The sequence below is a fragment of the Diospyros lotus genome, chromosome 14, assembly GCF_014633365.1.
Source record: "Diospyros lotus cultivar Yz01 chromosome 14, ASM1463336v1, whole genome shotgun sequence".
NCBI lineage: Eukaryota > Viridiplantae > Streptophyta > Magnoliopsida > Ericales > Ebenaceae > Diospyros > Diospyros lotus.
Window position 1 is genome coordinate 24,532,217 of NC_068351.1, and position 72,089 is coordinate 24,604,305.

The following is a 72,089-nucleotide window of genomic DNA, read 5'->3' on the forward strand; positions in this document are numbered from 1 at the left end:
TGAAAGAACTAAAGTGGTAGAAGAATTTATTCAAGTAGTAGTTGATGATACAAATATTGGTATTTCTAAAGCACAAGAAGAAGGTGAAAATGATTTAAGCAAAAGGTTTGAAAAATTATCTTTAGACCAAAGAGAAACACATTCATTACATGATAGCATCCCAAATGAAGAAAATGTATCTCATGAGGAAAGAGAACTATCATTTGCAAGAGAAAGAAAATATGTAGAAGAACATGAAATTATAGGAGATCCTTCTAAAGGGATAAGAACTAGATCATCAATTAGAAATGAATGCCAATATGCTGCCTTTATATCTAAAGTAGAGCCTAAAAACATAAAGGAAGCCTTGAATGATGAGAATTGGATCATTGCCATGCAAGAAGAATTAAATCAATTTGAAAGAAAAAAAGTGTGACAATTGGTTTCAAGACCTAAAGATCACCCAACCATAGGAACCAAATGGGTGTTTAGGAACAAAATGGAAAAAAATTGAGTTGTTAGAAACAAAGCAAGATTAGTAGCTCAAAGGTATAGTCAAGAAGAAGGAATAGACTATAATGAAACCTATGCCCTCGTAGCAAGATTGGAAGCCATAAGAATGTTGTTAGCATTTGCATGCCACAAAAAGAATTTAAGCTATTCCAAATGGATGTTAAAAGTGCCTTCTTAAATGGTTATATAAATGAGGAAATATATATGGAACCACCTCCCGATTTTGAGAATCCTCAATATGAGTATCATGTGCTTAAACTTACCAAGACTCTATGTGGTCTAAAACAAGCCCCTAGGGCATCGTATGAAAGACTTAGTAAATTTATTTTAGAAAAATGATTTAATAGAGATCAAAAACATACAACATTATTTATTAGAACTCATGGCAAAGATATTTTAGTAGTTCAAATTTATGTAGATGACATTATATTTGGATCTACAAATAAATTCTTATGTGATCAATTTGCAAATCTAATGCAAGGAGAATTCAAAGTGAGTATGATGGGAGAAATAAAATATTTTCTAAGATTACAAATTAGGCAAGAAGATGAATGAATTTATATATCTCAACAAAAATACATAAGAGATCTTCTTAAGAAATTCAATGTCCAGGATAGCAAACCATTAGCCACTCCTATCAGTAGTTCATCATACCTAAACAATGATAAGATAGGCCAAATTGTCGACAATAAGATATATGGAAGTATGATTAGATCATTTCTATATTTGACAACAAGTAGGTCGGGCATTATTTGCCTATGTGCTAGATTTCAATCCAATCCTAAAAAATCTCATCTAAAGGCCATTAAGAGAATTTTTAGGTGCCTTAAAGGATAATCCAATTTAGAATTATTTTATTATAAAACAAATGCATTTAATCTTGAAGCTTACACCAATGTTGACTATGATGGATGCAAAATAGATAGAAAGAGCACCATTAGCTCATACCAATTCTTAGGAAATTCCCTAGTGTCATGGTCTAGTAGGAAGCAAAACTCCTTTGCATTCTTTTCCACTAAGACTAAATATGTTGCAACTGGAAGTTGTTGTGCTCAAATTCTATGGATGAAACGTCAACTAGAAGACTATGGCATAAAATCGCAAAATATCCCAATCAAATGTGACAATACAAGTGTTATATCCTTAACCAAAAATCCAGTGTGTCATACTCGAACTAAACACATTAAAATTAAACATAATTTCATTAGGGTTCATGTTCAAAAAGGAAATATAAGTGTGATTGATTGCAAAAATATGCTTAATAATTGTATGTGATATGCAAAATCTCGCATCCTTTAAGATATATATAAATTTTGTGATTTATGCATACATGTATACTTATTGGGCTAATTGGTATTTACTCTTGTGTATTGCTTGAGTAAGAAATTATGCTAATTAAAAGAACATCTTGCTTCTTGTAGACCTTTGTATGTAATCATCTTATACTATAATCCTAAGCTTGGAATATGGTACCTATGGTTTCACTTTTTGAGTAGTTACATTATTTCATGACTTGATCTTTTGTAAATACATAGAATATATTCATTAAATGTCGTGTTTTTGGGTTCCTTAAATGAATATGATCTATATCTCTTGTATGAAATTTGCCACAGCTTGTGTTGTTTTGTATATTGAATATTTGACCCTTGATTATATGGAAAATGAGTATATTCCTTCAATTTGTGGCTATAATGTAATTCTATTGATTGAATATAACCCTGATGATCTATATCTTAAAATTACTTGATTGGATCCTTACCTTTTAAGTTTTATGACTAATTTTTATATCATACTAAAGGGGAGTTTTTGTTTTCAAGGGGAGTATTTCTCTTAATCTCTTTAATTAGAATGATATATTTTACTCCCATGTTATTCATTTAATGTATATGCCTCTTATATGATGAATGGCTATGAATTAGATTTGAAGTTTTGACATTTTAAAACAATTATAGTATGAGTGATTATTTGGAATGATATATTTTTTGCTCTTATATGATCATAAGTATGGGATATGGTATCAAAACTTTTGAACTATTTGGAGATTATTATGTCCTCTTATGTGAATGACTTGTGAATGACTCATGTATATGGATTGTGTGCTTATTACATAACTTATCAATTTTGATTCCTTAATAATGTTGGTTATATCATCTTAAGGGGGAGCTGCTTTTAGTTTAAGGGGGATTTTATTTTTGAAGACATACCTTTTTGATTTATGATAAAAAGAGCGAGATATATGTTGAAATTGATTTTGAAATAGATATTGGTTTTGTCATTATCAAAAAGAGAGAGAATGATATTGTACTTTTGTGTTTAGTTTTGATGATGAAAAACAAATTGATTTATACCCTAAGTCATAAGTCAAGTTTATGATTTTCAACAAAAATCAATTTCAACTACTTTGTTAGAATGAAAACCAAACGAATTATATTCTTATACTTATATGAATCCCCTAAATGATTTTCAAAAATTAGTTTGGAACTATTGGTCAAAATGGATCAAATTTTTCTCAAAATGAAGCAAAGATTTTCAGAAGGCAAAAGGACCAACAGAATATAGGTTCTCAATGGATTTGTGTTTTGTCTTTGATATGGTTTTGATCATAAAAATCAATTGTATTTTGATGATGAAATTATTTTTTTAATGGTTATTAACTAAGTGCTCCAAATTACATTATATGATCTATTAAGAACCAAAATAAAAATTAATTTCATCATGCAATCCAATGTCAAAAATCTTGTGATAAAATTTCTTGATGACATTTGGAATATTATCTTTTTATTTGATTAAAAAAGTTGTATCAAAAATAATTTTGAAGTGGAGAACAAGTTTCAAATTGATTTTTGGATGGTTGCTACAGTATTTTTTCGATTGTTATAGTGATTTTTTATCCTTGTAAACTGTCAATCATTTCTCTTAAAATGTTGATCATTTTTATAAAATGTAGACTAGGTCTTATAAATTGTCGACCGTTCCAAAACTTGTTCTTGGTTGTTAAATGTCGACAGCCCCTGCATCAAAGATGTTGATCGTTCCTCAAAATTGTCAACAACTTTGATTAAACGATGGACCGTTCTTTGAATTTTTAAGCTAATTGTTGATCGTTTCTTTGATATTGTCGACCGTTTTTGTTCCAGAATCTTCCAATGGCTAGTTTGACAACTTGCTCAAGACGCTCCACCTTCCACAATGGCTATATTCTTAGCTCGTGAAGCTCTATAAATAGAGATCTTATGGATCTTCCAAGCTATTAAAGAGGATTGATTTCAAGCTTTCAAGTGTTTATTCTTTCAAGAGCTTAATTGTTTCATTTATTTTTCTCTTAAAGGCTTTGATTATCATTTGTATTATTTTGTTCAATCCTTGTGTTTACTTTGAGAGATCTTGTAACTAAGAGTGTCTACTCTTATATAGATCCTCTCTTTTATATCATTCTTGATTTACCTAGGTTGTTATTAGAGGGCCTACATTGATTGTAGGAGGTTGCATTTACTAACTTGTTGCTAGAGGGCTTGTTTGTCTAAGCAAGAGGTTGTAATTCCTAACTCATTGCTAGAGGGCTTTCATTGATTGTAGAAGGTTGCATTTTCTAGCTTGTTGCTAGAGGGTTTGCTTGTCTAAGCAAGAGGTTGTAAATTCCTAACTTGTTGCTAGATGGTCTATCCGGAGGGATATGAGGATTATAGTGGATTGGTTGAAAAATCCTTAATAAGAAGTTAAGGGAGTGGATTATGCTTGGTTTAAGCTGAACTACTATAAATCAGTTGCATCCCTCTTTTGATTTTGTTCTTGTTTTATTTCTTGTGCCAAACAATTCCATCACTTGCATTAAAATCTTATTTTCCATCAAAAGGATTCTCAAAGTTCAATCAAACTTTTAAATAACCCAATTCACCCCTCTTGGATATTGGTGCCATTGCTATACAAATCTAATAGATAGTGGTTGCACAAGCCACACGGTAAGGGACTCAGACCTTTTCACTTCTCTAGACATGACTAACAGAACCAAAGTTAAGGTTGGAAATGGAGAGATGGTTCATGCTACAGGAAGAGGTACAATCTCTATTCACATTAGCAAAGGTCCAAAATTAATTCACGATGTGTTGTTGATTCCTGATTTGGATCAGAATTTTCTCAGTGTTGCACAATTATTAAAAAGGGGATATTCACTTTCATTTAAAAGTAATGGTTGCACTATACTGGATTCAAATGATTCTAAAGTTCTTAAGGTTGAAATGTGTGATAATAGCTTTCTAGTAAGTTGGAATTAAGTGAATCACTCAACACTTGTTTTCAAACATGATGATTCTATATTATAGCACAAAAGATATGATCGTTTCAATATGAATGCATTGAAGTATTTGCAATCCCGTGATATAGTTAGAGACATGCCTGCAGTCAGTGGTATTGATGATTTATGTGATGCTTATCAATTGGGAAAAATGCATAGAAAGCCTTTCTCATAAGATAATGTTACAAAGGCAAAAAACAAGCTAGAGCTTGTTCATACTGACTTGTGTGGCCCTATGAGTGTTCCCTCTCTAAGCTAGAACAAGTACTTTATCCTATTCATTGATGATCTAACTAGAATAACATGGGTGTATTTTTTATCAAGCAAAGCTCAAACTTTTAATGTTTTTAAGAAGTTTAGAGCTATGGTAGAGTCTGAAAGTGATTGCAAGATTAAAATATTGAGATTAGACAGTGGAAATGAGTATACCTCTAATGAATTTAATGTGTTCTGCAAAGATATGGGGATTACTCATCAATTGACCGTTAGCTACACTCTTGAGAAAAATGGAGTTTCAAAGAAAAAGAATAGAATGGTTATGGAGATGGCAAGATGCTTTATTGCAGAAAAGAAGTTACCAAAAAGCTTCTGGGCTGAAGTTGTTTATACAACAGTGTATCTCTTAAACAGGCTACCAACTAGAGTTGTTCAAGGGAAAACACCAATTGAGGCTTGGTCAGGAATGAAGTGTAACACCCTAGTATTTTGGGAACGAATAATAAATTAATTTCTATTTTTGAGATGATTTATTTATGATTTATTTAAAATTTGTAGCATTGTGGAATTTAATGGAGAACATTAAATTTTGAATAAGGAAGTGACTGAAAGTTTTTAGAATTTTCAGGATCTAAGTATAAGGTTGAAATTTGGGAGTTTCTTCAGTATAAAACTAATTGTTGCAAAAATTATAATTAAAGGGAGTTGGGATTAGTGTGGAATTAGTGTATAATTAGTTATTGCACATATATCAAACAAACATATCTCCTTAAAAGCTACCACCCAATATGTAACACCCAGTGTTACTGATGTTAGGAGAATGAGAAACGAAGTGAAAAACTTTCAAAAATGCCCTTGAGAAGGTGATGAATCTATGGAATAATGGTGCCCTATGAGAGGGGCATTTTGGTAATTTGGATAATGAAGTCCAATAAAAGATAATTTGGTAAATTAAAAATAATTCTTAGGTGGAATTAAGTATGGAAGTGAATTAATTTCCCATTTTTGTAATTATGAGGAGATAAATGGGATTAATAATTCACAAAGGGTATTTTTGATAATTTTGGAGTAAATTCCATAAGGGAATTAAATTGTGGAGAATGGAAAAATTGTGAATATTCAATTATTTGAGAAAATAATTAATTTTCCCTAAAATGGTGGATTAATATGTTGAAGCCACATGGATGGCTTGGATGGAAACTTGGAAGCCAAGGTTAGTGTCTAGGGATGACACTTGGAAAAATCTTGTTCAAGTAAAATGGAGAGATTTAAATAAATGCAAAAAAAATGATATTAGTCTTTCAAACATTTAATGAGATGCATGATTATGGTGAATTAAAGAAAAATCCAAAAGGAAATGGTAATTAGTCACCATTAATGCCTTGAAAAATATGAGAATTTAATTAATTGGAAAGGAAATAGAAATTCAAGATGATCCAAGGGTGGGGGATTATTCTTGAAAGTGGGAAGTGATCTAAGGGCCACCATTTAGTCTTGAAAGTTGGCAAAGATTGCCAACATAATAATGAATTAAATTAAAGAATAATTTTGGATGGTTGAGATTTAAGAAGACTAAAGGCCATGGATTGTATTACTTTCAATGGCTAAGATTAGTTCTTGGATAGGCACATGGATTGTGCTTTCTTTTAATGGTAGAGATTAAGTCTTGAAAAGGCAAAGTGATCCAATGGTTGAGATTTAAAGAGACCATGGCATGGATTGTGTTTTCTTTCAAGGGTTGAGATTGAGTCTCATAAAGAAAGATCAAGGGCTAAGATTTGTTTTTAAGTTTGGGATATCAAGACTTAGGGAAAAATCTCTCAAAGGAAGAAAGAAAGAAAGAGGGAAAGAAGAAAGTTCAAGAGAAGGAAGAAAGCTTTCTTTGAGTTGGGAGTTGGAAGCAAGGAAGGATTTGGTTTGAAGCTCCAAGAAGAAGGCTTTGGGGAAGCACTAAAGCCTCAAGACATAAGGGATAGCCCCAAGGGTGGTGGCTTTGCAAGTTGTAAGTATGTATTTAAACTTTTAATGTGTGCATTGGTATGTTGTTTGTGTTCAAGGACCTATGGCCATGAGGTTGTGTGGGGTAGGGTAGTTTAAAGCCTCAAACCAAGGTGGTTGTGAGGATGTGGAAGCCCTAACCATGTTGCATGCATGCATTTGGCATCACACGATATGTTTTTGTTCATATTTATTGTCATTGCACCCTTGTTGAGCTTAATAGCTCATGAGGTTTTTACCCTCACATATAGGTTGTAAAGGCATGGGAAAATCAAGGCAAAGATGGAATGGCATGTGGATGCATGGAAATAAAGATCCAAGAACATTATATGGCTTATGGGAGCCTATATGTACTTTGTATTTGATTCATGGGTTGTAATTTATTTTGTTGGTAAGGGCTTGTTAAAGCTTAAAACCATGGGTGCATTTTTATTTCATGTTGTGAAATGAAAGGAAATTTTGGATGTATGTTGAGGTTTATTTTGGTGTTGAAAAAGAATGATTTTTTGTTGGAAATGTGAAGTTTTGTGGGATTTATTATTAAATTTAATTTTTGGAAATTTTGGGTTAGGAAGCCTAAGAGAAAAAAAAAAAAAAGGTGAAGAAGGCAACAGGAGCAACCGGGGCCACCTGTAGTGCACCGCAGGGCCCCGGGCGTGCCAACGGCCTCGCCGACAAATTATTTTTAAAAAAATTGGAATTTTTGGAAATTTGGGGCATTTCTTGGTTAATTTAGGGCCTTAGAAGAATTTTCAAAATAAAAGGATTTTTCAGGCATTTTTGGAGATAAATGCCGAAATTTTTAGAAAATAAAAGTTATGAGTTTTTCCTCCAAAATTGATAAAAATCAATGGGTTGATTAAAATTGTAAATTTTACGAAGGCCGGTGGAATTCTTGGAAAGATGAAGAATTAAAATAATAAAAATGGCGATTGGGAAAACTTAATGGAAATTAATTATACAAGTATGGTATGGTTAAAGCCTAAATCTGCTAGTTGATCCTAGGATTGAGGGAAGGGAAGGACGAAGCCTAGTTTCCATCAAGAGCGTTTCATATTGAAACATAGTCCGCCCTTCACAAATGGCTAGGCATATGAGTAGTTTGGATGATTGCTCATCAGTGACACCCGTAAGTGGGAGTGGGGTGTCACACAATATAATATTTTATTCCTTTATTATAGACATATCTCCTTAAGTCATGACGTGTTCTCCACTTTTACAACATTCACACCTTAAATCAAGTGTAGAAAAGTAAGGAAAGTTTATAAATTAAATGTAAGGCCAGGATTTCAGGAGGAAAACATGGGACATGGGACATTTTAATGAAATGTGTGTAAAATTTGCTATAAATTGTGAAGAACAAGTAAAGGAGAAATTAACAAGGAGAAGACGAGCGTGAATTTAAGAAGAAAATAAAAGGAAGAAAGTAGTTAAAGTTAAGGAGCAAAGTAAGTGAGATATGTTTGGTATTAGATAAATTTGGGTTTAGTGGTACTTATTTAAATAGTTCTTTTTACTTATTGTATTTAATTTTGTTAAAGAAATTTTGAGGTGCAACGTTGGTGATTCTAACGACTTAGAGGAATTTGTCAAGAAAGGTCGTAGACATTGTTGCGATAAGGGTTTATATGTTTTCTGTGCAAATTGCATTGTCATGACTTACATAAGATAACAGTGGAGTGCCTAGGTATGAGGCTAAGGATTTTAGGGACGAAACAGAGCTCGTGTTGGGGTCCATAGAAATTCATATAGGGCCACCAAGAGTCTTGGATGGATGAGATGGACGGGTCTGCATGCATGTTTCACTTCATATTTTTCTATATTTTTCATGAGTTACAATTTGCTATTTTTACATATTGCCTTTATTAGGTATTAGGACTCACTCCTTATCACTAACCACACGGATGGCTCAGGCCCTAGTAAAGGAAAAGTGATGGTAATGGACAGTTCTCCAGTGGACATGGTTGACCAATCGTAAAAAGACTTTTGTTGTACTACGAGATTCTGAGTATTTTATTTTCCTAGTTTTGTATTAAATATGTGTGTGACAAATGAGATTTTAAGGTTGAAAATAGAACTCAGAGTAATTTTATGGAAATTAATTTTTATTGGGCTTTCATCCCTAAGACCTTGTAACATGTGTAGCCCGATCGAGATTCGAGGGCCCTTCACTGCCTATTTTTCTTTTGGAATTCAAGTTCTCGGCGGGTGAAGACAGCGAAACCTAGTTCCCACCCAGGGCATCCTAATTTGTTGGGGGATTAGCCAACCTTCAAATTTGGTCATTGGTCATGATTGTAACCGTGGGTTATGGTGGCACCTCGGATGTGGGACCAAGGGCGTCACATGAAACCCTCTGCCAAACACTTGAAAACATTTGGATCAATCTCTACACTCATATTGCAAATGTTAAGAGATCCAAATTGGATGACAAAGCTTAGATTGGCATTTTCTTAGGTTATGCAGCAAGATCTAAGGGTTAAAAGGTGTACAATATAAAGTCAAAGAAGATTGTCATTAGCAATGACATTCAAGTTGAAGAGGTTGCATATTGGGATTGGGGAGATAATCAAGTTCAAAGAAGTGTAAAGTCAGCACAGTTGACAGCCATTCATACTGTAACTAATAACCAAAATCAAGTTGCAAATGATATTGAAGATCAAGAAGCTAAATCTGACTCTCCAATACTAAAGACTAAATCTTTGGCTGAAATCTATGAAAAATGCATCTTTGCTATGAAAGATCCTTCTTGCTTTGAAGAAGCTACAATGTTGATAGAGTAGAATGACGAAATGAAGGAGGAGCTGGCTATGATCAACAAAAATAGCACTTGGGAACTCACTTCAAGACCTAAAGACATACATGTGATTGGTATTAAATGGGTTTACAGGACAATTGAACCCTGATGGTTCCATTCACAAGCACAAAGCCAAACTTGTTGTAAAAAGGTATTCTCAAATGGCTAGCGTTGACTATGGTGATACATTTTCCCAAATTGCTAGGCATGAAACTATCAAATTACTTGTTGCTTTATTAGCTCAATGTAGATGGAGAATCTTTCATTTGGATGTTAAATGGAGTTTTTTTAAATGGAGTTTTGCAAGAAGAAATTTATGTTGAGCAGCCTATTGGTTTCACTATTGCAAGTCATGAAGATAGAGTTTATAGGCTTTATAAAGCCTTGTATGGGCTGAAACAAGCTCCAAGATCTTGGTACAACATAATTGAGACACACTTTCTTCAAATGGTTTCAGGATGAGCCAAAATGAGCCTACTCTTTATGTGAAAGCTTGTGGCAATGGGAATAAGCTTTTTTATGTAGAAGATTTGCTGGTTACAGGTGATGATATTCATGAAATTGACAAATTCAAGAAGAGTATGTTGCATGTTTTGAAATGACAGATCTTGGAGAGATGAGGTATTTTTTTGGAATGGAAGTGCATCAATCCAGTGATGGAATATTTCTCTCACAAAGAAAGTATGCAAAAGATATGTTGAGAAAGTTCAAATTGGAGAGTTGTAATCCTGTCTCAACTCCACTTGTTGTAAATGAAAAGCTCTCCAAGGCTGACAGTGATGTAAAGGTAGATGTAAATCAATATAGAAGTTTGGTTAGCAGCCTTCTTTACTTGATTACAACCAAACCAGATTTGATGTTCTCAGCTAGCTTACTTTTAAGGTTCATGCATTCATCAAGTTTGACACATCTTGATGTTGGTAAAAGAGCCTTGAGGTACATGAAAGGTATTATGGATCTTGGCATTTGGTATTGTAGAAGTGATGGAAAACTTGGAGGTTTTGTTGACAGTGATTGGGCAAGATCTATAGATGATTCTAAGAGCACAACTGGGTTTGTTTTTTCACTTGGGAGTGGAGTATTTTCATAGAACTCCAAAAAGCAAGATGTAGTTTCCCAATCCTTAGCTGAAGTTGAGTATATTGTTGCAGCAACAACTTCAAATCAAGCTATATGGATTAGAAAGGTCTTAATAAACCTGGATTATGTGCAAGAGAAACCTACTGTGTTATGGTGTGACAACAATTCAACCATTTCTATTGCTAAGAAGCCTATCCAGCATGGGAGAATAAAGCATATAAATGTCAAATTTCATGCTATAAGAGAAGCTGAAAAGAATGGAGATGTTCAATTGATGCATGGTAGGTCTGAAGAGAAATTGGCAAACATACTCACTAAGGCACTTCCTTATGGTAAGTTTAATGTGCTAAGAAGCAAGCTAGGAGTCTTGAAGAAAAGTTTCAAAGAAGAGTGTTAACCTATGAAAATTTTCTAGATACTTCTTTGCTAATGGATGTAATCATTTTGTGTTACATTAGTTGGTAATGTTTTGGTGTAAAGGCATGGTGAGACGACCCAATTTTATTTTTTTTTTCAAACTCAAATAAAGCGATTCACACACAACTCATTAATAGCAAAAATCCCAATTACATACTTACATTACAATCTCCTTAAACATTTTTCTTATGGCTTAAGTACCCATACATTTCAAAGTAAAGAGCAACTAAAATCTAAATACAAAATTAACTATTACACTCTTCTTCCCTTAAACACTCCCATGGATCTTTTGGTCGGGATATGCCCTGTACACATGACTATCCCAAGAAAATCAAATTCCACTGGATTCACCCTTATCCATGGCTTTCCCCTTACCTGGAACGATACGAAGCAAATATGAGTCACAAGGCCTAATAATTATAATATGAGATGAAAGAGCATATGAATAAGGATTGCAACAATAGATAGACTCATGAAATACCCAACCATAGCCACATGAAATGCACTCATGCCATGCACCATCCTCATATGCTCAATGAATAATGTATGCAAATCTTTGAAATCACATAAACTCATATATACATATATATCAATCGACTCTTGGGGCCCTTTAGCTCCATCCAAGGCCTATGCCCATAAAAAAAATACGGTCATTGGGGCTCATTAGCTCAACCCAAGGTCTTACCATATCATACACCACAAGGTCTTTGGGGCCCATTAGCTCAACTCAAGGACTATCCCTATACAACATATGAACCTTGAGGCCCATTAGCTCAATACAAAGCCTTGGCACACAAATATCATGATAGAGTTGTAACCTGGAAGCCAATCATAAGAGTTGTGAGTTGGCTGCATTTCTAATTAATCTTGGACATATTTTGATTAATATCAGTATTTCTCTTTTGATACGTGGCAATACATTCATCTTTATATTTTACTATTTAGATGAATCCCAAAGAGTGTAGCAATGTCAATCGAGTTATGATGAGATCATACTAATGAGATCGAATGACTGATGTTTCATTCTTAAATTATTCCTGGTCATAGAACTATAGAGTGGGGCCTCTATAATACCATCAAGACCAGTACACACTATGCATGCTCGTAAGAAGGGTAGTTGATCTCATTGACTACTTGTGTGGTGACACTAATGCAAGTGTGTAGGTGCTTATTGGTGAATGAGTTCACTGAATGACCTAACTTGAGAACACCCAAATGGTAATTCTTACTAAATGTCAATCGGGAGTTCTATGTGGTAATAGGTGCTAGTAATCTCTTTTCCTGAGATACCATAGTTATCTTGTATGAGGAGTGTCATGCTTTGATGCCACTGTACGGGGTCCAATAAGATGGGTCCCTAATAGGGTGGTTATTGAGTATGATCTGAATCATACGAAGGTAGGTGAGTATGCAAGAAGGAATCTATCGACCTTAGTAAGATTTAAAAGGTATATGCCCTATGTGAATGATGAAGTCACAACTCGAGAAGTCATTGGCTAACGCAGATAGTTGAGAATTAATAAGAGTTATTAATTCGACTATAGGAGTTGTAAACTTAATATTCATACACATAGTGTTGGTTATTAGAAGTTTGACATTTTACCATACTTCTAGACTATACTGGGGCATTATGATAGAGGGATAGAATAGCACTGAAACTTGTCGTGGAAAGGTTCATTAGAAGTGTCATTTGCATTTCATTATGATATGGGGGCCATAATGCATTGCTAGACGTCAATCTTGGTCAAAGGGCAAGATAATAATTTTTTGTCATGAGATGAAATAAATTAAGGATCATAATCAAAGAGTTTTATTAGGAGTAGGATTTTATAAATTGCCTTTTCCATCTTCATAGTGAACCTATAAGGTCACACACGAACAAAGAGAAGTTTCATGGAATTTTTAGCGGGATTGAAAAATATTTTTGGGGCCTATAAGAATTCGTGGATTTTTTAGACGAGTTAGCACTCGTGAAAAAATTCACGGGATGTCGATAAAATGAGCAAAAAGTAAAACAATGTGAAAAAACCCACAAATGGGTTGGGCCTTGGCCCAACATGTTTATAACATGCTTAGGCTTTCTATAAATCCCTAGTTTGACTAGGGTTTGAGATGAGCTCTCCATTTTTTCCTCAACCCCTTTGCTTTCTAGAGAGAGAAAGTGTGGTTTTTTGTGAAAAACCAAGAGATTTTCCAAGTGTTGGATTAGATCTTGTATGGTTGATGCAAGGAGATCGAAGAGGTATGCTCATGGACATCCATTGAAGCTTCTCTTTGGTGTGGATCACTTATAGAAGGTGGGTAACACCTCGTGGCACAAAGATTCATCCATTCTTCATCGGACAACCAAAACGTTTGATTTTTTGTTATATGTTTTTTATTTTGAAAGATTTTATATTTGCAAACTAGATCCGATCTTTTCGGGTTTCAAGTTTAGCCAAAGAGTTTGGTTAATTCAAAAAAATTTAATTTTTTCGTTGCATTTGGATCTAAGAAACCCAACATATCATACATAACATATTACATATAAAACATGCTCATGAAGTGTTTTTCAAAGCTTCCATATGGCCTAACATTAGCTCTTTGTATGCCTATGCATGCACATTTATTCCACACAAATATTTACCCAAGATATGGATTCATGATGAGAACATCCAAAATAATAATACCAAATATTTATTAATAGCAGAGGTCAATATAAATATTAACCTCACCATTCATTTAACCTTCACATTAGGACTTATCTACCCATACATCTCAACAGTCAACTGTCAGTGCCTGATTTTCTAAACGATCGACAGCCAGTGCCCATACATCCAACGGTCGATAGTCATGACACGAACGGTCGATTGGAAGAACCTAGAGACACAAACAACAATCACGAGAAACCAAAAATACAAGCAAGATAACACCAAAATCTTGCATAAATTGAATCCTAATCAATAAATGCATCATTCCTTAAGAAATGTAGGATGAATTGAAACCCTATTTAGGCTTTTGAATAAAATACATCAAGTATTTAAGAAAATCAACAAGGTTAAATATCATCTCAATCATAGGAAGAATAGCCAACACAAAAATGATTAATTAGGAAAAAATTCAAAAAATTTCCAGATTTCGAACGATAGCTTCAAAGGCCTATTTCAAGCTCGTATCTTAGCCAAATGTTATGAATTGTAACGACCCACTATTAGGTCTAAATGATCTTGTCATTATTATTATGTAATATATTTTGGTATTACTTGAGCTATATGTTAGACATATTTAATGTGTTATTGAGAAGCCTAAAATAAAGGGAATTTTTGTGTGTATAGTCAAAGGGAAGTGAATTTATAGGATAGTTGACAGGTTAAGGCAATGAAAATTTTAGTTGAAAAGTCAATGAGAAAGGAAATAAGTACAAAAGCTAATTATTATGTAAAGAATTGTTAAAGTAAGAATAAAGTGAGAGTTGAAAAGTCAAATGAGTTAAGTGAGGAAAGTCTAATGAGTTGACTTGGATTGGTTAAAATACAAATTCTAAGGAAGAGTCAAAGTCATTTGAAGTAGAAAAGTCTAAGTAAAATGAAATGTGTTATGATAGGGTTGAAAAATCAAAAGTGCATGATGGTTGAAAAGTCAAGGGGAATGGGCATGGAAAAGTCAAAATGTGAGGGCCTAATTTGGAGAAGTGGGTTGCCAGTGTGTGTGTGCATTTATTTGTATTTGTGGGATAAATTAAAAAAAAAAATCAAAAGAAAGAGAGGGGCAGGTGGGCTTGGCATGCAAGCCACTCCATCGCCCATGCTTCACTTTTTTCTCTCTTCTTCTTCTCTTTCTTCTTGGCTCCCGATTTCTCTTCTTCTTCTTCTTCTCCATACATTCTTCTCCCATTTCCTTCTTGGATGGAGCTTCAAGTGTTGGGATTCCAAATTTTTACAACAAGTTCTTCTTTGGTTCCATCAAGCAAGGCAAGTTTCTATTCTTCTTCTTTTATATAGCAAGATCATCTTCTTCTTTGATTCTTGTGAAAGCTCTTATATTTCTCATTTCCTCTGCAATTGCATAGCTTGATTTTTCTCTTGACGGGTATCACTTGGTTTTCTATTTTTGGACTTTTGATCCTCGAATTTCCTATCTCCTTGATAAGAAGGGTTTTAACCATTTGTTTGTATCTCGTATGGATTTTCTTGAAAGCTTGGAAAATTACCTTAAATATCCGAATGGAGCTTTGGTTCATTCCATGTTTTCCGAGGAATGATGAGTTTGTTGTTAGAGTTAGGTTATATGCAAGAGTTTGGGTTTCTTGTACACATTTTTTCTTCATTCTTGGTATTTTCATTGCTATCTATTGATTGTTTGGAAATTTGTATTCTGTTGGTCGACATATCCCTTTCATTTTTTGACTTATCATTATTATAGGTTTTGGCTGTCAATAAATCCCTTTCATCTGTTGACTGATTGCTTGATAAGTCTCTGTCGGTTGACATATTGGGGTTGATTTGTCGATCAATGGCCTATGTTGGATTCTGTATGTCGATAGATTCCTTCAGTATGTCAACTAATTGTTTCCTTTAGTTGCTTGTTTCTTCTTTTGATGCTCAGAATCCACCTCCAAATCACCATGTGAACTTCCAATAAGCTCCCTCATCATCATATACTCTTAATTACTTTTCTTGGATGGTGGGGAAACTATTATGTCGTCGTGTGTGACATTATTGGGTTTTATATGATGGTTGATTAGTGAATGTGAAAGGTTATGTGGTGCATTACAAAATGAGTAATTCCAATCATGTTAGTGGGTGTTATTTCAGTCATAATCAATACATGTGATTTTTGGTGTATGGCATATGCATGGCATTTTCATACATGAAAAAGTAGTGCACCTATTATTTTGCGCAACGGTTATAACTGCAAAAAAGGGAAACGATATCCTAGCAAGCCGATAGGCACTTGCCTAATTGTGGGAGCTTTAGCTCATAAGGAATGCCTAGTGTAAAACTAGAGCGTGGGTGGACAATGGTCCATAATGCGATGGTATGATACTATTATTATTGCATTGACATATGGTATGGTTAATGGTGAGCTAGGATGAAATGATATGTAAGTGGTGAGAATGTATAAATTGTTATAAAGAAGTTCTATTCCATTTTGTCTTAAATGTTCATGCCTTGATTCTTTACACTGATTGCTTGTTATATGTTATATATATTTATATACTTACTGATCCTTATGGCTCACCCTTGTTTCTTTTGTCATCATTCCAGATAAATGTAAGGCCAAGGAAAGGGTCAAATCGAGCAGGGCTTGAGTATAGGTGTGTACAGGGCTCTCCCAACCAAAAGGTCAAGGTGTTTTGAGGGCAAAGATAGAACAACTTATGATGTATTTTTAAATTCTTACCCTTTTTATTTTGTAATGTATGGGAGGCTCAACCCTAAGGAGTTGTTAAAATAATGATGTATTCCTAAGAAATGTATATGTACCTTTGAGATTACGTTAGTTATGGAATTCAGAGTGGATGGTTTAAATTGAGTTTTCATCTATACCTATACTTTTAACGACCTCCTTTCAAATGTCCTATGCTAACGGGATCTCTAGGAGAGGGTTGTTGCATGAATAATATACTCAAATCAAAGCCCCAGATCTCTAGTAGCACATTTTTCACACATAAATTAACGAAAAAATATTTTAGACCCGATAACAGGTCGTTACACACGGTATTCAAAATTTTGAGAAAATCTATCTACCTAGTGACAATGTGTTATTTTATGTTTTGGTAGTATTGTGCAGCTATAATTTCTCCATGTACTTTATATAAATATTAATGAAAAAGTAAAAAGTTTAGCAACATAAATTTAGAGTGTTCCATTTTACTTTTCCTTATTCATGGTTTGATGGTTTCATGGTTATGGTATTGATTCAAACCTAACAACTTGAAGCGCTTGTTGCAGAACGATCCCATGGAAGACATTGATGCAATCACCAATGCGAGCGAGGTTAGAGGTTGTGCCTACTGTGGCGGTCTTGGTCATCGTATTTGTGATTGCCCCAAATTAGAACATCAGAAGAGCCAAGCAATTGCCAGCTCTATAAGGGATTATTTCGGATCAGGAGGCTATAGAGGAGAAATGTGATGCATGTGCGTACGTTAGTACTTCCAAAGCCGAGCCAAGCCATACCAGACCATTGCCAATCTCTCTCTCACACACACACACACATATGCATGTATGTATGTAGTTTTAATCTAACCTTGTACAAGTCAACAAAGAAGCAAGATGATGCCTCCACGGGCATAACCCAGCAATTGGGGGCGAGCACGTCTTGAAGAGTTTTGGACTATAGCCGCTATATAGTCAGTGAGAGATCCCGTGTTTGATCCTTGGCCACTAGGTTCCATGATTAACCTCATCTCCCATCTGTGGGGCCAACGGAAAAGGGCCCTTAAGGTGAGGGATTCACTTTTGAAGATGATGTTTTGTTTGCATTGCCACAGACTAGGGGACGATGCATTTGAGTTGAGTGTAAGAGCTAAATGGGGAGCCGTCATCTTTGTTTCAATTGCGCGCCTAGTCATTTTGTTCCAAAGAAAAACCACCACCACCTAGAATTATAACAAACCTGCAAAGAGGGAGGGCTAGGGCTAGGGCTGGGGCTGGGGCCAGGGCTAGTTTTATTAGTACTCAGAAATTTGTCTTGCTCTTTGAAAATTTCAAATTTTAATGAAAGCATATTTACTCTTGTTGTAGTGTAGTAGTCATATTTTGTGGCACAATTAACTAACAACTTCATAGAAAACCTTGACGGGCAACTGAACCGGTGGTGGCTCTTCCACTGTACTAAAATTGATATAATAATTCTTAGGATTTTATTAGAAGACATTTTTTTTGTGTAAATAAAATATATTAACAGGAAAAAAATGTACAAACAAGTTGGGGCATATCCCACTAAGAAACAAGATACAAAAGAATTCACTCACACAAAAAAAAAAAAAACTAAAATTAAAACAGCCTCAAACATGCGGGCCAAAGATAAAAGAACATCAACAAAACCATATAAAAGTGGGAGAACAACAATAGTCAGCTCAAGGTAAAACAAAGATTAGGGTGGCAAAATTTTAATATTAGGATAATTATATGCTTTTGTTAGGATTTTGACTTTAGTTGGAGGTCAATAATGGTAAAATTCTAAAAAAAATTATTTAGAAATAATTGGGAGGCCATGGCCAGGCCACCTCGGTGCCCTAAAATAGGTCCACTCTTGCCAACATAAACAGAGATGGATTGAAGTTGTTGCCACATTCAAACAAATTCTAGAAGGGGAAGAGTACTAACTAGTCCGCTGAGGAATCCTTATGGTCATTGACATACTGCTGCTATGTTGCTTCCTTCTTCCCTGGCAGCTCTTAGGTCTCTGATCATGACTACTGCACCTGTTTGCGCCTTTCCACTCCCTGCAGCTCTTCCTCTTCCAATTCCAATTCCAATTCCATGCTTTATGAATAATGGCAAGGAGATAGACCATGAAACAACGTTACAACTCCAAATACAATACTTACTGTTATTTTGAGTATGTAAAATTATATCGCTTAAAAATTTAATAACAAGAATAATTAAGGGGTAAGATGAGACTAGACCCAACTTGACTCGACTCGACTCGACTCGAACTCAAAATTTGTTTTGGGCTCATCGACACTACCACCTACCAACTTATAACTCCACCAGAACTCACAATAGTCAAAAATCTTAATTATAACCCACTTAATTAGTAGCAGTAAGTACCTGATGAAGACGATGGACAACTCCAACTCTGGATTGGTGGTGGAGGAAGTGGAAGTGGAAGTGGTGGCGTATTTCAGTCATCAACTTGTTGATTTCATGGAGGCTCTTACAGAAATCTCGTTTTGCAACATGATGTTCCTCCTCAAGAGCTCTCAACCTGTCGTTCAGCCTCTCAACTTGGCGACCTGTGGATCCATTTCTGCGTTCACTATTAGAGCCCGATGCCACTGCTCTCGTCGTTGTCGTTGCCGTCGGACCTGACGATGTCTTTTCATTGCCGGACATGCTTCCGGCCCCTCCCTCCAAATCGGAAATCAACTTGTGTCCTCGATTGGTCTCCTCTGTTGTTGCTTTGAGAGCTCAAACCAGGCAATTCATCTCCATGCTCTGTTCTTACACAATGCAGTATTCTTTTATCTGTTTGTTATATTTATTTATATATAGAACCAACCTGGTTACAAAGAGATAAACTATACTTAATTAAGATTTATTTAAAACTCTAATATATCAAAGTGCTTATATAAAACTAATCAAGTAAGATAATGATAATTAAATTGATAAATCTCGATCGGGGGAATATTAGAGGTAGATACATCACCCGCAATTATCAAAATTAAAATGGTTGGAATAAGGTGGTGGTGAAAGTGAGTGATGTTTGCTTCTATGACAGTTCTGCAGAACCGTGATGGCACAATGAATTAAAACAAAGAAAACTTTCACTCAATTTCTTTGCTTCACTTGTAAGAAACAGAGAGAGAGAGATGGCCCGTAGCTGGGAAAGTTCCATGAACTTTCAAAGGAATGTCATTGCTCTTAAATTGGCTCCTCCTTCCTCACCTAATAACAGAGACAGCATTAGTAGGCACCGTGAGGCTGTTTGGCTTACCTTTTTTTTTTTTTTCTAACAGTTTTTTAAGTTATTGAGTCTTTTAAGTTGTGTAAAATTTAAAAATTAAGTAGCGTTTTGAACTCATAACGTGTTTGGATAAATGTGTTTTTAAACTATTAATTAATAGTTGTGTTTGATTTGAAAGAACTAATAAGGTATTAGAACTTGACAAAAAAATAAAAATAAACGTGTTGAATAATACAAATAAATTTCATAAAAATATTAATTTTTAATAAAAATATTAAATATGTTGATTCAATATACATTAATATATATATTAACATGTATACATATATATTTAACTATATATAATATATGTTATATATATATATATAGTAAATGGAATCACAGATGGGGCGACAACAAAAGGAGGCAATGATGGAGGCGATGGACGACGAGTTGAGGCGACAATGGGCGCTCGAGATGGGTCTAGCAATAGCGAAATTAGAGAAGGAAAAGAGGTAAAAAATGATATAGGTTAAAAATGTGTGTTTTATTTGAGGGTAATAATCAGTTAACACAATAAGCTCCTACAAACGTTTTTTAAAAAGCTTGGGGGGTGGTAAATTAACTTTTAAACTTAGTAGCTTTTAAGTTGTTAGATGTTGTCAAATACTTCAAAAAAATAAGGTACATAGCTTATAAGCGGTCAAACCGATAAGCCAAACACCCAGTAAAACGATTTCGGCGCATGATACTCCCTGTCTTACAAAAGATTGGGGTGAGTTGTTTTTGCATGCATCTTTGCAATAAGGGTAAGTATAAAAACTGAGCTCATGTCGATCACTTAAAAAGATATGAGAAAACCGACATTATATGCTGTGAAAATTAAATTTGAAGCTGTCTGGTGGGAGAGTTGCAATGCTGAACTGCACAGGCTACATACATTCTAAGATATAAACATTACTGCTTTCATGGCAGACACCTACAGAGAGGGAGGAGACCCAAAAAAAAACTCATGAATAACCTTTACATTATCTGTTATTGATGAATCCTTATTGGTAACTCATAATACAGTCTGTTTTTCTTTTCTTCCATAGGAGAATGATAACACAAACTCGCGCACAGGCAGCTGAGTATTCTCTCTGCGGTTGTCTCTGGATGGTTCAATGGAGAAACTGCAGCCTCGGCTTAGTCGACTGGAACTTCCACCTCCATTTTCATCCCAGGTTTGCCTAGAACCTATAGAGGAAATGAAATGGAAGAAAAAATGAGAAAAATATGCAGAAGGAACGCGTACTGAAGAAACGAGTTATGACGCTAAACTTGTTAAGGATCCTCTTTATCTTTTTGGACTTATTCTCTTTCTTTTTCTGGATTGAAAATTTCCAACATCCCATCTTCTCACCTTATCTATGGACTCCTCAAGAAATTTGAATCTCATAAATTCGAAGTTTAATTTGAAATTACAGGCTAAGTTTCCAGATCTTTTCACTTCAAAGAACCAATGACTTTGTCTTTCTGGATTATTTCTAATGTTGCCATGGCCATCAGTCTACAGTTCTCTGGCAAGTATTGTTCATGAAAGAATGCAATTGGGTCCTTTATATGAACCTGATGTTAAAATAGAAGAACGGCAACAAGATGCTAGTCTTCTCTCCTTTACAGGCCTTAGAAAAGGGATGTTTCTGGACAAAAATGTAAATGAAAGATACCATGCCAAACTAGTTATGTTGTGACCAGAATGGATCTGCCAGGATATATTTTCAAATGCTGGTATCCTCTAAAGGCCACATCACTATTCCTGTAGAAATCCAGGCAGTAATAACTAATTAAGGCTCAATTTGTTACTAAGAAGGTATTTGTAAAATGTTATCTCATGGTTTCTCACAAATTCTCAACCAAAACCCTTACAGTATGACTTGTTAATATACCTTACTGCAGCCTGGTGGGACTTTAATTTTTATTCATTTATATAATAGTTTCAATGGCTCATGTAGCATAAAAAGAGGATAAACTCTCTCTCTCTCTCTACTATTGTAATAAATAAGATTTCACTAAAACACTTATCCAATAAGAAGTAAAAATTTGCTAAACAGAAAGGCACCAAATATATCATAAGAAGAGCAAAGCAAAATATATAACTAGTCTACACATAAAATCCAAATCAAAAATGAAAACTAGACAAAAAAGATCCAAACATTTGCTCAAATAATCAAAACTAACTATACAGAAGAGATACAATTATACTCTTTGATTTGGAAAAATGACTCTTCTAGAATGTTTGTCTTCTCAAAAATTTGTTTAGTCTCAGGAAAAAAATGAAATACAGTCTATCTTTATTCTTTTTTTGCTGCATAAGTGGATAAGATCAAAGCAGCGTGGATGATAGAAGAACCTTAATGAAGTCATTCAACAGTAGAGTTGAGTCCCTTGTATAACCAGCTTCCCGCAAAACTTGGATCAATACTTCCTACATATGGAAACAGGCAAAGAAATTTTCACTAATAAATACTAAACGGGAAAGATGTTAAGTTATATGAATGGATATGTGCTGAGGCCCTCACATGAAGTAGGGAAAAAAATGGTTAAGGATAATTGCCGAGGCCATCACATAAAGTAGGGGGGGGAGAAGAATCGTAGGTAGCCTTAAACAAAGGCACCATTGAGATCTGTACGTATCCAAAAATAAAATCATGGACTGTTGAGAACTTCTAAAATCCTGCACGTAGATGATCCTAGATCAAAAGAAATCCTTGTCAGGACTAATATTCCTAGCATCTAATAGCATGTTAAGAGCATTGGTCATAATCACCACTGCAGCTTTCTGCAATAAAACAGCTAGTTTATTAGCAATAAGGCTGTAGTGATAATTATTTTGTTGACTATCCCTGTGTATACAAGCGAAGGTAAGTGAAAAAGGTAATTGAATATCAAACTCTTTCAGTCTTTCTGCATGATGTCTTTCCCCCCTCTTCCCCCTTTATGATTCGTGCAATTTGTGATTTTTCTGTCTCTCTTTACCTTTTTTTAATATGGTGGTAGAGAAGGTTAAATAGATTATCCTTCAATTTGGGATTTTCTGTTTCTCTTTCCCTTTTTTCCATTCTTTATTTTTATTTTTTATATATTGCCAAGTCAAAAACTGATGCTTCTGTGGAAAGGTCATGAGCCACCAAGTTAGGAGTAATAACAAACCAATGGTGTTGAGAATGAGGATATCTTTTCTCCAGTCACAAGATGTCATCTGTTAACATTCTAATTTCTCTGTTGGCTAATATTGATTGATCTTTTAAGAGTACAGATAATAAAAATATATTAATTCCATGGTGATTTTAGTTAAGATGTTTGTTAGAATTATTAGTATAATTGTATATATTGTAATTATAGAATGTGTGTATTTTATTTATAAGTAGATTAAGCCCATAAGTTAAGTCCGTAGGTGTTTAAGGCTCATTATGCCTATTATAAATAACAAGTTAAGAGAGACTAATCTCTTAAGTTTTTCTTTTATAATTATTTTCTCACATGGTATCAAAGCCACCGGTGAGAAAACCCTAGCCGTCGTTGTGTATCTTTTTCCAGCAACCTTCAAACCCTAGCCGTCACCGTAACTGCCCAGGCCAGAATACCACTGTCCGACCACCACTTGCTAACAACCCCACCACCCTAGGTTCACTGCCATCAGATCGGCAGACCGCCGAAGACCCTGTAAAAGTAACTCTAAGGTTTACGTAAAGATAGAAACGATACTGGAGAGAAAAATACAAGAGAGAGACTGTAATATGAACTGCTAGATTCCAAAACTGAAAACAAGGAGTGCGTGAATTGCTTAAGTAGACAACTTAGCACATTCAAAGGAGGCACCGCCTCATTACAACCGATAACTAATTTAAACAACACATAACAATTGAAAACGTGAAATATAAAACAGAAACATCAAGCACACGTTATAACAGAACTTTAGATGCTTCCACACTCCCCTTCAAATCAGGCCCCATGAAGATTGAGCATTTATTCTTGAACAGTCTTGTATCACCACTTGAACCAGCATATACAGGAGACACCTTCAACCCAAGCTTTTGACACAAATATATGAACTGGTCTCTAGACAATCCTTTAGTGAGAACATCAGCTACTTGATCTGCTGTTGGAACATATCTAACTTCCACTTCACCATTTTCTATCTTCTCAAGAACAAAATGTACATCAATCTCGACATACTTGGTTCTAGAATGAAAAACTGGATTTTCAGCCATGCTCTTAGCAGCCAAATTGTCACTCCATACAATAGGAGTAGCAAGACATGGATAGCCTAATTCCAGAAACAGTGATTTCAGCCACATCAACTCAGTTATTCCTAAGGAAATCGCTCGGTACTCGGCCTCCCCAACGGATCTAGCAACAATCGATTGTTTCTTGGATCCCCATACAATAAGATTGCTTCCAAGATAAACACAAATTCCACTAGTAGATCGTCGAGTCACCTTGCAACCAGCATGGTTTGCATCTATATAAACTTGTAAAGACATATCATTCAACGAAGGAGAGAAGAACAACCCAAAGCCCATAGTCCCTTTAAGATACCGAAGTAATCTTTTACAAGCTAACCAATATTGAGCCTTAGGATTGGACAAAAATTGACTCAACTTATTAACTGTAAAAGCTATGTCAAGACGGGTATATATTAAGTATTGAAATGAGCCAATAAGGGTTCTGTATAAGGACGGATTAGAAAAGGACTCTCCATCAGTTAAAGAATTTCCAACAGCCATAGGAGTTACACAAGGCTTGCAATCTTGCATAGCAGCTTTTTTCAACAAATCACCAACATATTTTGTTTCAGTTAGATATATACCACTGTTGTCCCTGTATGCTTCAAACCCTAAAAAGTAATTCACCAAGCCAAGAGTCTTAAGAGCAAAATGTATGTCCAAGTCACAAACAAGATCTAAGGGTTGTGAAATCTGAGCCTGTGATGAGTATATCATCAACATATACCAAGATAAACAAAACATAATCAACTGTCTTTTTGATGAATAAAGAAGCATCCAAAACAACCCTAACAAATCCCCAACTCTATAATGTTGTTTTCAGTTTAAGATACCAAGCTCGAGGAGCTTCTTTAAGCCCATAAAACGACTTCTTCAATCAACACACATGACTAGGAAATTGAGAACTTATGAAACCTTCCAATTGAGCCATAAAAACAGTCTCAATCAAATCACCATTGAGAAAAGCATTATTAACATTAACTTGTTGGATTTCCCAACCAAAAGTGACTGTTAAAGAAAAAAGAACTCTAATGGTTGGAGCTTTAACAACCGGGCTAAACGTTTCAGCATAATCCACACCCAGAATTTGAAGAAATCCCTTGGCAACAAGCCTAACTTTGTACTTAAGTATAGATCCATCAGCGTTATACTTCACTTAGAAAACCCATTTACAACCAATTAAGTTCATATTAGGAGAAAATGGAACCAACTCCCTGGTATCATTTGTCTGCAGGGCAGTATACTTTTGTTCAATAGCCTTAACCCATCGTGAGTCTAAAAGAGCCTCATGAACGGAACTAGGTTCAATAGAACTCACTAAGGCATGTGGTGAATGGGAAACTAGTTGTTTGGATTTAGATCTTGTGATCATAGGATGAACAGAGGGTGCTGGAATAGGTTTAGGTTTTGGTAAGGAAACTAAAGGTGCTGGTAACTGGCTAACAGGCGATGAAAAATCTGGTGAGACACTAGTTGAGGAGTCCAAACTGTCACATGTATCATTGGAAATAGCACGAGACTGTGCTTGAACTGGTAACTGTGCTACTTGAGGACATCTTGAAGAATTAGAAACTAAAGAAAACAATTCTAAAAGGGCAGTAGAATACCTATTTAATTTTGAAGACTGTGGTATAGAAGGAGGAGTAGAAAATAGAGTATAATAAGGAAACCCATTAGGATTAAACTGAACATGCCTAGATACATACAATCTTCTTGTCGGCGCATGACAGTGTGTCTGCCGGTCACTTTTCTCCAACTTCTCCAGATCTGATCTTCGAAAAATCTGGTGAGACACTAGTTGAGGAGTCCAAACTGTCACATGTATCATTGGAAATAGCACGAGACTGTGCTTGAACTGGTAACTGTGCTACTTGAGGACATCTTGAAGAATTAGAAACTGAAGAAAACAATTCTAAAAGGGCAGTAGAATACCCATTTAATTTTGAAGACTGTGGTATAGAAGGAGGAGTAGAAAACAGAGTATGATAAGGAAACCCATTAGGATTAAACTGAACATGCCTAGATACATACAATCTTCCTGTCGGCGCATGACAGTGTGTCTGCCGGTCACTTTTCTCCAACTTCTCCAGATCTGATCTTCGACGATCCCTTAAGTTGTTTCCAGTGTCAAAGTCCTCGCCATGTCTGATCTTAGTGACGCGGTTTCTGCCAGTGCTACTCCCGCTCCAGCATCTGTTGCCCCTCCTGCCTCACAATCCTTTACTGTCTCCAATCTTGGGACAACCAATATTACCACTGTCTAGTTGATAGGGTTTGCCAATTATCTCCCATTGGCAGCCTCTATCAAAATGTGGTTCAAAGGGCAAGGCCAAGCGGATCATCTTACCACAAAGGCTGAAAGTGTGCCAAAAGCTAATCAGGCTAGATGGGAACAAGTTGATGCCCAGTTATGTAGCTTCCTATGGCAGTCTATTGATCCGTCCATCATGCAGCTCTTTCGCCCCTTTGAAACTTGTGTTAATGTGTGGAAGAAAGCTGAAGAGTGTTATACAAACGACATCCAACATTTGTACACTGTGGTCTTTAATATCAAGAATCTCAAGCAGGAGTCGTCCATGGAATCTTATCTAGGGCAGGTTTGGGCTCTCATGCAAGAATTTGATGCTCTTTTTCCTCTTACTACGACCCGCACCGAACAGATTGCTCAACGAGAGAAATTTTTTATGGTTATTACTCTCTTCGACCTAAAACCAGAGTTTGACGCCATCAGGCATCAAATCTTAACCAACTCTGCTAGTCCTACCATGAAGGACTCTTTTAAAAGGTTGTTAAATATGACAAGTGCGCATGTTATGTCCTCTTTTTCTCATGTTGTTCCTCCAGCCGAATCTTCAGCTCTTATGTCTCAGACTTCCATCTTAGGAAGAAATAGAGGATGCAATAATAGTCGCCCACGTCCACAGTGTACCTTTTGTAAGAAACTAGGTCATCTTGAGGACAAATGCTGGAAGAAACATGGTTGGCCAGCTACTCCACTTGCATCATCTACCAGAGCAGCTCATGTATTTCAGAGCGATCCCAGTCCTACTCAATCTCCACTAGGTTCGCAATTGGTACCTATGTCTGCAACTGAGTATAATGCCTTCCTGAAGTTCCAAGCCACCCAGCAATCTCCTCATGGTAATCTAGTTGCTTGTGTTGCTCAAGGCTCATCTATTGGTCCTTGGATTATAGATTCTGGCGCCACTAACCATATGTGTGGTAATGAACTTATTTTCTCCTCACTTACCTATTTTGATACCTTGCCTACTGTTACCCTGGCTAATGGTACCAAAATTGCAGTTAAAGGGATCAATCAATCACACCCACCTTGTCTTTCTCATTAAATTTTGTGTTATATGTTCTTGATAGTCCTTTTAATTTGATTTTAGTTAGTCAACTCACCAAAACCCTTAATTATTCTGTTATCTTTACTCCTACCTCTGTTTGCGTTCAAGACCAGGGTACGGCGCGGATGATTGGCATCAGTCATGAGTCATAGGGTCACTATCATCTTGTTGTGTGCCTAGTTCGCCAGTAGCTTGCACCAATGTCGCTTCCCCGGATCTTCTCCACTATCGTCTCGATTATCCCAACCTCTCCAAACTAAAGAAATTAATTCCTAGTTTATTGTCATTGTCTATGTTTAATTGTGAGTCGTGTTAGCATAGTAAACACGCTCATAATTCTTTTTCTCATCGGGTCAATAATAGGGCTAAGACTCCCTTTTCCCTTGTGCACTCTGATGTATGGGGGCCCAGTCGCGTCAATTTTACTCTTGGTTTTTCATATTTCATTACCTTCATTGATGATTTTTCTTGTTGCACCTGGTTGTTTCTTATGAAAAGTCGGTCCAAGTTGTTTTCTATCTTTCAGACATTTATTGCTGAAATAAAAACATTGTTTGGAGTTTCTATATGTTCCTTATATAGTGATAATGCCCCTGAGTATTTTTCTTCTTAATTTACTACTTTTATGACTACTAATGGCATATTGCATCGATCCTCTTGTCCTTACACACCACAAAAAAATGGTGTTGCTGAACGTAAAAATCGTCATCTTATTGAGACTGGAAGGACGCTCCTTTTACATGCCAATCTTCCCACCAAATTTTGGGGAGATGATGTTCTAACTGCATGTTATCTAATAAATCACATGCCATCTTTTGCGTTACAGGACCAAATTCCTCATTCCCTTTTGTTACACAGCTGCATTATTCTGTTCCTCTTTGTGTTTTAGATGTATCTGTTTTGTGCATTCTTTTTCACTTGGACAGGATAAGTTTGCTGCAAAATCTCTCAAGTGTATCTTCCTCGACTATTCCCAGTTGTAGAAAGGTTATAAGTGTTACTCTCCTGAGCTAAACCGCTATCTTATGTCTGCTAATGTCACATTCTTTGAACAGTAGTCTTTCTTTTCGATTGCTCAACCTGATTCACAGAGTCTTCACCAGGCTTTTCCTGTTCCTTTTTCTTTTCTTCCACTTTCCTCATCAAGTTCGTCTGTCTCCTTTTCTGTGGCGTCTACCCTACCATTTTCTAGTCCACCTTCCACGACTCCTCTACTTCTTACATATCATTGTCATCCTCATCCTGCTACCGACGCCAGAATTCCTCCAGCCCAGGACTCTCCTGACTCGCTCTCTCCGTCTGTGGTCCCTCCTGCCCCGAATCCTGAGCCCGACAATCTCCCTATTGCTCTTCGCAAAGGTACACGGTCTACTTGTAACCCCCATCTTATTTATAATATTTTATGCTATAACCGTTTGTCTTCTTCTTATAGTGCATTTGTTTCGAGTCTTTCCTCTGTTTATATTCCTAAAACCACAGGTGAAGCTTTGTCCCATTCTAGTTGGCGTCAGACTATGTTAGATGAGATTGACACCTTACATTCGAATGGTACTTGGGATTTGGTGCCTTTACCACCAGGAAAGACCCCCGTTGGTTGTCAGTGGGTATTCACTCCCAAAGTGGATCCTGAAGAACAGGTGGAACGTCTTAAGGCCCACTTGGTTGCTAAAGGCTTTACACAGATCTATAGGCTGGATTACAGTGATACCTTCCCTCATGTTGCGAAAATTGCCTCTAGTAGGCAAGTTGAACTATCTCACAGTCACTCGTCCCGACATTGTTTTTGTTGTGAGTGTAATTAGTCAATTAGTCAATTCCTCAATTCTCCATGTGATTCTCACTAGGATGCTGTTATCTGGATTCTGAGATATATCAAAAGAGCATCAGGTAAAGAGGGCTACTCTATGAGTATAAGGGACACACAGATATTTGTCGCTATACACATGCAGATTGGGCAAGATCTCCTTCTGATCGTCGGTCAACCTCTAGTTATTGTGTTCTTGTGGGAGGAAATCTTGTTTCTTGGAAAAGTAAGAAATAGAATGTAGTAGCTAGATCTAGTGCAAAGATAGAGTATCGAGCTATGGCTAATGCAACTTGTGAGCTCATATGGCTTAAAAAACTCTTGCAGGAACTCAAGTTTTGTGAAGTGTCCCCTATGAAGCTTGTATGTGATAATCAGGTTGTCTTACACATTGTTTCCAATCCAATGTTCCATGAGCAGACTAAGCGTATTGAAATCAACTGTTACTTTATTAGAGAAAAGTTGGTTGAAGATGTTATTGTTACAGAGTTTGTTAACTCCAATGATCAACTTCCAGTTGTCTTCACCAAGTCTCGAGTGGAATATATTTGTAACAAGCTTGGTGCATATAATATCTATTCTCCAGCTTGAGGGGGAGTGTTAGAATTATTAATATAATTGTATATATTGTAATTATTATATGTGTTTGTTTTATTTGTAATTAGATTAAACCCATAGGTTAAGCCCGTAGGTGTTTAAGGCCCATTATGCCTATTATAAATAACAAGCTAAAAGAGGTTAATCTCTTAGGTTTTTCTCTCATAATTATTTTCTCACAATGTTTAAATACAACAACCTGTTTGATTTGTGGCTGAGTGGAGCATCTTCCTCTTGATTCAATCTGAGATCTTGGGTTTGAGAAATTTTCCATGACAATCTTTGAATTTGATCTAGATATATGTAAGTAAAGCCACTGAACTTTCTCTAGTACAAAAGTTGGATCATCTTGTCCTTGTGATATATCCAGACATTCTTGTGATTACCGGATCATTATGAGATAATTGTAAATATATACAGTTTTTACACCATCTTTACAAATAAGGATTTGGTAAAATTCATTACTTTGTTCATATTAGAGTTGCTATCTAAGATAGGTACTAGCTAACAGAAAGAAAGTATGTACTCTGTTCTTAGGAGAAATTGGCTTGCTGGGATTTCAAACCAATATATACTCCTATTGACTATTAGTTCTTTGAGGGTTGGGATTTCAACAAATAGATACTCCTATTAGTTCTCATACTTCTCTCACCATCTTTACAAATAAGGACTTAGCATATTTAATTGCCAGGACATTTTTGTGAAGAAAGCTAGTAACTGAAATTGAAATTGGAGACAAAAATGAACTGCAGGAATATTAATGGACATGTATGACTGAAAAGTGAACTGAAATGCAAAAGAGCATAAATGTGGTAATACCTCTCTTTGCCCATCTGATATGAATGAGCCTGTCAAATCCCGCAGAACTTCTAATATGTCATTGAAAGTTACTTTCCCATTACCGTCTGAGTCATATACTTTGAAGATGACTGAGACACAAAGTTAAATAACATCACTAAAACGATAACCAAGCAGTAGATATAATTTATTGCAGAAAGCATAGTCCCTATAAGAACATAAAATCAACAATAAAGAAAAGGCCTTGATAGTCAAGTACACCCTGATTGAATTGGATTCAGATATTAAATCCCTGCCCTAACATTATTATGGCCATCAGGTTGAATCTTTTGGGACAGACAGATGATGCACCTTACTCAACCAAAACCTCCTCCCTTATTTCATGTAATACTGAAACTTCTACTTTATTCTAACCAGAAGGAAAAGATTCCCCACCAATTTCAGTCAAAAACTATAGAAAAGCATCATATCAAGTTCCCGGCAAGGATTCCAGAATCTCATCACCCAAAACTGAAGCTACCATTTAGTAACTGAGGGTATGTGTATATGTCCTCTTAAGATATCATACAAGATCACATTGGCATCATCATCATCATCTCTCTCTCTCTCCCCAAGGTTCATGATGTTTTTCCAAGTTTAGCTATGTGAGATGGCACATGCATTTCCATTATTTTTCCCTGTGGATTAAGCTCTCTATGATATCTCTTCAATTGCCAACCTGATGAAATTGTACATAGATCTCCATGTTCTTTCCTACTTGGACTCTGACTAGCAGGGCAGCATATGTAGTGCCCTTGATGCAGTATATCATTGACCGAAAAAATTCTTCACCGGAGTGTTCCATATAGCTTTCTTTATCACAAAGATGCTCAAGTATATTAACTTCTCAACTGATGGAATTTCCTGCCTGATCCTCCATTTTCCACTGAAAAACCTCTGAGGCTGCAGTCCATCTATGATGGCTCACAGCACCTCCACAGCACAGCGATGAGAATTCTCCACCGTGTGCTCTCATATTTATGCTATTTTTGCCATGTTGAACTACATTTTACAAATGCACTACAGAAGCTAATTCATGGCCTTCAACTACGAACACTTCAATAGCCTATAGCTACCAGCTACAGGTTCCTCAAGGCTAATCTCCACCATTTTTGAGGGTCCTCGGCCTTGACTAATTAAGAGATAGAGAGTCTGAGGCACTGTTTAGTTACCGAAAATGATGCGGACACTAATTAAGACCCGGCTCAAGCCAAGGTCGATCCAATCACACCGGAACAGTAGCACCAGAATAGTATTTTAATACTTCGTATGTTTTAGGATTCTACTTCATGTTTCTACTTGATTTAGGATTCTATTTCATGTTTGATTAGGATTTATTTCTATTAGGATTCTAGTTGGATTTTGTTTACAAATATTAGATGGATTTGGATTAGTCAAGCACTATAAATATGTCGAGGACCTAGAGTTTGTAATCAAGTTTTCTTAATACAATTGCAGCAACCTATTTGGGTTTTTTTAGCAAAACAGTCTTTTTTTGCGTCTTCTTGAAAGTCAAGCTTCGGCCATTGAAGTTTGTTCTTTCAAGGGTTTATTTAGTGTGTTTTTTTTACACACGTACTACACGCTACGTCAGGTGGTATCAGAACGGTTAATCAACCAATCAGATGGCCAATCTTAAAGGTAACGATAGCAACCAGCCTCATGACGATGATTAGGGGTTGTTTGCGGTTTGGAGAGCAATCAAAGAACAGCGGAAAGTAACTCGTACCAACCAGCAGCGATTGGAGAAAATCAACAACCAATTGGGCACCTTACTGCGAGTTGATGATGACAGGAACCTGAATAATGGGGTGAATCAAGCCGAAGAGATAAGACCACCCATTAACCATGCCCTTGTTAATCCTAGAAGACCAATGATTGAAGATAGCGATGAAGAGGATGATTTTGGTCGAGCAATAGCTAACCCTGGTGGTAAAGGGGTTAGGATGAATGCGCATCAGCACAACCATTGGGGTAACGATGAGTATAAACTAAAAGTTAATATTCCTACCTTTAGTGGAGATCTTGATATTGAGGGGTTCATGGATTGGATCACTGAAGTTGACCGTTTTTTCGAATACATGGAGATCCCAGATGAACGACAAGTAAAGTTAGTGGCTTGCAAATTGAAGGGCGGTGCATTTGTTTGGTGGGAGTGATTGAGAGAGACAAGATTGAGGGAAGGCCGATAGCTAATTCAGACATGGAGACGAATGAAGCAACTGTTAAGAGGTAGGTTTTTACCCCCGGACTATGAACAATATATGTTTGAAGCTTATCAAAGATGTGCACAAGGAATGAAGAGTGTGAATGAATATATCTCTAAGTTTCTGCAATTGGCAGAGAGAAACCAATTGTCAAAAAGTGACAATCAACAAGCAGCTCGTTACTTGAATGGATTGAAGCCTGCAATTAGTAATAAAATTGGAGTTCAGATAGTTCTGAGTGTGCAAGAAGCAAGGAACTTAGCTTTAAAGACTAAGTTAACGTTGAGTGAGAAAGCTCGTAATGACAACTATCGTCGGTATACTAGGAATGAAAATAAACAAGCAGCTTTTGATAAAGACAAGTTGGTTTAGGGAGCGCAACCCTCCAATCTACCTCCTACAGTCAACCCTAATAAGGCTACAACGGGGGAAAACATTTGAGGTACTACTTCTAATCTTCCAAAATCCCCTAATCCTTATGCAAAGCCTATTCTTTTAAAATGATTCAAGTGCAATGAGGCTGGGCATCGATCTAGTGATTGCCCAAGGAGGAAAACAATTAACATTGTAGAAAGGGAAGAGGAAGATGTTGCTGAAGAGGAAGTATATTGCGGGCCTGATGAGGAGGATGACGAAGAAGATTATGGACATGGAGAATATACCTGTGTAGTGAAGAAGTTAATGCTATCTCAAAAGAATGAAGATACTACTCAACGGCATAAGCTTTTTTGCACGAGGTGTACGATGAAAGGAAAAATCTTTGAGTTGATTATTGATAGTGGAAGTCAGGAGAACATCATAGGAAGAGACGTGGTGGCAAAGATGCAGTTAATTCCTGAAAAACATCCAACCCTTACATGATTGGATGGATCAAAGAAGTTGGTGGCATACATGTGGATGAACGCTGCAGGGTGCATTTCTCTATTGGTAAGTACTTCGACGAAGTCTATTGTGATATTGTTGATATGGATGCTTGCCATATTTTATTTGGGAGGCCTTGGCAATTTGATGTGGATGCTAAGCACTCGGGTCGGAAGAACACATATTAGCTTGAGAAAGAAAGTGTGTGTTATACTTTGTTATCCATAGTGGAAAAGAATCAAACCAAAGCTTCTAAAGTGGAGGGGCGGAATTTTCTTACCATTACACATAAGCACACTGAGTTTGTGAGGGAGTGTAAGGATACTCAAGAGGTTCACTTATTGGTTGTCAAGGGAGAGAGCGTGCATGAGCCACTGAAGGTGAATTAAATTCCAGTGGAGGTGCAAGGATTGTTGGAGGAATTTCACGATGTGGTTCCCGAGGAGTTGCCTAATGAGCTACCTCCTATGAGGGATATTTAACATCACATTGACTTGATTCCTGGTGCTAGTTTGCCTAACCTACCACACTATAGGATGAGCCCTAGGGAGAATGAGATTTTGCGTGAGCAGGTAGAGGAATTGTTGAGAAAAGGGCACATTCAGACTAGCATGAGTCCATGTGCAGTGCCAGCATTATTGACACCAAAGAAAGATGGGAGTTGGAGGATGTGTGTTGACAATAGAGTCATCAACAAGATTACTATTGGGTACAAGTTTCCAATTCCTAGGCTCGACGACATGATCAATTTGATGGGCTGTGATTTTTACCAAAATTGAAGAAGTGGTTATCATCAAATAAGAATTCGACCTGGAGATGAGTGGAAGATAGCTTTCAAGACGAGAGATAGGTTGTTTGAGTGATTAGTCATGCCCTTTGGACTAACCAATGCACCAAGCACTTTCATGAGACTAATGAATCAAGTATTACGCTCTTTCATTGGTAAATTTGTTGTGGTGTATTTTGATGATATTTTGATATATAGTAAGTCTATTGATGAGCATGTGGGGCATATTCGAGATGTATTGAGTGTGTTGAGGGAAAACAAACTTTATGCTAATTTGAAGAAGTGTACTTTTATGAGTGAGAGCTTGTTGTTCTTATGCTTTGTTATAAGCAAAGAGGGTAAAAAGGTAGATGAGGAAAATGTGCGAGCTATTAGAGAGTGGCCAACTCTTAAAAATGTCAATGATGTGTGGAGTTTCCATGGGTTAGCAACTTTCTATAAGCGGTTTATCAAACACTTTAGTAGTATTGTGGCTCCAATTACTGAGTGTTTAAAGAAAGGAAAGTTCCATTGGGATGAAGAACAAGAGCAAAGTTTCGCCTTGATAAAAGAGAAGTTATGTATCGCTCCTGTCTTAGCTTTGACAAGTTGTTTGAAGTTGAGTGTGATGTGAGTGGAGTGGGTATAGGTGCTATGTTGTCCCAAGAGAAGAGACCAATTGCATTTTTCAGTGAGAAGTTGTGCGAAGCCAGAAGAAAGTGTTCTACTTATGATAAGGAGTTTTATGCAGTGGTGAGGGCTCTTAAGACATGGGAACATTACTTGATTGCCAAAGAATTTGTTCTTTACACAGATCACCAAGCTCTTAAGTACTTGAGTAGCCAAAGGCAATTGAGGAATGATATGCATGCTAGATGGTCTGCTTTTATTGATAAATTTCCATATAAAATTGTGCATAAGTCAACACAACATAATGGAGTGGCGGATGATTTGAGTAAGTGTGTGGATTTGATCAAGACCCTAAGTGTTGAGATTGTTGGGTTTGAGAGCTTGAAAGAATTATATGCGACAGATGATGATTTCAAACACGTGTGGAAATAGTGCATGTCTCAACAACCGTCAGGAGATTTCTATGTGCATGATGGGTTTCTCATGAAGGGAAATCAGTTACGCATCCCTTGCACATCCCTTCGTGAGAAAATTATTTGGGATTTGCATGGTGGTGGCTTAGCAGGGCATCTTAGCAAAGACAAGAATATTGCAGCTGTTATGGGAAGGTATTATTGACCAAGAGCAAGGAGAGATGTTTCTATTATTGTGACGAGGTGTTATATATGTCAAACAGCTAAGGGGCAATCTTCTAACACTGGTCTCTACATGCCATTGCCTGTTCCCAATGCTATTTGGGAAGATTTTTCTATGGACTTCGTGTTGAGTCTACCGCGAACCCAACAAGGCACGGATTTTGTTTTTGTAGTGGTTGACAGGTTTTCCAAGATGGTGCACTTTCTTCCATGCAAAAAGACGGCAGATGCAGTAGCTACAGCCAAATTGTTTTTCAAGGAGATTGTTAGACTACATGGAGTCCCTAAAACTATTACTTCGGATCATGATACAAGGTTCTTGAGTCACTTCTGGATTACGTTATGGAGAATGTTCGATTCATCTTTGGAATTTCAACAGCACAGCACATCCCCAGACTGATAGACAGACAGAGGTGGTGAATCATATCTTAGGAAATCTAATTCGTAATGTTTGCAAAGACAAGCCAAGACAATGGGACCTAGTCATAGATCAAGCGGAATTTTCCTACAACAACGCCGTGCATAGCTCAACAGGAAGATCACCATTCTCTATCGTATACATGAAAGTTCCTAATCATACATTGAATTTGGTAAAATTGCCAAAGGTACCAAGTTTCAGTGTTGCAGCTAGTGACTTAGCCGAGCACGTTCAAGCAGTTCAGGAAGATGTCAAGCAAAAGTTGCACAAGGCGAATAAGAAGTATAAGGCAGTAGCTGACAAGCATAAAAAGCACAAGATATTTGCAGTTGGAGATGAAGTCATGATATTCTTGAAAAATGAACAGATTCCAGTAGGGAAACAGAATAAGCTCAAGCCAAAGAAATATGTTCCTTACAAGATTACAAAGAAGATCAATGATAATGCTTATGTTATGAATTTGCCTAATCATGTGGGTATTTCCAAAACATTCAATATTGCTGATCATTCTTTGTATTTGCCAGAAGTTGAGTTATCATACCCAGATCATAATTCGAGGACAAATTTTTCTCAAGTGGAGGTGAATGATGCGGACACTGATCAAGACCCGACCCAAGCCAAGGCCGAGCCAATCACACTAGAATAGTATTTTAATACTTCATATGCATTAGGATTCTATTTCATGTTTCTACTTGATTTAGGATTTTATTTCATGTTTGACTAGGATTTATTTCTATTAGGATTCTAGTTGGATTTTGTTTACAAATATTAGATGGATTTGAATTAACCAAACACTAGAAATATGCCTAGGATCTAGAATTTGTAATCAAGTTTTCTCAATACAATTACAGCAACCTATTTAAGTTTTTTTAGCAAAACAATCTTGTTTTTGCGTCTTCTTGAAAACCAAGTTTCGGCCATTGAAGTTTTTTCTTTCAAGAGTTTATTTGGTGTATTTTTTTCACACACGCACTACACGCTGCGTCAAAAAACTGCCCTAGTTTTTCAGAAAATTACTCCACAAAAAACTTGAAAACTTGCTCAAATACAAAAATTTTCCAAATGGAAAATGGAAATGAATTTTCTAAGTTTTATTTGTTAATTTGGAGATTTGGAAAATGCGGTTTTCCAAAAATTTTCCACAAATCATCATCTCATTCTCTAACACAAGTTACATAAAGAAAGTAATTAAAACATCTCTCTTTTTAACAAACATATGTTCTAATTTTCTAGATTAAAAATTAGTTTATGTATTTCTATTATTTGAATGCATTCTCCAAATTTTTCATAGAAAATGAAAACTAAAGATTTTTGTAGAAATTTGGAGATAGAAAAGTGGAAATCATTTTCCTCAACTAAACAGCCCGAGAGATTCCATTCAAAACATGGCCTTCCTTGCACCATGCTTTCATGTCTTAGTGCATTTAATGCGTGCCAAACTTTGATGAAAGTTTTCCGCTACTATTTCAATGTCAACACTCACATTATGCTCCACGGATAGAACATATGAAGCATGGACATGGACATGGACATGGGACACGAAGGCACCAAACACAGGACATGGGGACACGACATCTTTCAACAAAGTCGGACACAACACTATCAAGATAAATTAATTAATAAAATAATATTTTATATTTTTAAAGCATAATAAAGTATCAAAAGATTCGAAACTATATTCCAAATTCACAAATATGCATTAAAAATTCATAAGCTAAAATTCCAAATGAATAACTCTAATCTAATTAACAATCAACTCAAAATCTAGTCGTCTTTATCCCTAACAATACAGTCGATGTTTTAAGAGATAAAAAATAGAAGCGCAAAGGGAATGAAAACTAAACAATCGTGCTATCAAAACATAGAAAAATAAAAAAGAATCATGCAATTACCAAGTCATGAAAATAAAGAGTAAAAAAGAAAACCCTTACTTTTTAGTCTTTGAAGTGTTTGCATAGGGGACACGCATGTCCTATTGTGTCCTCGTAGGGGGCATAAGTGTCCTACGCACGTCCCCTCCCATATCCTTTTAAAATTAAGAAAGTGTCAAACACACCTAATAGGCATGCCCAATGCATGTCAAAGGCATGCTGGGGTGTCAGACATGTCGGCAACACCAGTATGACAACCTCTAGGAAGTGTCTGCTTTACAGGGTAGAACAGTACTTATTAAGGATCTGTACCAACTCAAAGTCTAAAAGGTCATCCAAAGACATCCCTTATTCTATACTCAACAAAGAACTCTCAAAATTCTGGTAACTCTTTGAAAAATAACGGTATTCATTAAGCTCCCCTGACAGCTTAGTCTAGTCTTCCCTAGACTTTGACTAGTCTACTAAGCAAAACATTCTGGCAACTTCAATTCGAAGAAAGGTACTCATTGATCACTCTGCCATGAGAAAACCCTAAACACTCTACACTACCTTCATTAGCTCTGAAATTGTATAGATTTGTCATTTTAACAAGCATGCTGCATGACACAGCATTTTTGTGAAAGATTACAAACTGGGCCAATAAAACTTACGTTTGACTTTCTGAGGCATACTAGCTTTTGCGCTAAAAGCCGACAAGAATGCTACGAAGTCCTTGAAATTTAAACCATCCACCATCTTAAGCAGCCTCTGCAAAGAACAGAAAACCGAAGCAGAAAAATATCAAACATTTGGCATGCAACATCAGATATTAAATGAACGCAAACCAGCCTTGGCGATTCTAGACAATCCAATTAGCCTACCTGAGAAAGAGGGTTCATTGCAAACTCGGGTACAGATAGAAACTCATCGGCGGAGATAAAACCTTTGGCATTCCGATCAAGTTGGCAAAATCTTTGATACAAAGACACGATTTCTTGCTGGGAAACTACGTGAAAAAGGAAACAAGTCCACTTCAGAACGAAACAGAAAATGAACAAAACCAAAACAGAAATGTACGTATCCAAGGAAATCAAACTTACATAAATGGTCACAGTGATCTTGGACTTCTTCAATGTCATACTGAGTTAGCATTGACGAAGCATTACCCATTGAATTATCACTGTAAACCAGCAATTTTGACAAAAAAGCACGTAGACCCACTAATTAAATCCAAATTTGTTCGTGCAAACGCAAAATTCAAGTCGGAAAGAAAGGAAGAATTAAAAAAGAGGAGACCTGGCAATCTGAAGCGCAGAGAGTGAGAGGTGGATAAGATTGGTGATGAAGGAACGAATATAAAGCAATTATGTATGTATGTATGTATGCATGCATGCCTACATGCATGTTTGTTTGTTTGTTTGTGCTACCTCGTCGTCATCATCGAAGCTCCACGAAGCAAGCAATTGCTGGCTGTATGGTTCTGTCCAAGAAAGTGGACTCGGTTGACGAAGAAATTGATGTCTATCCTCGAAAACAATTTGTGATCATCTGCTTCGCATCCGCATTCTATGTAATGTTCCTCATCGCATCACACCAGACTTAAAATGCGGTTTAAAATCTCGATCTCGGGTATGAGACGCTGAGTGAGTTGGCTTTGCAATGTGATAAAAGATTGTAATAATCTCTCTTAACGAACCAAACCAAAAACAGCGATTATGATTGTGATGAAAATGAATGCGATTAATATTTAAGTTTTGCTATTTTTTAATGTTTAAAATATAAATAATAAAAAAAAACTAAAATAGCAAGATGATGTTAGTGTGATTTGAGCATGTATAAATTAGGAAAGGAGAGGGTGAGGGACGGGGTAGGATGATTGATCACTTTGAAATAGAGATGTCAAAAGGATCGGATGGCTCGCGACCACCTGGCCCAACTCAGGATGGGCCAAGCTATGTGGCTCGACCTATCATTGTTCAAACAAACAGCCCAGGCCTAAGCCCCATAGGGGGTGGAGCCAAAGAATTTGGGCCCACAGCCCGGTTCAGCCCGTGGCCCACTAGGCCAGGCCCGTTGGGACCTTATGAGCTGAGCCCATGAGGCTTTTATGGGCTTGGCTAAATAGGCCTATTAAGCCCGACCCTTTAGGGCCTTATGTTATTTTCAAGTTGAGAATCCCAACATTCCTTGTTTATTTATTTTTTTAATTATGTTATTTTTTATTAATTATTAATATTAAATGTAAAAAAAATTACATTTCACAATATATATAAATAATAACCATTAATATATTTAAAAATTTTAAACTAAATTTTTTATATATTTAAATTATAAATAAATATTTTTTATATATTTATTATTTTTCGTATCAATTCAAAAAAATATATAAAATTTTAAAATATAAAATAATAAAATAGTATTTAAAACTTAAAAATTATTTTTAAAAAAATTAATTTTTATATATACATTATTTTAATTTTCATATATATATTATTTTTAAAAAAAATATTTAAAAAAAAAGAATCAGACTCAATGGACCTAATTTATCGGGGCCTATAGCCTTACCCATGGCAAAAAATTCAGGTCGAACCCTGGTCCAACCCATTTAAAAAGCCTATGAAGGCCAACCCGACTTTTTTGACATCTCTACTTTAGAAGCTTTAGATGCTTTTTATTAAAAATTCCATCCCTTCTCGCTGTTCTCATCATTAAAGTCAAGTTGGCAAATCAAAATTGCACAAATTCAAATAATTGCCCTTAACAGAGAGTCAGATTAAGATTACTTTGGCAATCACAAGTGTTAAAATGTAACTGGGAACAGATTAAGCATAAAATAAATATTAGATGGGTAACCCATCAAATCAAACTACTGAGCAAAATCAAAAGTAAATTGACCTGAATTTATGCGTACCTACCCACCCTTCTAGACGATCTTAAGCTTGAAAAGGCACGGAACAACATTGGCCAAAGGCCCCCCAACCCAATCTACCGATTTATCCCTTAAAAAAGAGCAAAAGAAAAGATGATGCCATTGCTATGAAAATTTGGAAACTATTGCTTCTAAATTCTAATGCTATCTCAATTCTCAAACCCTCACTGACTGATTGTGAATGGTAATTTTCTTCTTTATCATCATCATCATCATCATCATCATCATCATCATCCTTACCACCACATTTATCATCTGCTCATCGAAAATTTTAACTACCTAAAAAGCTTAGAAAAACCCCCAACAAATGGGGTTGGACATGGTTGGATGTAGAAGGCGGCTTGGGCTTGGGCAAATGCAGGAACTATTAGAAGATCTTGAAAAGCAAGCCACCATGGGTGGCAAAGAAGGGAGCAAACACAAGGGACTCTACTGCCATTAGCTTGATGAGAATGTTGAGCGACGGGCCTGATGTATCCTTAAGAGGGTCACCGATGGTGTCACCAATCACAGCCGCCTTGTGAGGTTCAGATCCTTTAGGCCCGAGGGTCCTCGCGTGCTCAGAGGCACCAGCCTGAAGGCAACATTTACGGCACAATGTTAGCGCTGTCGCAATAACAAAATAAAACAAACCACTTTGACACATTTAACCAAAGATTGTTACCTCGATGTACTTCTTGGCGTTATCCCACGCTCCACCAGTGTTGGATGCAGAGATTGCTATCTGTTGTACACAACATTCAAAAACTACATTGGCAACATGATATATTTGGGTCCTCGCAAGATTCTATTCCTATTTTTACAGCCTTTTGCCTTTGGGGAAGAAATCTATTGTGATGATCTCTGAATTTATATGCCATTTTAACAAATTTGAAATTTTAACAATACCTGAACTCCAGAAACAAGGGCGCCAGCAAGCACACCCGAGAGTGTCTCAACGCCGAACAGAGTTCCAACAATCAGTGGTGTCAACATGACGAGGGCACCAGGTGGAATCATCTCCTTGATAGACGCATCAGTAGAGATCTTGACACAGGTGGCGTAATCAGGCTTCGCAAGCCCCTCCATGATACCTGGAATGGTGTTAAACTGCCTCCGAACCTCCTCAACCATCTTTAAGGCTGCACTTCCCACGCTCTTCATTGTCATGGCAGAGAACCAGTAGGGAAGCATGGCACCGACAATCAAACCAATAAAGACCTTCGGGGTAAGAACATCAACAGTTGAAATTGCTGCACGGCTAACAAAAGCACCAAAAAGGGCCAATGACACAAGTGCAGCAGATCCAATAGCAAACCCCTAGAAACAAGCAGAAAATAAACTCACTCCATCATTCAACTGAGTATGGTGAGAGGAAACATTGTGCACAAGCTTTGCAGCTACACAAAATAATAGCACCAAAAAAAATATACATTGACACTGGTTTATCAGAGCACAATTCAGTGCCCCAATCTGCAAAAGCAGCTTAGAGCTGATTTCTTATACAAGTGGTGAATGCTGAAGCAAGAGATTCATTGAATCAAGGCCTGATCAATGTGGGAAGAAAAAAAAGGATATTACAATACCTTTCCGATGGCTGCAGTGGTGTTTCCAGCAGCATCAAGTGCATCGGTTCTTTCACGGATTCGATGGCTCATGCCAGCCATCTCAGCAATGCCTCCAGCATTGTCACTGATGGGACCATATGCATCAATTGCCAGTCCAGTAGCAATGGTGCTAAGCATGCCAAGGGCTGCCACGGCAATACCATACATGGAAGCAAAGCTAAAACTGACAAATATGCTGATTGCAATGGCAAAAATTGGAATAATGACTGATTTGTATCCCAGAGCAAGGCCAAAGATAACATTTGTGGCAGCTCCAGTCCGGCAGGAATCCGCAACATCTTGCACGGGGCTATTTTATTTACAAAGGAAAAGGTAAGTAAGGAGATGCCACAGCAGGACAGGAAGTTGGTAAGCATGCAAATTGCAGAATACCTGTATGCGTTGCTAGTGTAGTACTCTGTCACAAACCCAATGATAAGTCCGGCCCAAAGCCCAACACAAACACACAAGAACAGCTGCCTGCAAGCCAAAAACAACTTTTCTTTAACCAAATATTAACGAGACACGTGTTATACCAATAAGAACCGGCTGACCACCTAGTTCAAGCAACTTTTCTGTTACTACTCTACCGACTCATTTTGTATGTTTCCAGCATTGACATCAACACCCAATTAGATGAAGTTTCCAGGAAAGGAACACCCAAGATAAATTGGGAAAACATGGAGGTGAAACTATAAGACAGGAAAGTAGAGTGGCTTGGTGGGAGTGGTTTCTGAGAGAGAGGATTCAGTATGGTCATCATATGAAAAATCATATAAATTATTTGCCCCTTCTCTTTTTCTTAACAGGCTTAAATTTTAAATCTCCTGGAGGACTACCCAAGAACAAAAGAAATAGCCCATGTGTACAGGCTTGAGTGAAGGTGCTAGTAAATTCAAGTGACAAACTAATAAATTTAGAATGTATGATTGAGGTTCTCTTTTTCACTCTTTCATCATCATTTCTCTTTTTCTCTCTCAAGGGTTTAGGATTTAGGGTGAGAAATGTGAAGCTTACCAATTCTTCACAACTTTTTGAGCACCAAAATTGAAAATTGTGAAGGATGATGGCAGCGCAATCCAGCTAACTATTGCAATTCCCAGAGTCATTAGAATAGTAGAGATAATAAGCTGTTTTTTCAACGCTGGTTCAATTTCCTTGACAGCCTTGATTTCAAAAAAGTCAGTGGCAAAGAGAGTGGTGATCAAACAAACAAGGACACCCATAGAACTAATAAGAAGGGGATAACACATTGAAGTAAACTCATGGTTGATTCCAAAGGAAGAGATAGAGGCCACAACAAGTGCAGCACAAGATGATTCAGCATATGAGCCAAAAAGGTCAGACCCCATGCCAGCAATATCACCCACATTATCACCAACATTATCTGCAATCACCTGCAAGAATAAGACATTCAATGTCAGGAAGCCCTAAAAGAAAAAGCATCTCAATAATTAGATATTCAAGAGTGAAGATGCTCACAGCTGGATTCCTTGGATCATCTTCAGGAATGTTCCTTTCAACCTTCCCCACAAGATCAGCACCAACATCAGCAGCCTTAGTGTAGATCCCTCCGGCAACTCTTCCAAAAAGAGCCATGGAGGAACCCCCAAGGCCATAACCAGTAATAGCCTCAAAAAGGCCTTCCCAGTCATCACCATAGTACAGCTTGAAAAGATTGATTGCAATATACAGGACCAAGAGTCCATTAGCAGCAAGAAGAAAACCCATAACTGCACCAGATCTAAATGCAGTAATAAACGCTTTCCCTACACCTTTTCTAGCTTCCAACGTAGTCCTTGCATTTGCATAGGTTGCAATTTTCATCCCTAGGAAACCAGATAAGACTGAGGTGACAGCACCAAGCACGAATGACACAGTGCTAAATATAGCAGTGGCAAGTGCTGGCTTGCATAGCTTATCTGGGTTATAGGTGCAGGGTTGACTCTTTGTGCTAAAACTCTCAACAGAGCCCAAGAAGAGGAATATGAGAATTGCAAAAGCAACCATGAAGATACCCACATACTGATATTCAGTAAATAGAAAAGATGTTGCACCTGTTACGTTCAAGAATTATGAATTCAGAAACTTAGAAAAGTATAAATTTTAGCACACAAAGTTATGAACTAATCCCCATGAATCAGAAAATCCATATTAGAAACTAAATGCAACTTGGATTATTAATACTGCAACTAAGAGCCAGCACCAGAATCAGTAAACAATCCTAAGAAAGAATAGCCATGATAAGACAGTGTCTTAAAAATGAATTGCATATTAGCAGTGGTACAAAAGAAAACAAAAACAGAATTAATATATGTATATATATAAAACTAAACTGTCAAAATATACTACAATGAGAACAAGGACGCACTTTCAAAGTATTCAGGGAAACCATCAGAAAAGACACTGGCTAAAAATAGCCCAGCAACTTTGAAATTTCAAATTCATTATCACAAATATCTTTAAAAATGAAACATCAGAGCAAACTCGCATTGTGCAATAACAAAAGAGTCTAATGATAAAGACCAGAGATACTCAATTGACCTAAACATCCAGAGGTATAGAGCTATCATGCCTTAAGGTTCAACGCAAACCCAACCTCCGGAGACCAGGGAAGCAAGTTTGGCACCATAGCTTTAACAAGACCTTAGAAACAAATCCTATTTGGCACTACCCATGGGAAACAATTCCTAGGCCCACCTTATAATTTATTATGTGAGAAAACATTGTTTTACATTTGACAGTAATAAGAAGTTTTGATTGTAATACTTAATGTCCCACATTGGCCCCACTTTCTTGCTGTGTGCCAATAAGTAGCATAAACAAACCTACTGCTTTTACTCAAATAGAACTATCAAAAAAGGTTAATCCTGTGGCTGAGAAAAATATATGTTCCCATAACAACTCCGTACCAAACTCTACCCAGAAAAGTAAAAGTTGAATTACAAAAAAGAAGAAAAAGATCTTTAATGAAGAAGACAATACGTATACGTGACTTCTCAGGCGCTGTACACGTTGCATTATTACTTCTCATAGAAATACACGTGCAAGGCGGACTGATACATTAATGATTTAATCTATCAAATAAAGTATAAAATATAGACTTGTTTTTTTATAGTCAATAAAGAATGAAGACATTTTACGCAATACGGCAATGAGGTGTAAGATAGTAATATGCTGCTCCCAATGCAAGATAACGATGGAATAAAATACTATTTCAGCGATACACGTTGGAGAAAATTTAATAAAAACAGATCTAATCCAGCTCATATGCGTGACATCACCGCACCCAATGCAGTAAATACAAGTTTAAATAAAAATGAGACACAAAACCCTAAAACCCTGTTTGTAAGCCAAGAAAACTCGGTAAACCCGGGAATCAGAATAGGATCTGTAACATTCAACTAAATTAAGTCCCCAGTAAACCCGAAACTAGAAGACCCAACCCAGCACAATAGGATAAAACACAGAAAACAATAGGAAAAGTAAAAAAAAAAAAGGGTTTTTCTAACCCATGTCGTGGGCACCCATTAAATTATATTTAATTTGCTTTATTTTTTCAGCTTGGTTAATAGTAAATGTATTATGTTTTGAAATGTTTTACTAATTAATAAAAACATTTGAATGTTAAAAACAGAGTACAAAAATTATACCTTACCGAGTGCCAATGGCATAAATTAGAAAGACCCAAAAGAAAACCAATTGAATGAGATCTGGACAGACTGAAGATGAAACGCAGCTAAGCATAGGTCGAGTTCATTTCCTTCTTCCTCCTCCTCTTAACAATTAGACAAATTCAATACGGATCCAGACCTTCTTAATAGTCGAAGTTTCAAACATGAACCGATGGGCAAGACACGAAGTTCGAAAACTTCAAAACTCGTGTAAGATTCAAATGAACCGACACGCATAGGTCGATTACCGAGCATTTCTAGATCTGGAAAACATGCGTGGAGATATATAGGATAGAGTCGCTCACCTTCGGATATAGCAGCCTGTATCTCGGCGCACTTGGAGACGACGTTATGGTCATTGATGCCTTCCTCCTCTTCAATCAAGTAGTCATTGTATCCATTCTTGTTCTTCGGTGACGACGCGTTCCGGTCCAGAGAGAGCTTCACGCGAGACACCAGCACCCACTGGACCAACGAGAACGCGATTCCAATCACCGCGCACACCGGAATCAGAACCTCCGTCGCCAGATCCGAAAGCAACACCGACCCCATGGCTGCGACACTCGCCTGAACAGCAAGAGAGAGAGAGAGGGAGAGAGAAGGGGGAGAGAGAAACACGACTCACACTACTCGGGAGGGTTTGAGCGGTGCGAGGGTCTGTAGATTTATAGATAAGAGATAAAATTGGAGGATAAGGCGGGAGGGTTTGGCTGTAGCGAGGCTCACACTTGTTATGATAGATCCTCGTTTTGGACCGTCCACTTGGCAACCGATGGGGTCTTATTGAGGTGTGTGATGATTGGACGGTAAAGATTTGGGGAAGACGGTGGATCGGTGGGGCGGCGTCGCATGGTGGCGAAGATTGAGTTTGGGGCAGCGGGAATACCAGGTTGGAGGAGCGCTTAAATTCGACGCATTTTAATGTTCTGGAATCGAACTGTCGTTTTTCACTTGAGGGGAGGGGAGGGGAGGGGAGGGGAGGTGCTCCGATGTGGTTTCGCGACCATTGAGGATGATGCGCCCCCTTCTTGATTTACATCTCAGGTCCATCGCTATAGGCCCGTTTTTCCCATGGGTTTTGGTTTCATTGGATGCTTGTTTCTTTAGGTTTGTTAAAATAGATAATATAAAATAATATTAAGATAATTTATTTAAATAAAAAAGAAATAAATTTATTTAAAAAATTTTAGATAAGAAGTTACATAATTTTTTTTAAAATAAATTTAATAAATATAATAAAAAAAATATTTTTTATATTTTATTTTTTTAATTTATATATTAATTAGCAAACATTATCTTAAAATACATGATCCTGACAGTTGAATAAAAAAATTAATTATATTTTGTAAAATAGTTTTAACGAAAGCTGTTACTTAATTATATTCACGAGCTGACACCACTGATCACACATCGTAGGTGAGAAAGGGATGAGGCGCACCGTTTTAGCATGGGACTGGGAGCAGGCAATAGTTGCCCACTTGAAAAAAGGAAATGACGATGGTATATGGGCAACTAACTGGAAGAAGGATTCTTGGCCTTGGTCACGGACAATGCTTGCGCGTGCACGCGTTGAACGGCGTGCGTGCCTCCCCGCAGGATAATTCCTTGCTATTTCCCCTCTTTCCGTTGCTCCTTCCACTCTACCTTCATAATTTTATTAAGAAAACGGAGAGATTGAACCACAACCGTAACAATTTTCTTTGAACGTAATAATGAACCTTTTTTTGAGAAGATATGTGATTTGAGATATAATAATTATTAAAAAAATAAATATATAATCTTAACTTCATTAAAATATAAAAAATTAGAATCCTACGTCTATCACTCATTCTAACCCCACGAGCCTTATTTGCTATTGTTATCTTAAATAAAATAAAAAAGGGTACCATTATATCTCATTCAAATCATTTTGAGCTTACCACATAAATAAGAGCCTAAAATTGCTTTGATAAGGTCTATAACACATAATATATAGGCCCAAAATTTGGAAGGTTGCAAGGCCACTACTAAAAGACAAGGGAAGGAAAGAACAATGGGGCCACATTCATTGAACAGGGGGAGGTGTAAATACAAATCCATCTTAGTACTTTGACAATGTATGCATTATATGTGGGGTACGTGAAGTAATCAATAAACCTTTGAAGCCAGCGTAGTAACGGTTGTAGAGTGTTCTAAGTTGTGGGTTTTCAAAAGCTTGGGGTCCATCTTGCATGACCCAGAAAGGAACGTAATTAAGGCCAAACTAGGAAAATAAGTTAAGGCACACATCTCAAGGTGATGCCCCCCCCTAGACCCACCGCTTTTAGGCTCAAATCTTCCAATTGGCTTTTGCCTTCTCATCTTACTTTTTCACTTTTTACCCAATTTTTACTTTCACAATTTAGGGTTTTTATGCTTTCTTAGAAAAAATTCATTTATCACCGTCCTAGATATTTGGTATTTTTGTGTTTGATTAAATGATATACATGTTTAACACTATTATTATTGTATCGAAAACAATAAGCCCTTCCCCAAAGATAACTTAAGGAGAGAAAGTCAAAAGAAAGAAGTTAAATAAACTAATCATATTTGGGAACCCTATTGAGAGCCACGTATTCCCAGTGACCTTTCTCTGGTGCCTCAAGGTGACTCTCCCAAAGGAAATTGTAATATTCCATATCGAGCGATAATAAGAATTGGAACAACTTATCCTGATAGGGCTACATGAACTTTTCAGAGGGTCACCCATCCTTGAGTTTTCCTAGTTCAAACACGCTTAACTCGAAAAATTTTTGTCTACATTCAGCCCAAAAAGTATTCAGCTGGTGTTGTTTTCTTCCTTAATTATCATCGATATATACTACTCTTTTTCTAAGCTCTTGGGGTATTCCATTCTCTCCCCCGTTAGTACATAACGTTCTCGTCATGCGACCTTACAACTGATCCCAGATCTTCTCCCCTTTGAAGGCTGTCATCCTAGAAGCCTGAAAGAAGCTGCTCCTTGTACAAGCCCTCAAGCCCCCGCGCCACTTCCCGCCCTCATCAAACCGCCTTCTCCAAGGGTCGACTCTGATACCACCTGTAACATCACACATAGAGCAATAGGAATGACCGGAACAACTTATCCTGATGGGTCTACTCAAACTTCCCAACGGGTCACCCATCCTTGAGCTTCCACAACTCAAGCACGTTTAATCTGTAAGTTTTTTGCCTACATTCAGCTTAAAAAGTATCCAGTTAGTACTGTTTCATTCCTTACTTATTATCGATATATACTACCATTTTTCTAGGCTCTTAGGGTATTACAAAGACTCTCCTAGGTCCAAGAACATGTCAATTAGTGATGCGAACCCCATATACTAATATGACACCCACAAATCAAATCGGAACAAAACTCCAAGAAAGATTAAAACATATTTATAAAAGATAGAAAGAAATAATCTTGACCCAATGATTTTTTGAGAATCATGAACCAAAGATATAAACGTCACTTCCAAGAATGAGATGAGAAGGTGGAAGATAAGTCAAATTTAATCACCATAAGTATTAATTTGATAAGATCATAAACTTCTTCAAAAGAACAAGCTCTCAATTTTGTCTTCAAAATTATATATCTTATTTACACATTGATATAGTCTTTTTATAGGCAAATCTAAACTAAATCCTAAACTAAATCCTAAATCTAATAGGTTTTAGTTAGCCCAATCCAAATAGAAGTAGGAATAACAAAAGTAACTTAATCCAAATAAAAGTAGGAATAGCAAAAGTAATCCAATCCAACTATAAGTTGGAATAATAAAACTAACCTAATCTTGTTGTACTTGGACTTGAATAATATTTATAATATTTTGGCCCAATTGCTTTTGTGATTCCTCCAGGTTATCTAATCCAAATTGCTTATGACTCTTGGCTCAAGCCCCCCTGATTAGCCAATTTAAAGATTATTTCATCCTTTTAACTTTGGCCCTTGTCATTGGTCCACCATGGATGTTCAATGGATCATTGGTGCTTCTTTGTCGTCTTTTTTTATTGCTACCTTGATCTCCATCAATTAGCCTCCGATATTGTGGCTTGAAGATCCATAACAAACAATCTCAAAGGACTTAGATACCCTCTATTTGACAATCTTAATCTCTATAAATAGGGAGTGATTACTCCAATTGAGATATAACCAGAATTTCACTTAGATTATATTTCTATTACTTTTGCATATTCACTCAGAAATTGACTTAAGCATCGAATGACATGCGTGAGAAACACCTCATACCCTTAACTATTTTCTGTTTCACAAGTCTCCCAAATACTAGAAGCTTGAGATAAATACTCTTCCTCAACTACAAATTTATTGTTGTATTTAAACAACAATAATTGTAAAAATCTTTTAATCATAACAATTATTTTTGTAAAAATTACTTTTAATAAAAAAATAACAATTCAACGTTTAACTCGATCATTTTAGAAGCACTTTTAAGGGCTAATTTGATATCAATTTTAATGGAAACAAAATTAAAATTCTTATTAGAATTTTATTCCACTTTTTATGTTTTGAAAGATTCCATTTGGAGTTTCAATTTCCATGTTTGAAAACAAAAGAATTATAGCTCATTCAACCCAATTCACTTGAAACTCTACTCGACCCATTAGAGGGTTGAACTAGGTTTGCGAGGGGTACAATCACACCTAACTAGTATCGACCATCCAATTTGAATATGCTAGATTTATAAAGGTTGGATGTGTTTTAATTAATTTGATGGTATTTTTGAGTCCTACGAATTTCATAAAGAGAAATCCATTCCCACATATTTCATATAAAATGAAAAATCCTAAATTTGTGAGAATCGGAACCTACCAAACAGGATTTAATTGCTTTTAACAATTAAGTTACCTAAATGGTATTGTTGTTGTTTAGATACAATAAAAAATTTGTACCTGCAAAAGAGTATCCGTCTTGAGTTTCAAGTCTTCAGGAGACCTACAAAAAAGGAAGTTATTAGGGACACGAATGTCTCTCGTGCAGACTCTCGAATGCTTAAGTTAATCTCCACGAAAGAGGGTAAGAAAACCAAAAGATTGAATTTTTAGTAGAGTTTTAGTCTTACCTTGATCAGAGAAATCACATCTTATTTATAAAGGTCAAAGTTGATAAGTGGATGAGTATCCACATTTTCAGGATCATCTGTTTCGAATTTACAAGCAAAGACATCAAATGTGAGTTTAACACATTCTTGGACCTAAGAGAGGCTTTCGAGCACCTCCAAAAGAGTCTCTTATAGACAAATTCTATTGGGAAGGCCTCCAGGCTTCCATTTTTTGGCTTCTTCCTCTTGGGCCTACTTTCTTGGACACAACAATACTCCCTACTCTTTCTTTTGGGTTTCTCAAAGGGTTTCTCCTTTATGCCAGTATTTTCTATCTCGTGGATTTTTTGTTTCTTTTCTGCCTAAAATTGCATGTTTTAGTGTTACAAATTGGTGGCATGATGATCCGAAGTTTGAGAGTCCGAATGCTTATTACCATCTTGATTAATGACTTAGAGAACATCTTTGTAATATTTTACTCTTATATTTAGTTTTGATGATGAAAAATAAATTGATTTATACCCTAAGTCATAAGTCACATTTATGGTTTTCAACAAAAATCAATTTCAAATACTTTATTAAAATAAAAACCAAACAAATTATATTCTTATACATATATGGAGATTTGCACAAACAAATATTATGATGAATCCCCTAAATGATTTTCAAAAATTAGTTTAGATTATCAAAATCAATTGTGTTTTCATGAAGAAATTATTCTTTTAATGGTTATTAACTTGGTACTCAAAATGACTTTTATACGATCTATTAAATACCAAAATTAAAATCAATTTCATCATATATTCCAATGTCAAAAATCTTATAATAAATTTCATAATAACATTTGGAATGTTATGTTTTTATTTAATTAAATATATGCTCAAAATCTTATAATAAAAATCGCATGAAACCCAAAATATGAAATATGCTTTAGTTGAAGTGTTTGTGAGCATTTGTGGATGTAAATAATGAAACCCAAAATACGAAAATGAATTGGACTCTTCATCGCGATCAGTCTCTTGATCGAAGTCCGATCGAACTTGTCATCAAGTTGTTTTTGTTGGAGTGTTATTGAGAATTTGTGGATGAACATAAAAGCCAAAAATAAAGAAATGAATCAGATTGTTAATCGCAATCGGTCTCTTGATCGAACTCTTGAACATCCAAATGATAACGTTTCAATCGGACTCTTGATCGAATTCTTCAATCATTTTGATCTTCAAGAGCCCGATGACAAAACCGTTTGGATCTGAAAGAGTCTAAAAAAGAGTCCGATCTGACTCTTTTTAGTGGATTTTTTCCCCTCGCATTTAATTTGTTAAATTTTGTATTGTTGTTTTTCTTTCATTATTTTTTTTGAAAGAGTCCAAACAAGAGTCCGATCGGACTTTTTCTGAAATTATTTTTTAGTCAATTTTTTTTATTTTGAAAGTGATAATTTAAGCTTTTGTTGGAGTGTTTTTTAGAATTCATGGATGAGACTCATGAAACGCAATACCATTTTTTTGAGAATCCGATCAAACTCTGGATCGAACTTTTCAATCGTCTATCATCAAGAGTCTGAATGACAATACCGTTTGAATATCAAAAGAGTCCGATGAAAAGGTCGATCAGACTCTTGATAGAACTTTTCAATCGTCTATCATCAAGAGTTTGAATGACAATACCGTTTGAATCTAAAAGAGTCCATTGACAAGGTCGATCAGACTCTTCATCTGTCCAATCGAACTCTTTCAGATCCAAATGGTATTGTCATTCGGACTCTTAAAGATAGACAATTGAAAAGTCCGATCAAGAGTTCAATCGGATTCTCAAAAAAACGATATTGCATTTTCATAAAAACACTCCAACAAAAGCTTAAATCCTCACTTTCAAAATATAAAAAAAAAAATCCACTAAAAAAATATAAAAAGTTCGATCGAACTCTTCAATCGTCTATCTTGTTTAGTTGAATTTTGTTTATTTTGCATTTAATTTGTTCAATTTTGTATTTTTTTTACAAATGGATGCCCATAGGAAAAAATAAACCTTTACTTATGTCCATGATAGCAGGGTACTACTGCCCTATACACGAGCAACTAATTGTTGTTGCCTAAAAAATCTTGCCCTTATTCATAAGACTCTTGTGAAGTATAATGTGTTGAAGGATTTCATCTGGGGCCCACTACGACATTTCGTATAGATACCCCACTCCTCCCAAGCTACTACACCACATTTGATTCATTAAGTGCTTCTAAGGGAAGTGAAAATTTTCGGTGCCCGCCTCAATGAGATATGGTTCAAGTTGGGCAGCGTGGCATGTAGATATGGGAAGTAGGAGTTCATCCTCATGACTAGAATCTGATTTCGCCATATTAACTAAAAAATCTTATAAGCGAGACCTAATAAAAACGGTAGCGTACAGGCCCATTTATTTCCACATAAAGAGATCATGTATATTGATGACATAAAAGAGCTACTCGATACAAAGGCAGACCTCGATAAAGATGATGTGTTGAAGATGGGATACCTCGTCATTGTCAACATGCTATTAATAAGCTACGACGAGCGGGCAAGTGTAGAAGATTTCCATTGGAGCTTGCTGGTGGATTTAGAATCCTTTATGTTATTCCCTTGGGGAACGTACGTGTATAGTCAAGGTCTATATTACTTTCGCCTATCTACCACCGAGGAGAAGATGAATGTTGAGGTTGGTAAGAAAGTCAGCATGTATGGATTTGCTTAGGCATTTCAGATACAATCCTAACTTGATTTGTCTATACTAACTAATGGTTTGTGTAACACCCCGCCTCGCCGGGTGTGCCACTATAAGGAAATTCCTGGGATTTTTTTTTTAAAAGTCTGTCATGCACGGCGCCATGAGTACAATCTTCACATGCAGATGAAACACCCGTCGCATACAATGGCCAATACCCGCGATGATTTCAAGAACAATCTTCACATGCAGATGGAATCCCAGAAGCCCTAGTCTTGTCCGTTTAACTAACAAGATCAATAATCTTAAACTAAACAAGCAATAGAATAATGCAGCGAAAAATAATAACATAACATCAAATATTGTGGCCTACCACGGGGTTCGTACATAGCAAGATACGTATTACAATGCTACAAAAGGATAATAACGCTATCTTGCGCCCGTCCATACATATACTAAAAATAGATACTAACGACCCAAAAACAATACATCAGCTATCACTCCAAACTCCATTGACCCTCAATTGGACATGTCCTTGCCTTTGCAGCAATCCCTAGTTGGAACGTAGAATGTTCCAAGGGCATAACCCAAATTAGATGATAAAACATCTAAGTGATGGCACGATACAGTCTACTGAATGCATGAATAACACATGTACATGACATAAAAGACAAATATCACATGCAACATGTCTAACCTGAGAAATCTCCCTAGCATACTCAACCTCCCGTGGAAAATCCATTCCACACACCATTGGGGTTAACCTTGCTGCGACATACTTAATCCCCGAGTGCCCTACTGTGTCACCCGATCACTGGGATTAGCCTTGCCCCATTCTCAAGAAGACCCCACCCCGATAACAATAGCACAAAATTAAGACCTCGACGATGTGAGAAAAAAACGCGTACCATGCACCTAATTTTCATAAATAAAACAATTGATGCATTATTCCAAATGAACGACATGCATATGATGCCACAAGTACATAAGTAAAACACCTATACAATGTATCTCAAATTCCGGAAGGCATAACCACTCACCTGAAGTCATTACCCACACATCAAGACACTTTTAAACAACGATAAGGCTGGATTCGAACCTCTCACCTTAATTCGAAAAAAGCTTATTTTTGCCTCAAAAAGCGTGTCACACCTCAAAAATCGTGTAATCTTTCCTTCTAACAGTCAAGTCATCTCCTGATTACCATTATGACTATAGAAATTAATATTTCTATTTTTCTTATAATTTCCTCAATTTTTCGTATTTTTTTCTATTTTTTTTCAAACCTTTCTTTTCTTCGAAAATCCATAACAAATACCAAATACCTAGTTTCTCCAAATATTTTTGCATAAATATCCCTAAAATAATTTTATAAAAATATTAAAATTAATTTCAGAAAAATATCGTGTCTCACGAGCCCTCACGTGCCAAGCGAGTGGGCTGCGACTGAAGTCCGCGCGTGCTGGTCACGCGCTTTGTCTTCTCCGGCGATGGCGATCTAAAACAGATTCCAACGACCTAACAAACTATATGACCTTAAAGCTCTTGGAAAGGCGATCCTAGGGGTACCCTCTACCGTTGGAAAAAACCACTGGAAAGGCCTCAAACGGCCGTTTACAGGGTCGGCTCCGGCAAAGCCCGATTTTCTGACTAAGCCACTGAAACCCCTTAAAGCCTACACCAAAACCTCCCAAATTCTCCAGAAAAACTCTCTAGCACTCAAGGAACAAAAGCCCCTTATTCCCAAGGTTCGATTCTTGCTGAAACATGGCCAATCTACTTCGATTTGTTTTGAAACCCTCGGCCATTCGAACCCTAATTATACTTGATTTCGACCGGTTCTTCGACTAATAGGAAGCTTTCCTAGCTCTTAAGCTTCGAATATGATCATTAGAAGCCTCAAAATCAAACCAAATCGTGATGAAATTGCTTTGAAATTTTCGGCCAGATTTGCATTTTCTTTAAAAATGAATTCCCACCAATATACCATAGATCTCAGCCAATGGCTAGGTTCATTCGAACCATCATGGCCTGGAGATCATTCTGATGCCCCTTGCGAGTTCCGACGATGGCCGTCGCAAAGTTGGCCGATGATTTGCAGGTTTCACACCCAACTTTCGTTAATTGCACTTCCACCCCCAAACTTTGATATTTCATGATTTTGCCCCTTTCACTCAAACCCTAGATTTTTCACTTATTCCATTAAACCCCTCAAGTTTAGAATGTATCAATACACGCTTGAAAGTCTAGAAAAAACCTCTTTTTGACCACCCTCCATCAATTTCTAAATTCTACACTTTGGTCCAAACACCCCTAATCGCATAATTTTAACCCAAAACCTCTGTAAATCCCTTGGTTTTTGACATTCCACTACTCTTTAAAAATTTTTACCCTCCAAGTTTCGTCTTGGTTTGGTCGCTTGCCTTTTCGTGCAAGTTTTGAATATCACACATTGGCCCGAAACTTTGATAAATTCCATTTTTACCCAATAACTTCTAAAAATACCTTTGATATTAATTACTGGGTATTATAGTTTGTCTTTTTTTAGTTATATTTTTTGTTATAATTATTACTCATTTTACAGTGGTGGTTGATCGAAACAATCCCGTGGGTGGTGAGTATGTGGGTTGTACCAATAAAAGGTGTTGTCAAGATCCCTAGATGCATGAAGTGGTTATCAAAATGGAAGCCCAAACAAATAAATTATGCTGAATATCATTGTAAGTTGGTTAGTGTTTTATGTAAATTTCGACCAATGTCTTTTTTATTTTGCACAACTAGCTATCTAAAATATTTCAATATCCTATAGTCACTTAAACCGAGTCCGACGATAAAATCAACTGATACAAAGCAGGCCACTAATTTCTGGAGGTCTTTTAATCCTCTTTACATGGTTACGTTTTCAAGCATGGGGGTAGGGCAATGGAAGATGAGGCTAGTGTATGCAAGGATGGTAGGTATAAGAAGGAGTTTGTCCGTAGGATGGATGGGGGGAGGGAGCGAAAAAGAAGGATGAGAAGGAGTCAGTTCGTAAGGGACCCCTTCAGAGCGCACAACCTGTCTAGAACGAGCCTAGGGTATGATTATTATCATAATGTTTTTTGTACGCATACTAATAGTTCATTTGTAATTGTTTTTTATTTTGACTTTTCATCTTGTACAACACATTGAGATCCTTATTGAGCTGCTTCAATTGTTGAGGAGTATAGACGCATGAGTAGGCTGTTTGGACACACAGGTAGAGCAATTGGAGATGATTGTTGAATCATTGTCAACTAGTCACTAGCGGTTGGAGACGACGGTTGAATCATTATTGTCAACTATTCTCTGTATCGCATCAAGTCCAGTTTTTCCTGGACACGTCGATCAAGACGACAAACAGCATCGGGACAATTCGACACAACCAGCTGGTGGTGATGAGATCCAGCTTGTTCATGTTCTTAAGGAGGACCGAACGAACATCTCCTTTTGTTGTAAGATATAAATTCACTTTTATATATTACTTCCATATTGTAATGGATAATTTATGTTGAGTTATAAAAGGAGGTAGATGGTGGTGCTCACACCCAGCCTGATCGTATTCAAGAGGAAGACCGGACATCTCGCGTAAATCATAAGATGCAAATTAACTCTTATACATTTACACTTGTAACTGTAAATTTTTATTCAGTTGCAAAATAAGCTAGATGATGGCACTACAAAAAAACTGGCATTTAGCAGCGGCTTTTTTTGCATCTAGCGGCGGTTTTGACCAACCGCTGAAATAACCGCCGCTAATCACATTTTTTGAGCCGATTTTAAAACCGCCGCAAAATTAGTGATTTAGCGGCGGTTTTTCAACCGCCACAAAAATAAAAAAAATAAAAATTTTAATTTTAGTGGCGGTTTCTGAAACCGCCGCAAAAATAAAAAAAATTAAAAATTTTGATTTTAGCAGCGGTTTCTGAAATCGCAGCAAAAATAAAAAAAAAATTAAAAATTTTAATTTCTCTCACCCGCCCAGACCACGAGCTTGTGCCGCACAGCCACGTGGCCGCATGTCCGCGCGCCACGTGGCGAGGCTCCCCTTCCCCAGAGTTTCGAACCCGCAACCTCCACTGTGCACGTGTGTGCGCGCAACCGTCTAATCTGCCAAGCCCCCTTGTTATATAACCACATATATAAATTATATACCAAAACAGCCACTACTTTCCATAATTATATTTTATATTTTTTAATACAAATTAAAAAATATTAATTAATTTATTATTTTTTAAAAGAGTAAAGGAATAAATTAAAAATAAATTAATTGAATTAAATTAACTAAATTAATTGATTAAAAATAAAAAAATTTATTTATTTTTTAAAATTATTAAAATTTTGTTAAATTTATTTTTATTTTAATTTTTTAAATTAAATTTTTAATTAACTAGTGGTGAACCCATGTGATATATGGAGAGTTTAATTTAAAAATAAAAAAATAAATTTATTATTTTAAATAATTTTAACAGAATTGATAATTATAATTTTTTTTAATCTTTAATCATGTTGAAAAAATTTAAGTTTACTTAATTATTCACTATTTAATATACTAATGGAGAACACTTTTAATTCAATATACTGTCATTCAATTAATGTATTAACGAATAATTAACATATTAAATAGGTTACTTGAGAAAATACTTATAATTTTTTTTATTATATTATATTTATTTATAAATAAATATTTCCACTTAAAAACGTTCGTTATTTTCTATTTATTATATTATAATTATAAATATAAATTAAAACTCTTAAATATGAGTAAGAATAAGTTTTTTCAATAATAACAAAATTTTAAAAAAATTAATTTTGATTTCTTCCATAGTCTTAAAAATGTGATACCTTAAATATTAATTAGCATTAAAAAACCCTAGCGTTTGACAACCTTAAATATTTTTTTATGAATTTGTTAAAACATCACATTTTCAAGACTATAATATAATTATTAAATTAATTAATCACTACCTTTGATTTAATGCAAGTTTTTGAGAGAAAAAATTCACTATTGATTGACACTTGGCAAATGTAAATTATTAATGCAATAAATACTAAATGCAAATCATTAATGCAAGTTTTGGGGGAAAATTTTATTACTACTTATTATTTCAAAGCAATTGAAAATTTTAAATTATTATTACGAATTACAAAATGTAAATTATTAATACAATAAGTATTAATTACAAATCATTAATGCAAGTTTTGGGTGGAAATTTCTTTTTTCAAAACTATCCTACTTTTATATATATAAATATGCAAATTACAAAATATAAATTATTAATGCAATAAGTATTAAATGCAAATCATTAATGCAAGTTTTGGGGGGGGGAATTTATTACTACTTATTATTTCAAAGTAATTGAAAATTTTAAATTATTAATGCAAATTACAAAATACAAATTATTAATGCAATAAGTATTAATTGTAAATCATTAATGCAAGTTTTGGAGGAAAATTTCTTTTTTAAAGACTATCATACTTTTATATATATAAAGATGCAAATTATAAAATGTAAATTATTAATGCAATATGTACTAAATGCAAATCATTAATGCAAGTTTTGGGAGAAAAATTTATTACTACTTATTATTTCAAAACAATTGAAAATTTTAAATTATTAATGCAATAAGTATTAATTGTAAATCATTAATGCAAGTTTTGGAGAAAAATTTCTTTTTTCAAGACTATCCTACTTTTATATATATAAAGATGCAAATTACAAAATGTAAATTATTAATGCAATAAATCCTAAATGCAAATCATTAATGCAAGTTTTGGGAGAAAATTTTATTGCTACTTATTATTTCAAAGCAATTGAAAATTTTAAATTATTAATACAAATTACAAAATGTAAATTATTAATACAATAAGTGTTAATTCCAAATCATTAATTAATGCAAGTTTTGGGAGGAAATTTCTTTTTTCAAGAGTATCCTAGTTTTATATATATAAAGGTTTTGCAATTAATTTAAATTAAAATTTTAATTTCTTTTTAAGATTTTATATTTCTTTTTATTAATTTAATTCAATTTAATTTTAATTTTGAATTATTTAATTATTTTTAAATTTAGCGGCAGTTAATAACCGCCGCTAAATTAAAATTTTTAATGAATTTTGCGGCGATTTTTGGAAACCACCGCAAATGTTAATTTAAATTTAATTATAAATTATTTAATTATTTTTTTAATTTAGCGGCGATTTTTCAAAACCATCGCAAAATGTATTTTAATTTTAATTTTGATTTATTTAATTATTTTTTAATTTAGCGACGGTTTCTCAAAAACCGCCGCTAAATTCAATTTTATTTTTTAATTATTTAATTATTTTCTAAAATTAGCGACGGTTTCTTGAAAACCACCGCAAAATTGAATGTTTTAATAAATTTAGTGACGGTTTTTAAAAATCGTCGCAAAATTTCATTTTTTGCGACGGTTTTAAAAACCGCCGCTAAAAATCAATTTTTTTGTAGTGTGGTGACAAGTCCCTGCCTGCTTGGTCTCATGAGGCGAACCAGACATCTCCTTCTTTGGTAACAAATTTCACTTTTATATGACTACATATTTGTCAACTCTACCAAATTATCACGTTGTATTTTTGTTGCATTGTCGGAGGAGGTGGACAAACAATTAGTACAAGAGCAAGCACCATCCAAATTTTGTCGTACACATTTCACCTATCTCGATCGACAGAAGAAGAGAATAAAATCCATAGCGGTAGAGCTTGGGGTTCTTCGCCCAGGAAGTAGCGAAACAACACCATGAGGCTGAGGAAGATGAGGAATGTTGGTCCCATACCCCCTCCAAGATACACCAAGTACATAGTCTCCTAAGATGAGATCCAATAAGTCTTTACCTTTTATGTGTAGATCAATAATACGAGTACCCGTATAATAATTTTTGTTCATTGTAGGAATACCATCGATCACGTATACCAAATTGTACAATGTATGCTTCACTATATAGAGGGAGAGACGAGCTGGTTGAGGGGGAAACACATTGATAACTACTTGTGTTGCCTTCGACGGATCAAAAATATGATCTCGACTACCGATTATCCTATCACTCATCGTAATGATCTCGACTAATGACCTCAAAAAAATAATCTCTAAATCTCATAGATCCATAATCATGGTTACCGAGTCAACCTTACACTCGAATCATATTATTGGATCCAAACTTCAATAGCTAAGTCAATCTGACCAATTGTTCTATCGCTTAATGAGGTTAGATCCTCAAATCAATAATCTCTAAGACTACTACCGTCAATCCTCGAATCTCCAAATATGGATTACTTTCTTTAAGAACCATCAGTCTCTTTTCCCCCTAAATCTCCACTTGGGGTTCTCACTAACTGGTTCTAACCGTATCAAATCACTTTAAGTCTCCGAGTTGTTATTCCCTAAATCTCCAAATAGGGTTATGTTATGAGAATCCTCAACTAAAATAACAATTAATCTCAAAGTCAGACTTTTATAAGTCTCTAAATAAAATTTCGCTCTAACTCTAACTGTATCAGAGTCCCATAAGTCTCCAAATCAGACTTTTCCTATGTCTTCAAATAGAATTTCGCTCTGATACCAACTATAACACCTCACTTTCTCAGTTGTCTTGTTAACTTGGAACAATTATGGGATAATAATTTTTTTTCTTCCAAAACTACTGTTAAACCATATCATTTCTCATATTCATCCCAAAATTTTCATACATCTATCTCGAAAGAAGATCATCATAAAAATTAAATGCAGAATTTGGAATCGAACCTTAACTTCAACATCAAAACATGACAACATGATAAAACCATTTATATAAAATCGGGTTTAAGGTAGAACCACTTACCTCATACGTATCTCATAACATCTTAATTCTCGTGCCAAGCTTCTACCGAATTCAATTCGGAACCTCAACATTCCCTGGCCATCATATTTATTCAAGGATATCAATATTTTATTTTTCTTAATATTCTCATAATTTTCCTTTATTTCCTCCTATTTTTACTCGATAAATCCAAACTAAACATTTCTCAAATATTTCTCTATAACAATTCATAAAATAGCTTTCCTGATTTTCTGGAATTTTCTAAGAAATTTTACTCACCATAACTTAGTCCTTCAAGCTTCCTCGATATGCGTGTCATGACCACAAAACGTGTGTCTCAATAATTTATTTCCTAATTCCGAGCTCTTGGCCATCATCACTTACTGCCTTCATTTGGCCATTGCCATTGTTTGCTCTCCTTCTCATTTTTCAATCTATATATAGCCATTCACTTGCAAAGAAAACTTAACTATTAAGTTTGTTGTTCATCACTCTCCCATGATTTTTTACATCCCACTTGCACAAAGCTTAACCATTAAGCTTTCACAAAGGCCATCACACACATGAGCGCATATATATACATATATAATTATATATATTACACTAAAATAATAAGAAATTTACACATTTAAATCTCAAAATTCATCTCTATTTCACTTAGAAAATTATTTAATTGCATTCACATCCTCAAACATCAATTAATTGGTGTTAGCATACCAAAAATTCAAAATTAATAACTTAAAATCTCACTCGATAAGGACGATTTCATCCTTGGGCCCATGCTGGACCTTTGATTTGTCCCGAAACAACTTTAGAATTGATTATTACGAAAAATCAGAGCCCCCTTAGGGTTCTGTTGACTTCCCAGGAGTCTCCTATGACGATTCAGTTTTTCAGCCTAAATCATAGATGTACCGAAAACTGTCTCAATTCCAACTTCTTTTAATACGATAAATCATATCTCGGAACCCTCATCAGGACCATATCATTTTCCTACATTTACACTCTGAGACATTCCCTACCGTCGATTCGGTACTTATAACTGTAAAAAAATTATACTTAAAGCCCCTAATCTTTTGATAATTTCACCTATAGCTCAGGTTAAAATTACTCTTAAACCCTTTTAAAAATCTGGGATATTACATTCTCCTTCCCTTATAAAAATTTTATCCTCGAAATTTGCTATATATTCTAAATCTTAAAATTTATTCTCGAAATTTGCACCTTATGTATCAAGTAACTAAGACAATATACAACTTACTACCTAAATCCATTAATCTCATATCATTCCATCCCTAACAGACACCCTAGTTTGTATTCGTTATACATCCAATGCCTACAAGCATACCGTGTAATTCACAAAATTTCCTATTGTGGCTCTTTACAGACGACCACACTTATCCTAAAATTTTAGGCACGTACATCTTACCTCGTAACTAGACAATGTCATCCCACATCTCGAAAATCAAAACCCTTAGACTGGCTACGCTCTTCTTTCCATAGATAAAATACATACATACCTTTTGTACCATGTTCACCAAATCCAGCTAAACTGTTAGGCCAACGATGAAAAAAGACGATCTTCTCAGCATTCATAGTCAGCAGGCTAAAAGCTTTCATCATCTGTCACTTACAGCTATCCACCTAGTCATAGTAGGCATACTCTTACTCAAAGCGTCAGGCACCTTCCTGCCAAGCCCCAGGTGATACGAAGCAGTGCAGTAGTAGTCCTCAAGGACCTTTATCCACCGACGCTCTCCCTTTGTTCAGCTCCTTCTGCGAGAACATCAGGCTTCTCACAGTTTGTGAACATATCAAATATCCCACCATACCGGAAATGTCTTCATAACCTCAAGAACACATACCACAACTGCCAACTCCAAGACATACGTCAGGTAGTTCACCTTATCTTGGCGTGATCCATACCAAATCACCTATCTATGTTGCATTAACACGCAACGCAATCCTTTAAGCTATAATAGGCTCTCCCTGCATCCGACAGGTCATTCTTTTTTTACTCTCTTCACGAGTCCCGTCATGGACATAACTTTTTTAGAGTATCCCATCATGACTCTGACAACGATTTTCCAAACATCTTATTTCGAAACATCATAGCATTCTATTTTGAAACCTAATTTTTGGAGAATTTATTTCAAAACCTATGTTTCTCCATTTTAGATACATAGGGTCGGGACTATAAATACCCGAAAAGCCCTGACCTTAAATTTTGCAGGTCTGGATAATTTTCTTTACCAAAATCTCTAGAATATTAATAAAACACGTTTTTTTAGAAAAAAATTCTACATTTTTTTATTTTCTTTTTTATTTCCATTTTCTTTTCTTCTTTCTTCTTCTCCTTCTTCTTACCCCTCCATTCTTCTTTGTGCCTTCCCTGCGACGCATGAACAGCCCGCTTCCCAGCCGCCACAAAACCAATCGTCGCCTTTGTAAGCCGTCTCTTGAGCCTCCGACGATCAACCCGACGGCCCTCAATCCTGTCGACGTCGTCGCGTACTGTCAGATCTACACTGACCGACAACTGCATTCCATCGCAGTCACTGCCTTCCAGATCTCCATTATCTCTGGTCGCCCAGATCTGACCCTTCACCAATCATTGCCTACTCAAATCACCATCGCCGCTACCTGCAGCCGCAGTTGCCGCATTCACCAATCGCCGGCCACGCCGCTTGCCAGCGCCACAGTCGGTCACTTCCTGCTGCCGCGCAACCATCGAGCCACCAGTCGTTTCTTCACCGGCCTCCAGAACTGGCCAAGCCGCTTCTGTCCGTTGTTGTTCTTCTTCAAGTCTATCATTTTCATCCTAGCCTTGGTTTTGTAATCTTACAATCCAGATCTTAAATCAGATCTGGTTCAACCTGATCCGCTTCAATCTATCTCATCCATCTAGATTCAACCCATTAGATTTGTCCCCAAATCCAGTTATATCTAGCTACTACCCAAATCCATCTATAAATCATGTCGGGACCCGAGTCTCCATGCGGTGCCTGCAAAGTCTTGAGGAAGAGATGTACTCAATTGTGCGTCTTTGTCCCTTACTTCTTCCATGAGAAATAATCTATTCATTTTGTTGCCATCCACCAGATATTTGGTGCTAGATATTGAAGCTCAAGCTCGGCTTTAAGATCCTACTTACGGCTGTGTATCCCATATTTTTACCCTCCAACAACAGGTTGTTGATCTGCAAACTCATGTAACTTTATTGCAAGATTTATTATTTGCAAACTATTTTGCATATCCTCAACCTTTTCCAAATTAGTCTCACCCACAACCTAATTGAAATCCTATTCCAGAACCTAATCCGAGCTTTTTCGACATTTTTTTACCCATCTCGTATGGACCATTACCCATGGATAATCCAAATCCAATTTGGAGCTCTGAATATCCCATCATCCTAGAGAATGCCTCGTTACCTAGTTTCCAATATGTTACTTCTCTACATTACCCCGGCGAAACTAGCAATAGCCAATGGCCACTCCGAGACGATGCTGATGAGCTTGGAGTTGTCGTGTTTCGCAAACATCATCAGCATTGAATATCGGCGACACTCAAAGCTATCAACGTGGGCGGATTAGTTTCTATGGTTGTCTTCTTCATTTTTTTTTTTTTTTTTTGAGTACTTATATTACCTCATGGTTTAATCTCTTGTGAATATATGGAATGAAAGTCATGTTTTGGGTACTTTAATGTTTATGATATACATCTATTGTGTAACACTCATTGCGATGCTCCTTAAAAATTCCCAACATTATCCTTGATGTTCCTTATTCGTCTTCTTATTCGAAGAGTACACTAGTATATTATCAATAGATACAATTACCAACACAACTTTAATGCTGCTATTACATCGATCAAATCATAAGGCAATATCAAACATGACTTAATTATCGATTTCAAAATGCCTCATTCCCTTATCTTACCCTCGATCGCACATCAATCTTAAAAAATATCTCAGCCTTTTGCAGATGTTTAATAATTTATCAAATCGAGGTAAAAGATACTGACTCTTAATTATCGTTTCATTCAAAGCCTGAAAATCTACATCCTCAGTCAAGCTACACATAGCTAAGCATCCGATAACCTCAAGCTATCAATAGCAAATTTATTTATCAAGAAATAATTCCAGTACATCTTCCAAGAATACATACTGATGTTTCTCTCATTACCTCAATTTTCTTACAGCTTTTCACTGACCGCAAGTGCCTATACCACATATTAACATGCTCCTTATATTTATAACTTCCTATCATCACTTTAAATGATTACCCAGCTACACATCTCCCAATTTTCCCACCAAGGCTAACTAGACTAATCATCCATTCATACAAAAATTTCATTCTCCAAAATCAAAAATTCTGGGTCTCCAATCGATTTCGATCTATTACTACGACTTGACATCCTGGCGCATCTATCTTTACTTGTCTCTCTCAAACATGTCCCAAAGATTTCTCACAATTATTGGGACAATAATCCATAGCCATGCTATCAGTTAGTGGTACACCTCGCACCCCAGTTCATAGGAACTTTGATCACATACAAAGTACAAATCCTATTATATTGTTCCAGATCTTTAGCATCTAATCATCTCTCATGTCGTTTACTATGACGCTTTGGATAATAACTTGGACCCACTTTCTCGAATGTGTTATAACTTGGAACAATTCTTGGATAATAATTTTTTTTCTTTCAAAACTACTGCTAAACCATATTATTCCTCATATTCATCCCAAAATTTTCTTACATCTATCTTGAAAGAGAATCATCATAAAAATCAAATACAGAAGTTAGAATCGAATTTTAACTTTAACATTAACCATAAATAAGGTTATATATCATCATTCCTCAAAAACGTTCAGAATTCAAAGTAGCAGAACTTAAATACATGGGACACATAACATTCAATCATTACATCATGCACTTTGCTAAGTGTCATTTTATGCCTCACTCATCCTCGTTTTTGCTACAATCTCTATCTATAGAACGTTTGAATATTCTAGGAGCAAAACCTAAGTTAGATGATGCATCATCTAAGTAAAGGAACAATAAATATATTTTGTGCATGGATGCAAAATGTCCTTTTCTATTTCATTTCGGTGTGAGTCGACCGTACCTTAATGCTACTCCCTATTTTAACAGTCTTCTTCCAGATCGAGGTGCATGGGTGCACCCTTGAAAGAGCAGTGGTCCTGGCCCGTACTCTCAAACCCTTATGCGAATGCATGGTCAATAATATCATGGTATACATATGTACATTTCATCATCAATACATGTAAATGCAATCTACATGACATATTCACATCAAGACATGACAACATGATAAAATCATTTACATAAAATCGGGTTTAGGATAGAACTACTTACCTCATACGTATTTCATAACATCTTAATTCTCATGCCAGGGTTCTAATGAACTTAATTCGAAACCTCAACATTCCCTGGCCATCATATTTATTCAAGGATATCAATATTCTATTTTTCTTAATTTTCTCATAATTTTCCTCTATTTCCTCCTACTTTTCCTTAATTTTCTCAGTCATCTTCACTTACTGCCTTCATTTGGCCATTATCATTTGCTTGCTTTCTTTCTCATTTCTCCATCTATATATAACCATCCACTTGCAAAGAAAACATAACTATTAAGTTTGTTGTCCATCACTCTCCCATCACTTTTTATTACATCCCACTTGCACCACTTGAACAAAGTTTAACCTTTAAGCTTTCACAAAGGCCATCACACACACACGCGCACATATATATACTATAATACCCCATATTTTTGTGAAGATGCCACGTATTTTAAGTGAGTTTAAAATATCAAAAATATGTTTGAATTGGCAATGAATGACCAAATCAGTCGTAGGGAGTACCCTAGAGCTTAGATACCTAAGGTTAAAGGTATATTTTTGATGAGTGTCTCGAGGCGAGATTTATGACGCTGAAAGAAATCAAATCAGAAATGGTTTTTGGTTAAGCTAAGTTGTAGCCTAAAAAGACCGAATGATGGTAAGGGGCTTCCGAAAAATTGTATATATTGAGTAATTTTGAGTTATTAATTTTGGGATTTTAACTATCTCGATAAATTTGATGTTTGAAGGTGTAATTGTAATTAGAAAATTATCCAAACGAAATAAGGATGAAATTAAGAGCTTATGTGGTAAAAGATTGAAGTTGAGGACTTGAAATAAGGGCAAAAGTGTTATTTGAAAGAAGTTTGGGGTTTTAGCTTGGATTCCAAAAGTTCAATTCATTCTAGTTTTGGATTTCAAAAGCCACTCAATTATGGTTTTGAGTCTTTGGAGTCCATGCCTAAGATTTTGACAAGTGGCATAATGTGATTGGTTGGAGAAATCTATAAAAAGGCACCATGGGTTCTTCACAAATCATTCCAACCAAGTTTGAGGAGTGAAGCACTCTAAGAGGAGCAGCTTGCTCTAGAGAGAGAGAAGGGAGTTCAGCAAGAAGGCGGGAAGAAAACGGCGAAGAAGCGGCGGAGAACGAGCCCCGTCGGAGTTGCGGGTCTTCACCGGAATTCACCAAAATCAATCAGCAAAAAAGCGAGGTAAGTCCATTTTTTTTTTATAATCCTGTAGAGGGGGAAGAGAGGGTCGCGTAGGTTCAAACGGGGTTGAATCGGAGTTAAAACGAGGGAGATATGGCCGAAATACCAAACCGAGGCGTTGCTGTCCGAAATTTGCTACCTGCGCGTGAGTTACACGCGTCGGAAAATGCCTGCGTGTGAGGGCGCGTGGCCAGCCTTTCCAGGGCGCGTGAGGGCGCGTGAGGGGCTTATTTTTCTCCAAATTTTCTAGTTATACCCCTAATTTAATACCCTTCAACCTTATGTAAAAATATTTGAGTTTAGGTTTATCAAAACGTGTGTTTTCTGCAGAAACCTAGGCCGTTTGTAGTGAAACCGTACCGTTTAAGAGATAAACCAACAAGGTGAGACTCCTATACTCCAAATCCTATTTTTTATTCTCTTATGAGAGACTTCTATTGCATGAGATGTGTTTCGTGAAGTTCTTACACATAAACGCTTGTTATTCTCTTACGTGAAATCATGTTGCATATATGAACTATACTTTTCTGAAAAATATATGATGTTGGCTTTTTTTAACTGTTGCATTTATAAAATTCATGTGGCCATACTGTTGTACCTATTTGTTGTTGTCCGAGGGCAAAAGTCGGATATCTCCCGAGAGGCACTATGCATGCGCCATCGAGAAAGCTCTTGTGGGGAAGACCGTGAGCCTAAGGGACAACGGATGTGGTGCTTGCATGAGTGCTATGAGGTCGGGCCGAAGTGACATGGTTAGGGACCTCCCGAAAGGCGCTATGCGTGCGCCATTGAGAAAGCTCTCGTTGGAGGAGGCTAACGTGTTCACGAGGCACTTCGGAGTAGTTCTCATTGTCTTCTCATACATTTTATACCTGATCATGCATCGATATAAACTTTTTTTTTTTTTGCAGTTTCTCACTATAAGATTCATCTTTTAATTGGACTATGTTCCTGGAATATTCAAACGTTCCAGGTTCGACGAGCGGCTCTAAGGGAAAGGAGGTAGCTGAAGAATAAGTTTAATTTGTTGTCTATAGCATGTTTAGAATATTTTCATTTATATGCGAACCTATGTATGTCTTGGATATGTTTAAAACGTTCAATTATATCTTGCGAGAGATCATGTCCATGTAATTCATTTTGTAAACGTCTTGAACAATTTTATGATAAATAAAGTATTATGGTTGTGAACCATATCAGGTTCGATCTAGCTTCCGCATTAGAGATTTTAACGTCTGTCTTAGCTATTCGATTATTGGGTTTGTTAAGCTGAGAAGGTGTAAATTTGGATTTTTGGGATATTGTGTGATGTATGACAGCTATTGTGATATGAAAACTTTTTATATTCCCGAAATTCTAAGTCATAACATGCTCAAGAAATTTGGAGTGTTACATATACATATATAATTATATATATTACACTAAAATAACAAGAAATTTACATATTTAAATCTCAAAATTCATCTCTATTTCACTTAGACAATTCTCTAATTGTATTTACATCCTCAAACATCAATTAATTGGCATTAGGATTTTGAAAATCCAAAATTAATAACTTAAATCTTACTCGGTAAGGATGATTTCATCATTGGGCCCACGCTGGACCTTTGATTTGTCCCGAAACCACTTCAAGATTTATCCTTATGAAAATCGGAGCCTCCTTAGGGTTCCATTATTCCTGGGAGTCTCCTATGATAATTCGATTTTTCAGCCTAAATCATAACTACACCGAAAACTGTCTCGATTCCAACTTCTATTAATATGATAAATCCTATCTCGGAACGCTCATCGAGACCATATCATTTTCCTTAGACATTTACACTCCGAGACATTCTCCGTCGTCGATTCGGTACTTATAACTGTCAAAAAATTATACTTAAACCCCTAATCTTTTGATAATTTCACCTATAGCCCAGGCTAAAATTACTCTTGAACCCTTTTGAAAATCTGGGATATTACAGGCCATGTTTTCAACACCATAGGAAGGATTTCTTCTGAATGTTTGGAGGAATTCTCTTGCTAACCAGTTCGAATTGGCCTGCGTATTTATTAGACTTCTAAAACAACGATGTTCAGCATTATATCTTCTCATCAGAAATGTCCTATCTCCTTGCTTCTTAGCAGTATAGATGTTCCATGAACAACCACTTGTACACACCTCTTCCACACATTTTTGACATGACATCTTCCAACCAATATTGAACCCATTACAAATTCCATATTGCTAAAAACATTCTTGAAACTGTTTGGCATTCTCAAAAACCCTGGCAATTTTGAATTTAATTGTAGTGTGGTCAGATCGTGGGTTATAAACCAAAGGCCTTCTCTTTTTTTTTTTTTTGTGCCTAACAAATCACTTTCGATACTGTTGCATGGAATGTCAAAATCTTTCTCATCAGACTCTATGTATTCACTAAGGTGTACATCATCATTTCTCAATTCAGATTCTACAACTAACTCTTCACCATTGTCAACAATGGTTGATTTAAAGACTTTCTTATTCTTCTGTGCAATCACAAACTCCTCATCATCGGTCTCACATTCCTCAACCCAACTACCATCACTTTCAGGCTCATCCCCACTAACTATATTAATATCGAAATCCTCATCATCTTCACTATCATCTTCACTAATGTCTGGTGCATTATGTGCATCCTTTATGGCAACTTCAATTAGTGCTTCATAATTAACACCAATATCAGAATCTTGTTGATCCTCATGAACATCAATATCGTATCCTCTGTCATCTTTACCCATCTCCTTCCTACTTGACTCACTTGATTTACATTCAATGTAAATTTTAAGGAAACCAAACTCTATTCGCTCTTGCTACATCCTAAAGACTTCATCATCAGTATGGACTAAGATTTGATGATCTCACTCCCCCATTGGTTTATACTACCCTAACTTATACAATTCCCCATACCCTTCCTCCTTACACTTCGCCATAATATCTTGATAGGACATTTCAGTGCAATTCTTCCACCCCCTCCCAATAAATATGTATCACCTACATACATATGCCATGGACCATTAGTGAATTTCTCACCAACCCATATTTCAATAGGGCAACTGTTAACAAAATAAATAAATAAATATTAAACCCTAATTTAATTCAATTTTACTTAAAGGAAATACCATAAATGATTAAGTATCATAATTTGAATAACCCCAATAACCCCCTAATGCATATCAGTGAAACCCTAATTTTTCCCAAATACTATGGCCATAATCCTCAATCTGTGAAACCCTAATGCATAATGATGAAAACATACAAGAGCTTTCTAATTTAATCGTAACTTAATCAATAAACCCTAATCATTGTATCCCCAACTTTAAAACCCTAATGCATATCATTAAAATCATACAATAGCACTAGTATTTCAACAGATATTGGAAGATGCTTTCAAAGTCATGACTATAAAGGAATTAAAGTCAAAATAAGAAATTCATGCCAAGGCATGCTGTCAAGAAATTAATGTTGTAAAGAAAGTAAAGAGCTTCACGTTATACCAAGGAAGGAACACTTACCTTTTTCCTTGTTGGGAGCACGAACGATGCTTCCTTTACGACTCCATTTGGTCATTGTGCTGTCTGGGAGCTCTGCAAATTTGTTTTAAAACGTCG

The 72,089-nt window shown here is 36.1% G+C and overlaps 3 protein-coding genes across 8 annotated transcripts; all 3 read right to left on the reverse strand.

Annotated features, from left to right (window-relative positions):
* Window positions 1-11,394: 11,394 nt before the first annotated feature.
* LOC127789827 (uncharacterized) lies at window positions 11,395-19,924 on the reverse strand. Of its 2 annotated transcripts, none has more exons than XM_052318840.1 (3): window positions 19,052-19,593; window positions 18,605-18,763; window positions 11,395-11,666 (listed from the first exon to the last, which is right to left on the reverse strand). In XM_052318840.1, the coding sequence occupies exons 1-2, from the start codon at window positions 19,334-19,336 to the stop codon at window positions 18,629-18,631; spliced, it is 420 nt and encodes a 139-aa protein (XP_052174800.1). In that variant the 5' UTR covers window positions 19,337-19,593; the 3' UTR covers window positions 11,395-11,666; window positions 18,605-18,628. The 2 variants fall into 2 exon arrangements, with proteins under 2 accessions (XP_052174800.1, XP_052174801.1); XM_052318841.1 differs by lacking the exon at window positions 11,395-11,666 and adding an exon at window positions 19,650-19,924 and having other exon boundaries at window positions 18,047-18,763; window positions 19,052-19,502.
* An 814-nt stretch (window positions 19,925-20,738) lies between these two features.
* Window positions 20,739-40,281, reverse strand: LOC127791043 (uncharacterized). 5 transcript variants are annotated; one of them, XR_008020849.1, is made up of 9 exons: window positions 39,540-40,281; window positions 39,213-39,292; window positions 38,994-39,118; window positions 38,784-38,880; window positions 30,725-30,834; window positions 23,409-23,589; window positions 22,448-22,602; window positions 22,279-22,353; window positions 21,066-21,122 (listed from the first exon to the last, which is right to left on the reverse strand). XR_008020849.1 is itself a non-coding variant. In XM_052320773.1 (7 exons), the coding sequence occupies exons 1-7, from the start codon at window positions 39,551-39,553 to the stop codon at window positions 21,072-21,074; spliced, it is 552 nt and encodes a 183-aa protein (XP_052176733.1). In that variant the 5' UTR covers window positions 39,554-40,255; the 3' UTR covers window positions 20,739-21,071. The 5 variants fall into 5 exon arrangements, 3 of the variants coding, with proteins under 3 accessions (XP_052176733.1, XP_052176734.1, XP_052176735.1); XR_008020848.1 differs by having other exon boundaries at window positions 21,059-21,122; window positions 22,448-23,589; XM_052320773.1 differs by lacking the exons at window positions 22,448-22,602; window positions 23,409-23,589 and having other exon boundaries at window positions 20,739-21,122; window positions 39,540-40,255.
* A 629-nt stretch (window positions 40,282-40,910) lies between these two features.
* On the reverse strand, window positions 40,911-47,181 carry LOC127790066 (pyrophosphate-energized vacuolar membrane proton pump-like). The gene is made up of 8 exons (XM_052319342.1): window positions 46,607-47,181; window positions 44,110-44,684; window positions 43,645-44,024; window positions 43,021-43,107; window positions 42,607-42,937; window positions 41,930-42,340; window positions 41,706-41,765; window positions 40,911-41,615 (listed from the first exon to the last, which is right to left on the reverse strand). The coding sequence occupies exons 1-8, from the start codon at window positions 46,851-46,853 to the stop codon at window positions 41,409-41,411; spliced, it is 2,298 nt and encodes a 765-aa protein (XP_052175302.1). The 5' UTR covers window positions 46,854-47,181; the 3' UTR covers window positions 40,911-41,408.
* Between the last annotated feature and the right edge of the window lie 24,908 nt (window positions 47,182-72,089).

What these genes read in the sequence shown, in the direction of transcription:
- LOC127790066 (XM_052319342.1), bottom strand. Translation starts at nt 46,853, where the DNA reads ATGGGGTCGGTGTTGCTTTCGGATCTGGCGACGGAGGTTCTGATTCCG. An exon ending in CAAAAAGTTGTGAAGAATTG is followed by an intron (nt 43,108 to 43,644) that starts GTAAGCTTCACA and finishes TTTGGCTTGCAG; the next exon opens with GCAGCTGTTCTTGTGTGTTT. An exon ending in CCACTGCAGCCATCGGAAAG is followed by an intron (nt 42,341 to 42,606) that starts GTATTGTAATAT and finishes GCTTGTTTCTAG; the next exon opens with GGGTTTGCTATTGGATCTGC.
- LOC127789827 (XM_052318840.1), bottom strand. Translation starts at nt 19,336, where the DNA reads ATGTCCGGCAATGAAAAGACATCGTCAGGTCCGACGGCAACGACAACG. An exon ending in TTGTCCATCGTCTTCATCAG is followed by an intron (nt 18,764 to 19,051) that starts GTACTTACTGCT and finishes TTATTCATAAAG; the next exon opens with CATGGAATTGGAATTGGAAT.
- LOC127791043 (XM_052320773.1), bottom strand. An exon ending in CAATGAACCCTCTTTCTCAG is followed by an intron (nt 38,881 to 38,993) that starts GTAGGCTAATTG and finishes TGTTCTTTGCAG; the next exon opens with AGGCTGCTTAAGATGGTGGA. An exon ending in TGTTGAATGACTTCATTAAG is followed by an intron (nt 21,123 to 22,278) that starts GTTCTTCTATCA and finishes TTTCCTCTATAG; the next exon opens with GTTCTAGGCAAACCTGGGAT.